Here is a 71,643-nt window from a genome sequence, read left to right as displayed (position 1 = left end):
TCATCTGGGAGCGTGAGCAGCATGCGTAATGTGCAGTAGCCTATATATCATATATGTATTGGATAACATCACAATCATTTGGTATTTTTTAACTTGGGCTCATAAAATGTCTTTCATTTAGTGCTCATAAAATGTATTTAATGTATGGCTCATCAGGCTTAGGTAGCATCAGGCTTGAATATTATATTAAATCTCTAATCAAATCAAGACGTAGGCCTATTTATATGCTTTTGAATTACACTTCCGGCTTTGGAGAGAAATACTGTATAACCTGGAGAAAAGTGATTTCTTCTCGGGATGGAACAATTGTAAAATACCTGGAAAATATTCAACCCTAGTCCACACTTCAGTCCAGTTGGTGGCAGTAACGCACCTTTAAGTTGGTTCCGACGGCAATATCAATCCACTGAAGAAAAGAGTGGGCCTTTCTTTGTTCCTTGTTCTCAGAAAATGGGGTACGTGTTAACATAGCATTCCACAAATGTTTAACAAAGTCCATGGATTATTAGAAGCCGATTTCAAAGAGTGTATGTCTCTCTGTCTTTGTCTTTCAGGTTGCACGTGGTCTCCATACCTCTTATTATCAGTAAGTAAAAAAGTGTTACCATATGGTTTGTATGGACTAGTAGTAGGTCCTATATCAAACTTTTACAAATACCCTTTAAATAAATGGCATCCCTCATCAATGATCACAGGTGTACATTGATTAGTGCATTAGTGTGCCTCAAGTTAAATTTTTTTACTACATATTCCACATTTTTTTATGAAAACAAATAATAAATTCCTTAACCAGCCCAGGTAAACATATGTGCTTATAGAAAGTCTACACACTGCTTGGTTTACTTCACATTTTATTGTGTTACAAAGTGGAATGAAAATGTATTTAAATGCCTTTTTTTTGTCAATGATCTACACACATTGCTTTGTCGAAGTGAAAGGAAAATTCAAACATTTTTTAAAGATGAATGAAAAATAGAATAGTAATATACCTTCATTGGATAAGTATTCACCCCCCTGAGTCTACATGTTAGAAACACCTTTGGAGTCATTACAGCTGTGACTCTTCTTGGGTAAGTATCATAAGAGCAGATTAAGTCAAAACTGTAACTTGGCCACTCAGTACCATTCACTGTCTTCTTGGTAAGCAACTCCAGTATATATTTGGCATCGTGTTGTAGGTTATTGTCCTGCTGAAAGGTGAATTCCTCTCCCAGTGTCTGGTGTAAAGTGGACTGATGCAGGTTTTCCTCTAGGATTTTTTGCCTGTGCTTAGCTCCATCCTGTTTCTTTGCATCCTGAAAAACTCCCCAGTATTTCCCGGTGTCAAGCATACCCATACCATGATGCAGCCACCACCATGCTTGAAAATAAGGAAGCCGTTAAACAGTGATGTTTTGTATTTGCCCCAAACATTGAGGCCAAAAAGTGTATTCCTTTGTTGTGATTTGCTGCAGTATTACTTTACTGCCTTGTTGCACACATATGGATGTTTTGGAATACTTGTATTCTGTATATATATATTTGTTCACTAACATCCCTAAGCAGTTTCTTTCCTGTCCTGCAGATCAGTTCAGAAGTACGACTGTATCTTTGATGTGTCTGGGTGGTTTAATACATAATCTAAAGCATAATTATTAACTTAACCATGCTTAAAGATATATTTATTCTCTTATGTGTTATTGTTAACCATCTACTAATCACTGCCCTTCTTTAGGAGGCTTTTGAAAAGCTCCCTAGTTTTTGTAGTTTAATCTGTGCTTGAAATTCAATACTTGACAGAGGTACCTTACATGCTGACCAGACCGCGTGCGTGCGTCTGCGTGCGCATGTTGATTTTGTCCCCCCCACACCAGACGCGATCAAGACACGCAGGTTGAAATATCAAAACGAACTCTGAACCAATTATATTAATTTGGAGACAGGTCGATGAGCAAACATTTATGGCAATTTAGCTAGCTAGCTTGCTGTTGCTAGCTAAATTGCAACAATTTAATGATCTATTATTAATTATTACCAATACCATTCTCTCTTCCACATCATCCTTCTCTCTTTCCACCTATTCCATATATCAGTGATATCATCAGTGGTAACTACAACCAGTCTACAACCCCGAGAAGTGGCAGCTCCGGGCAGTGACTTCACCCTTAGCTGCTCTTTTCCTTCATCTAAAAACCTGAATCTCAACCACCTGGTCATCAACTGGCAGCGTGAAGAATCCGAGGTGGTCCACAGCTATTACCAAGGGAGAGGTCAGCTAGAAAGACATAGTGTTGTTTACAAGGGCCTCATCTGTTTGAAGACCAGCTCACTGTGGGAAATGCCTCACTTAGACTGAGTGGTGTGCAGCCGAGTGACTAGGGCCCATACACCTGTGATGTGACAGATGAACAGGCTAGCACCCTGGAAAAGCTGCTAGTTTTAGTTGCAGGTAAGTTCCATTGTTGCTGCGTGTTTCTTTTGGTGAACAATTTTATTTATTTATTCTTTATATCTTTTTTTGTATTTCACCCCCTTTTTCTCCCCAATTTCGATCTTGTCTCATTGCTGCAACTCCCTAACGGGCTTGGGAGGCAAAAGTCGAGTCATGCGAAACATGACCCACCACACCTTGCTTCTTAACACCCGCCCTGACGGGTGTTCACCTGACGACCGAGGTCAGCCTGCAGGCTCCTGGTCCGCCACAAGGAGTTGCAAGAGCATAAGAGCCAAGTAATGTCCCCTCAGCCAAACGCATCCTAACCCGGATGACTCCTGGGCCAATTATGCGGCGCCCTATGGGACACCCGATCACGGCCAGTTGTGATACAACCCGGGATCAAACCCGGGTCTGTAGTGATGCCTCTAGCACTGCGTGCCTTAGACCTCTGCACCACTCGGGAGGCCCTGAACAATGTTTTTTATTGGGTCACAAGATCAATACAATCATCAAAGAACGTTACACCTCCCCCTTTTTTGAACAATAACACCCTCCCATCCCATCCATCCCAAGCATACCCCTGGCAGCCCCAGCCTATCCCCAAATTTGGACAACCCATTATATTAAACTAAAATATACAAAAAATTGAAGTTATAATAAAATATAAATAAACAACACACACTACACAAGTTTACACAAATTATAAATAGAAAAGATGTTTCCCAATATAACACATTTTACACCACACACCTACATCATCTACTGCAATTCAAAGTTTTCTGAGGCAGCTACTTTCCACGTTTACAAAGTCTGGCTTTATTCACACGGCAGTGGATAACTCCACATAACTACATCTTGAAAATATGCCAGCCATGTGGAGGCAACCAGCACTGAACAACAAGTTTTGGCAGCAGTCAACCCAGCCAGCCAAACCTTTCGCTGTTTCTCATTCAGCTGCATACCAGTATTATCGTTAAGCAACTGCAGAATTGGTTCAAGCGGTACAGTTTTATCAATCATGTCAGAGAGAATAGATGACACTTTCCTCCAAAACTCATAAACCTCAGGACAATCCCTTACCATATATTTGTATGTGCCAAGTGTATTGAGGTTACATAGGTCACTGTATGGACTTGGAGCCTGTTTTGCATCAAATCTTACAAGTGCTGTCCATTACAATCGATGACAATGTTTAAAATGAATTAGCTGATGGTTTGGGTTCTTTGATGAATGAAATATTTTCTCCCAGACATTCGCTCAATCAATAGTCTTATCATTGACAGCGAATCCTATACCCATGTTTTAATGCTTTAAACATTTGAAAAATGTTTCTCCTTTTAGTAATTGAAGATGACAGTAAATACACAACCTCTGGACAAGAATGTAAAAATCCACACTATCATCGGGTGCCTTCCCAAACTCGTACCCAATGGGAACCATAGGCACAAGCGCTGACCGCAGTCTAAGATATAGAAAGAATGACGACCCTGGCAAATCAAAACGTAAGGACACCCTCTGAGTTGAATATATCCCCTAGGTTATTGACCCCTTTTGCAGACCAGGCTCAATTGGTTTACTACTGGAAGTAATAGCCTTGTTATGCCACAGAGGTGTATGGAGATGCCATTTCCAGTTACCACCTAGAACCCTTCTCAACCTTCCTAAAATTCTCAATTGAATTAGAAATAATAGGACCAAAATACAATATTCTTATTAGAAATACCAGAAATGAACGCATCCTGCAGTCTAATAGGTGAAACAAGTTCTTCCTCAATAGTTCTCCAGGAGACTGATGCAGACTGATCAAACCATGATCTAAGTGGGCGTAACTGGTGGTCAATACTCAAATTTGGTAATGCAAGTCCACCATTATACTTCTTTCATTGTAACACCTCAAACCTGATCTTTGGATGCTTTCCATTCCAAAGGGATTCACGTATAAATGTATCAATCATTCCCCAATAACCTAGTGATGGAGGGAGTGGGATCATCATGCTCAGGAAACTAATATGTGGCAGCACATTCATCTTAATGGAAGCAACCCTAGTTTATAAGGAAGCATGCAACTTCTCCCAAATGGTTAGATCTCGTTAAATTTTATCATAATTCCAATTCAGCAGACAGTGCAGAGATGTTTGTATACTAATACTCAAATAAGTGAACTGAGTTTTCATAGGAATTGTTGAGGGAAGTGACACTTTCGTGGGCGCTTCATTAAGCAACATTAATGCTGATTATGTCCGATGTATCTTATACCCAGACAGCAACTTGAGTTCTTCAAATGTAGATAATAAAGATGGGATTGAATTCTGAATATCTGTCATATATAGGAGGATATCATCCGCATATACAGTGCCTTGCGAAAGTATTCGGCCCCCTTGAACTTTGCGACCTTTTGCCACATGTCAGGCTTCAAACATAAAGATATAAAACTGTATTTTTTTGTGAAGAATCAACAACAAGTGGGACACAATCATGAGGTGGAACGACATTTATTGGATATTTCAAACTTTTTTAACGAATCAAAAACTGAAAAATTGGGCGTGCAAAATTATTCAGCCCCTTTACTTTCAGTGCAGCAAACTCTCCAGAAGTTCAGTGAGGATCTCTGAATGATCCAATGTTGACCTAAATGACTAATGATGATAAATACAATCCACCTGTGTGTAATCAAGTCTCCGTATAAATGCACCTGCACTGTGATAGTCTCAGAGGTCCGTTAAAAGCGCAGAGGACACAAGGAACACACCAGGCAGGTCCGAGATACTGTTGTGAAGAAGTTTAAAACCGGATTTGGATACAAAAAGATTTCCCAAGCTTTAAACATCCCAAGGAGCACTGTGCAAGCGATAATATTGAAATGGAAGGAGTATCAGACCACTGCAAATCTACCAAGACCTGGCCGTCCCTCTAAACTTTCAGCTCATACAAGGAGAAGACTGATCAGAGATGCAGCCAAGAGGCCCATGATCACTCTGGATGAACTGCAGAGATCTACAGCTGAGGTGGGAGACTCTGTCCATAGGACAACAATCAGTCGTATATTGCACAAATCTGGCCTTTATGGAAGAGTGGCAAGAAGAAAGCCATTTCTTAAAGATATCCATAAAAAGTGTCGTTTAAAGTTTGCCACAAGCCACCTGGGAGACACACCAAACATGTGGAAGAAGGTGCTCTGGTCAGATGAAACCAAAATTGAACTTTTTGGCAACAATGCAAAACGTTATGTTTGGCGTAAAAGCAACACAGCTCATCACCCTGACCACGCCATCCCCACTGTCAAACATGGTGGTGGCAGCATCATGGTTTGGGCCTGCTTTTCTTCAGCAGGGACAGGGAAGATGGTTAAAATTGATGGGAAGATGGATGGAGCCAATTACAGGACCATTCTGGAAGAAAACCTGATGGAGTCTGCAAAAGACCTGAGACTGGGACGGAGATTTGCTTCCAACAAGACAATGATCCAAAACATAAAGCAAAATCTACAATGGAATGGTTCAAAAATAAACATATCCAGGTGTTAGAATGGCCAAGTCAAAGTCCAGACCTGAATCCAATCGAGAGTCTGTGGAAAGAACTGAAAACTGCTGTTCACAAATGCTCTCCATCCAACCTCACTGAGCTCGAGCTGTTTTGCAAGGAGGAATGGGAAAAAATTTCAGTCTCTCGATGTGCAAAACTGATAGAGACATACCCCAAGCGACTTACAGCTGTAATCGCAGCAAAAGGTGGCGCTACAAAGTATTAACTTAAGGGGGCTGAATAATTTTGCACGCCCAATTTTTCAGTTTTTGATTTGTTAAAAAAGTTTGAAATATCCAATAAATGTTGTTCCACTTCATGATTGTGTCCCACTTGTTGTTGATTCTTCACAAAAAAATACAGTTTTATATCTTTATGTTTGAAGCCTGAAATGTGGCAAAAGGTCGCAAAGTTCAAGGGGGGCAAATACTTTCGCAAGGCACTGTAGTGATATTATATGAGTGGATAATTTAAGCAGTATAGGAGAAGAAATTACATTCTGCCTTAGATGTTTGGCTAAAGGCTCTAGTGACAGAATGAATAATGTTGGGGATAGACCATCACCTTGTCTACACCCCTGAAAAATAGGGAACGGACTTGAGTGTATGCCATTAGTAGACACCATAGCAACAGTGTTAGCATATAACACACGAACATGTAGATACATTTTTTTCCGAAATTAGTGGGTTTTGTTGCTAATTTTGTTGCTGCATCTTTATAATGAAACTTAAATGGTGACAACTGACCTTACAAAAGTATTTATAATATCTCAATCCAGCCCCTTATGATGATACCAGGCTATCCGTCTAAGCCACTTGTGACGGCTTCATTGTCACCCTCCCTGCCTCTCGGGTATCCCCAACCAGAGGTACCATGGGAAGGTGTGATGGGCAATGACATCACCACTATGGAGTTGGACAGCAGGGGGCGCTATGAGCTGGAGAGTGAAGTGACCCTGAGGCTGAACAGCACTCTGACTGTTACAGCCAAGCTGAGACTGAGGGTTCTGGACCAGAGTTTTACTAAGTCTCTCACACCACCAGGTACAATATCAGGGTTCCAAGGTTTGTTCGCTGACTCAGTGTTGTTTTCAGATACTTAATTTACAGTTCTTTTTGCGATTTGATATTTTTCATCATTCATTTGTTTTATTTATTTTTATACTCACCCATGAGTGAGAAACCTATATGCCAAGTATAGACCACATATTGTTACATTACAGTCTTATTCTAAAATGGATTAAATCGTTTTTCCCCCCTCATCAAACTACAAACAATACCCCATAATGACAAAGCAAAACCTTTTTTTTACACATTTGTGCAAATGTTAAAAAATAAATCAACTAAAATTGTCACGCCCTGGTCTAAGTATTTTGTGTTTTTCTTCATGTATTGGGTCAGGCCAGGGTGTGGCATGGGTTTTTGTATTGTGGTGTGTTTTGTCTTGGGGTTTTGGTGTGTATGTATTGGGATTGTAGCTAGTGGGGTTATCTAGCAAAGTCTATGGCTGTCTGGAGTGGTTCTCAATCAGAGGCAGGTGTTTATCGTTGTCTCTGATTGGGAACCATATTTAGGCAGCCATATTCTTTGAGTTTGTCGTGGGTGATTGTCCTATGTGTCGTTGTTCCTGTCTCAGTGTTAGTTTACACAAGTAAAGGCTGTTTCGGTTTTCGTTAAGTTCTTTGTTTTGTAGTGTTTGTTATTGATTCGTGTTTTACGTTCGTTCATTAAACATGGATCGCAATCTACACGCTGCATTTTGGTCCGACTCTCCTTCACACCTAGAAAACCGTAACAGAACCACCCACCACCAACGGACCAAGCAGCGTGACAACAGGCAGGAGCAGCCCAAAGAGGAGATGCGCTATAAGGATTTCTGGACATGGGAGGAAATCCTAAACTGAGAAGGACCCTGGGCTCAGCCTGGAGAATATCGCCACCCCAAAGAAGAACTGGAGGTGGCGAAAGCGGAGAGGCGCCGGTATGAGGAGGCAGCACGGCGACTCGGAAGGAAGCCTGAGAATCAGCACCAAAATTTCTTGGGGGGGGAGGGGGGGCTCAGGGAGAGTGTGGCAGAGTCAGGAGTCAGACCTGAGCCAACTCTCCCTGTTTATCGTGAGGAGCCAAGGAGGAAACCAGAGCCGGTGTTGGAGGTGAGCGAAACAGAGACTGTGAAGGAATTAATGGGGAAATTGGAGGAGAGAGAAATGAGGGAGTTGCTGTGTTGGTGCTTTTTGCATGGAATTCGCCCGACGGAACGTGTCGGGGATTTGATGGCACCTGGGTTAGCGCTCCATACTCGTCCTGAGGTGCGTGTTAGTCGGCTGGTGAAGTTGGTGCCAGCCTCACGCACCAGGCCTCCTGTGCACATCCCTAGCCTTGCACGTCCTGTGCCAGCACTGCTCTCAAGATCTCCAGTACGCCTTCACGGTCTAGCCCATCCTGTGCCACCTCCACACTCCAGCCCTCCGGTAGCAGCTCCCCGCACCAGGCTTCCTGTGCGTGTTCTCGGTTCAGTACCACCAGTACCAGCACCACGCATCAGGCCTACAGTGCGCCTCGCCTCTCCAGCGCTGCCGGAGCCTTTCTCCTCTCCTGCGCTGCCGGAGTCTCCCGCCTGTTCAGCGCAGCCAGAGCTGCCAGCCTGCATAGAGCAGCCAGAGCTGCCAGCCGGCATGGAGCAGCCAGAGCTGCCAGTCTGCATGGAGCAGCCAGAGCTGTCAGTCTGCATGGAGCAGCCAGAGCTGTCAGTCTGCATGGAGCAGCCAGAGCTGCCAGTCTGCATGAAGCAGCCAGAGCTGCCAGTCTGCAAGGAGCTGCCAGTCTGCACGGAGCTGCCAGTCTGCACGGAGCTGCCAGTCTGCACGGAGCTGCCAGTCTGCAAGGAGCTGCCAGTCTGCAAGGAGCTGCCAGTCTGCAAGGAGCTGCCAGTCTGTAAGGAGCTGCCAGTCTGCAAGGAGCTGCCAGTCTGCACGGAGCCGCCAGAGCTGCCAGTCTGTAAGAAGCCGCCAGAGCTGTCAGGCTACATGGAGCAGCCAGAGCCGCCAGTCAGCGTGGAGCAGCCAGAGCCGCCAGTCAGCATGGAGCAGCCAGATCTTTCAGTCTGCCAGGATCCGCCAGTCAGCCAGACTCTTCCAGATCCGCCGGTCAGCCAGACTCTTCCAGATCTGCCAGTCAGCCAGACTCTTCCAGATCTGCCAGTCAACCAGATCTGCCAGTCAGCCAGACTCTTCCAGATCTGCCAGTCAGCCAGGATCTGCCAGTCGGCCAGGATCCGCCAGATCCGCCAGTCAGCCAGGATCTGCCAGTCAGCCAGGATCTGCTGAAACCACCAGCCAGCCAGGATCTGGTAGATCTATCTACCTGCCTGAGCTTCCTCTCACTCCCGAGCTTCCTCTCACTCCCGAGCTTTCTCTCACTCCCGAGCTTTCTCTCACTCCCGAGCTTTCCCTCACTCCCGAGCTTTCTCTCACTCCCGAGCTTTCCCTCAGTCCCGAGCTTTCCCTCAGTCCCGAGCTTTCCCTCAGTCCCGAGCTGTCCTTCAGTCCCGATCTGCTCCTCAGTCCAGTGGGTTTCTGGGTGAGGACTACTAGGCCATGGTCGGCGGCGAGGGTGGACTATCCAGGGACGCGAGGAGAGGGGACTAAGACATTGACTGAGTGGGTTCCACGTCCCGCGCCGGAGCCGCCACCATGGACAGACGCCCACCCGGACCCTCCCTATTGTTTTGAGGTGCGTTCGGGAGTCCGCACCTTAGGGGGGTTCTGTCACGCCCTGGTCTAAGTATTTTGTGTTTTTCTTCATGTATTGGGTCAGGCCAGGGTGTGGCATGGGGTTTTTGTATTGTGGTGTGTTTTGTCTTGGGGTTTTGGTGTGTAAGTATTGGGATTGTAGCTAGTGGGGTTATCTAGCAAAGTCTATGGCTGTCTGGAGTGGTTCTCAATCAGAGGCAGGTGTTTATCGTTGTCTCTGATTGGGAACCATATTTAGGCAGCCATATTCTTTGAGTTTGTCGTGGGTGATTGTCCTATGTGTCGATGTTCCTGTCTCAGTGTTAGTTTACACAAGTAAAGGCTGTTTCGGTTTTCGTTAAGTTCTTTGTTTTGTAGTGTTTGTTATTGATTCGTGTTTTACGTTCGTTCATTAAACATGGATCGCAATCTACACGCAGCATTTTGGTCCGACTCTCCTTCACACCTAGAAAACCGTAACAAAAATATTATATTTTCAATCTTAGTTTCATCAGACCAGAGAATCTTGTTTCTCATGGTCTGAGAGTCCTTTAGGTGCCTTTTGGCAAACTCCAAGTGGGCTGTCAAGTGCTTTTTTACTGAAGACTGGCTTCTGTCAGTATACTCTACCATAAAGGCCTGATTGATGGAGTGATGCAGAGATAGTTGTTCTTCTGGAAGGTTCTCCCATCTCCGCAGAGGAACTCTGGAACTCTGTCAGAGTGACCATTGGGTTCTTGGTCACCGCCCTGACCATGTCCCTTCTCCCCCGATTGCTCAGTTTGGCCGGGTGGCCAGCTCTAGGAAGAGTCTTGGTGGTTCCAAACTTCTTCCATTTAAGAATGATGGAGGCCACTGTGTTCTTGGGGACCTTCAATGTGCAACATTCTTTGGCACCCTTTCCCAGATCTGTGCCTCGACAAAATCCTGTCTCAGAGCTCTACAGATATTTCCTTCGACCTCATGTCTTGGTTTTTGCTCTGACATGCAATGTCAACTGTGGGACCTTATATAGACACGTGTGTGCCTTTCCAAATCATGTACAATCAGTTGAATTTACCACAGGTGGTCTTCAATCAATTTGTAGAAACATCTCAAGGATGATAAATGGAAACAGGATGCACCTGAGCTCAATTTTAAGTTTCATAGCAAAGGGTCTGAATACTTAAGGTATTTCAGTTTGTTTGGTATGAATTTGCTAAACTTTCTAAAAACCCATTTTTGTTTTCTCATTATGGTGTATAGTGTGTAGATTGATTATGAAACCTGAACCTCAACAACGTGATTGTCAACTGGCAGTGTGGGGAATCAGAGGTGGTCACAGCTATTACCATGGGAGAGATCAGCTGGAAAGACAGTGTTGTTTACAAAGGACCCACTCATCTGTTTGAAGACCAGCTCGCTGTGGGAAATGTCTCACTTAGTGGTGTGCAGCTGAGTGACCAGGGCCCATACACCTGTGATGTGATGGATGAACAGGGATTAAGAGACAAACAAGTATTAAGCTATCGGCACAAAATCAGTTAATAGTCATCTACTTGCCTAAAGCCTATTGCAGTCAGAATTATCCTTAGGTTAAAACTGAATATGAGTGTTGTTGTTGTTTTTGTTTACCCCTAGACCCCTACAAGGAGCCCCGGCTCTCTGTACAGTCATCCTGTGACAGCTTCATCATCACCCTCAACTCCTTCCAGGGTGTCTCCCAGCCTGATGTGTGGTGGATGGATTCATCCTAAATATGGATTTGACATTTCACTTTGAGGGCAAATGAGTCATATGAGCATTGTGTATAGATGTACTTCATGTAAGAATAACACCATTGCAGAGTGCAACTTTCCATGACAGGAACCGCTTTGTCATGCAAATGAACTGAATCCCAAAAAACATTTCCACTGCATTTCAGCCCTGCCACAAAAGGACAAGCTGACCACATGTCAGTGATTCTCTCGTTAACACAGGTGTGAGTGTTAACGAGGACAAGGCTGGAGATCACTCTGTCATGTTGATTGAGTTTGAATAATAGATTGGAAGTTTCAAAAGGAGGGTGGTGCTTGGAATCATTGTTCTTCCTTTGTCAACCATGGTTACCTACAAGGAAAAGCATGCCGTCATCATTGCTTTGCACAAAAAGGGCTTCACAGGCAAGGATGCTGCTGCCAGTAAGATTGCACCTAAATCAATCACTTATCGGATCATCAAGAACTTAGAGGAGAGCAGTTCAATTGTTGTGAAAAGGCTTCAGGGCACCCAAGAAAGTTCAGCAAGCGCCAGGACTGTCTCCTAAAGTTGATTCAGCTGCGGGATCGGGGCACCACTAGTACAGAGCTTGCTCAGGAATGGCAGCAGGCAGGTGTGAGTGCATCTGCATGCACAGTGAGGCGAAGACTTTTGGAAGATGGCCGGGTGTCAAGAAAGGCAGCAAAGAAGCCACTTCTCTCCAGGAAAAACATCAGGGACAGACTGATATTCTGCAAAAGGTACTGGGGTTGGTCTGCTGAGGACTGGGGTAAAGTCATTTTCTCTGATGAATCCCCTTTCCAGAAAAAGCTTGTCTGGAGAAGACAAAGTGAGTGCTACCATCACTCCTGTGTCATGCCAACAGTAAAGCATCCTGAGACCATTCATGTGTGCGGTTGCTTCTCAGCCAAGGGAGTGTGGTCTCGCTCACAATTTTACCTAAACACAGCCATGAATAAAGAATGGTACCAACACATCCTCCGAGAGAAACCTCTCCCAACCATCCAGGAACAGTTTGGTGACGAACAATGCCGTTTCCAGCATGATGGCGCACGTTGCCATAAGGCAAAAGTGATAACTAAGTGGCTCGGGGAACAAAACATTGATATTCTGGGTCCATGGCCAGGAAACTCCCCAGACCTTAATCCCATTGAGAACTTGTGGTCAATCCTCAAGAGGTGGGTGGACAAACAAAAACCCACTAATTCTGACAAACTCCAAGCATTGATTATGCAAGTATGGTCTGCCATCAGTCAGGATGTGACCCAGAAGTTAATTGACAGCATGCTAGGGCAGATTGCAGAGGTCTTGAAAAATAAGGGTCAACACTGCAAATATTGACTCTTTGCATCAACTTCATGTAATTGTCAATAAAAGCCTTTGACACTCATGAAATGCTTGGAATTATAATTATACAGTATTCCATAGTAACATCTGACAAAAATATCTAAAGACACCGAGGCAGCAGACTTTGTGAAGATTAACATTTGTGTCATTCTCAAAACCTTTGGCCACGACTGTAATTCTTATTTGACCATGCTTAAAGTGATATTAAGTGTCCGATTTGTTATTGTTCCCCATCTATCAATCATTGCCCTTCTTTATGAGGCTTTGGAAAAGCTCCCTGGTCTTTGTAATTGAATTTGTGCTTTAAATGCAATACGTGACTAAGGGACCTTATAGATGTTGTATGAAAGGGGGACTGGTGAGTCCATGTAAGTTCTTATTTGATTTAGTAAGCCAAATGTTACTCCTGAACTAATTTTCCTAAACAAATGTGGTGAATACTTATGCAGCAAATATACTAAACAATGCAACATGTGAAGTGTTGGTCCCATGTTTCTTCAGCTGTAATAAAATATCCCTGAATTTTTCCAGAAGCACAAAAAGCACATTTGTTTACATCCCTGTTAGTAAACCTTTCTCCTTTGTCAAGATAGTCCATTCACCTGACAGGTGTTGCAACCTAGACATGTGAAATTCATAGATTAGGGCCTCATTAATTCATTTCAATCGACTGATTTCCTTATATGAACTGTAACTCACTACAATCGTTGAAATGGTTGCATGTTGCGTTTATATTTTGGTTCAGTATGTACTTTTGTTATTTAGGTTTTTCTCACTTATACAAATTTGTTGAATTTTCTTTTCACTTTGACATGGAGTATTTTGTGTTATTTAAATTCAATCTATTTTAATACCACTTTGTAACGCAACAAAATTGGAAAAAAATCCAAGGGGGGTGAATACTTACGATACCCATCGTAAGGATTACTTTTCTGATAGGATTTACATGATGGCACAAGGGAATTACCATAACTGTGTGCACTAAGTACCACACCCACACTCTCTCACTATCACTCTCACACATTTTATATGGTAAGAGCTGCTCTAACTTCACCATTTGGAGAGATGTAGCCTTGCAACCCCATAACAACTACAGTATCTTAGCGAACAGTAAGCAGTCAGATCACATGTTTTTACATAACTGAAATGTAGAGTATGTTTACTCTAATCAATATTTATGGACATTTTGCCCAATGTTAATGTCAAAGGGTTCCCAACAACTGTGGGAAAAGTACTATCCACCTTACAGTTGGGCTGGTTGTAAAGTTGATGCTACATGACGTTGTGGATGTAACTGCAACTTCTGGGGCATATTACAGAAATATTTCACGTTATTACATGGTACTTGGTGTCACTCTGTGAGACAGTTCATTACATTACCAATTTACTGTTGCTGCAACACAGGCATTTTGAAAAGCAACTGTTCAACCAGCATATCAACCAATAGTTGTTGCAACAAGACATGCTCGACTAACCTTGAGCCACCCACAGAAGGTACAAATACAACACACCTACTCCTCCATCACCACCTTAAGTATAATAGTTTTGTAAATCCATACATTGACCCACCAGGAAAAGGTTACTAATAGGAACTTTCATTTTATGGAAGGAATTTGCATTGTCACTTAGATAAAGAATGACATTCAACCCTAGTGATAGCAGTTCAAAAAGGTGCCCTCTGACACATCACCCTCAGAGCTAGACTGTGAAACCATACATGCATATTAATAATTTGCCCTTTACTTATATTTTTGACAGGGATGAGGCCTGCCTGTGCCCATCATTTCAAAGTGTCAAAGAAACTAAGCAGGAGGAGTGTTTTGTTTGTGAGTTGCAGTGCCATGTATGCCTACTGTTGGTTGTAAGTATGTTGGCAGCTCTGTAATGCGTTTCACATACTCACCTCCCTCTTAAACTATACACACACGCCCATGACATGATGTGTATTTAAGACAAATAAATCCTCACCTCCCCTCTCGTCATACCCCCAAAATCCTCATAAGGATCTTTAGTCAATTCTTGTTCTTACCTCTGTCACCCTATTCTTGATTGGGCTGACAGTAAATAAAGATAGTTTTCTTTGTTAACTGGGATGTGGCTCTCATATCCTGTTTCAAGATCAATGTTTCTGTAATGGTATCCATGGTTGGCTTTGTTTGTGTAAGGAAAAAACCTCTAACTGAGATGCTGTGAGTCGAGAAGCAGGTGCAGGTGAAACAATTAATAAAATAACAAACATGAGATGAGACAGCATAACAGTGGCGATAAGGCATGAACAATACCAACTGAGGAAGGAACCTAAGGGAGTGACAGATACAGGGGTAATCAGGAATACAATGGAGTCCAGGTGAGCATCCTAATGATCTGCAGGTGCACGTAATGATGTAAGCCAGGTGTGCGTGATGAAGTATCCCAGGACTAGTGGTTAGTATACTGGCAACGTTGAACGCCGGAGGGGAGGAGCGGGAGTAGACGTGACAGTACACCCCCTCAGACACGAGGCTACCGCCGCAGGACTTCACCGACCAGAGGATGAGGAGCGGGCTGGTTTGGGCAGTGAAGGTGGAAATCACGGATGATGTTGGGATCCAGAATGTCCTCCACCGGAACCCAACACCGCTCCTCTGGGCCATACCCTTCCCAGTCCACCAGGTACTAGAGCAGACTGACTGGGAAGCTGCAACCTATACGTCACCTCGTTGACCCTCTGGAGAACCTTGAATGGACCAACAAACTAGGGACTCAGTTTCTTGCAGGGCAGGCAGAGTGGGAGGTTTCTGGTAGAAAGCCAGATGCAATCTCCAGGGTTTAACACAGGGGTCGCACTACGGTCGCACTACGAGCAGTCTGTCTGCTCCTTTTGCCGGTGTACGGCGCACTGGAGTCTCACGTGAGTGTCGCTCCACACCTCTTCTGCGCGCTGGAACCACTCATCCACCGCAGGAGCTTCTGAACACACTGGAAGGGGGTCAACCCAGTGGAGGAGTGATGTAGCGAGTTCTGGGCGCACTCTGCCCATGGAAGGAATTGCGCCCACTCTCCCTGCCGGTCCTGACAGTAGGGACTCATCAGGAACCTCCCCAGCTCCAGGTTCATCCTCTTTACCTGCCCATTGGACTGAGGCCGGTACCCGGAAGTGAGGCTGACCGTTGGCTGACCGTTACCCAGAGCTTCTCGATAAAGGACTTCCATGCGCATGATGTGAATTTAGGGGCACTGTCGGAAACTATGTCCCCCGGAAGGCCATAATGCTGGAGGACCTGCCCGAAGAGTACCTCAGTGACCTGGATAGCAGTAGGGAGACCAGAAAGAGGGATTCATCGACAGGACTTTAAAAATCTATCTGCAACCACCAAAATGGTTGTGAAACCGTCAGAGGAGGGGAATCAGTTACAAAGTCAATGGATAGATGTGACCAGGGTCGCTGAGGCACGGGAAGGGAGAGGAGCTTCCCTGCTGGAGCGTTCTGGGGGGATTTGGTTTGGACACATATGGAACAGGTGTTGATGTAACAAGTACCATCCGGCGTTAATGTGGGCCACCAGTATTTCCCAGAGATTGATTGGGTAGTGCGAGAAATACCTGTATGTCCAGTGACGACAGCTGAGTGCACCCAGGTCAGCAGTCGGTCCCTTATCTCTGTGGGAATGTAAATACGCTCGGGAGAACAGTTAATGGGTGCGGGCTCCCCTCTCCAGAGCCTGGCGGATGTCCACATCTACATCCCAGACCACAGGAGCTACGACTCAGGAAGATGGGATTATAGGCGCATTCTGGACCTTCTCCCAAATCGTAGAGATGGGACAGGGCATCGGCCTTGGTGTTCTTTGAACCTGGACGATAGATCAGCGTGAAGTCAAACCTTATGAAGAAAACCTAGCTTGGAGCGAATTCAGCCTCCTCGCTGTCAGTATGTACTCCAGGTTCCGATGGTCGGTGAGAATGACGAATGGCTCCTTGGCGCCCTCCAGCTATTGTCTCCACTCCTCCTGGTATACCTCCGGGACATTGGGCTGAAGGGCATCCACAGGCCTCTCAACCGTCGTGGAACCACAGGGGACAGGGAATCAGGTCCTCTAGCATTCGGGTGACCAATCTGTAATTTTCATGATCTTGTGGACTGGTTCACTGGTAATGAAGAAGGGGATGTTCTCCTGATGAGTGGACTCCACAGTGAGTGTGAGTGGTTGAGTGATGTGGGTGATGGTTCCGGATCCTAAGGGCCGACTTTCATGGACTTGAACCGGAAAAGGAGAGGACAGAGGAAGGGCTAGGCCCCTTTTTTCTCCACTTCCTGTCTGAATGACGTGTCCAAAGTAAACTGCCTGTAGCTCAGGCCCTGAAGCCAGGATATGCATATACTTGGTACCATTGGAAAGGAAACACTTTGAAGTTTATATAAATGATTAAATAATGTAGGAGAATATAACACAATAGATATGGTAGGAGACAATCCAAAGAAAAACCAACCAGAATGTTTTTTTTGGAGCGACCATCCTCTTAAAAATGCAAGAGAAAGGTCATATTGAAAATGAGCTCCCTGGATGCAATTCCTATGGCTTCCACAGGGTGTCAGCAGTCTATGTTCAAGGTTTCAGGCTTCTAACTTCAAAAACTAATAAGAAATATCAGTTTTAGTAGAGGGGCACAGTCTTGGAAATTCGTGTTTGCGCACGCCATGAAGACATTACGCACTTGCTAAAATCGGTTTCCTATTGAACATATTTCTTTCTGTGTGACCCCTACCTCCATGGGTTCAGGCTCTGATTCCGAGTGTTCAGAATCACTGAAGGTATGGACAGCCATACCTTCTGCCCGAGACGATACCGGGGAGCCGGGGTCCGCTTGTCATCGATACCTGGAGGTTGTCTTGAGAAGGGCCGACCGGGCTCTCATCCAGGTACAACAACAGCGGCGTGGCAGAGCAAGGAAGGGTGTTGCGGGTGTTTTCGACCCAAACCAGTTGCTAGCTCCAGGTGGTGGGGTTGGCGGAGACCAGACAGAGCAGAGTCGTCTCCAGGTCTTGGTTGGCTCGCTCCGACTTCCCGTTGGACTGGGGTGGAAACCAGAGGACAGGCTGGCCGATGACCCAATGAATGAGCAGAACGCCTTCCAGAAGGGTAGCTTGGGGAGAGAAATGAAGTGGGCGGCTTTGGAAAAACGATCCACTAAGGTCACGATGGTGGTGTTGCCATCAGACAAGGGAGACATGTGACAAATTCCAGGGATATGTGAGACCAGGGATGGTGAGGGACAGGTAGAAGTTGAAAGAGGCCAGCCGGAGCTTGCCGAGGAACCTTGTTCTGTGCACAGATTTTGCATGCGGCGACGAATGCGGAGATGTCAGGAACCACGGTAGGCACCAAAAGTGTTGTCACACAAAGGCAAGGGTCCGACGGGAGCCCGGGTTGAAAACAAGTGGGCCCACTCCAGGAACGAGGGGTGACCCGTGTCAGGAACAAACATCCGATTATCTGGGCACCCACCAGGGTTCGGCTGGGAACGCTGCGCCTCACTAACCTGCTTCCCTATTCCCCAGCTGAGTGCCGTCTTCAGACACGAGCTGGGAAGGATGGTCTCGGTTTCTGGGGATGTAGCCGTGGGGATATAGCGGCGTGACAGCGCATCCTGCTTGACATTCTTGGATCCCGGCCGGTATGAGAGGGAGAAGTTGAACCGAGTGAACAGCAGGGCCCACCTAGCTTTCCTGGAATTGAGGCGCTTGGTGGTGCAGGCCCCGGCAACAGCGACGATAAAAGTTGGCGAATCCCAGGAAATGTTGCAGCTGTACCCTGGACATAGGCTGGGGCCAATCCATCACTGCTTTGACCTTCCTGGGATCCATCTGTACACTCCATGCAGTGATGGTGTAACACAGGAAGGGGATGGTGAAGTGATGGAATTCGCACTTCTCTGCCTTTACAAAAAGCTGGTTCTCCAGGAGGCGTTGGAGAACCTGTTGGACGTAGAGCATGTGTTCTTGGGTGGAGAAGACAAGGATGTCATCGAGGTAGACGAAGACGAACCAGTTCAACATGTTGCGGAAAACATCATTAACCAGAGCCTGGAACACAGCAGGGGTGTGGGTAAGGCCAAATGGCGTGACCAGATACTCTTAGTGACCGCTGGCCGTGTTGAAGTCTTCCACTCGTCCCCTTCCCGTATCTGCACAAGGTGGTAGGCATTCCGTAGGTCCAGCTTGGAGAACACAGTGGCCCCCTGGAGCGTCTCGAAGGCCAAGGAGATGAAGGGTAGTGGGGAGCGGTTCTTCACCGTGATGTCGTTGACAACCCTGCGCTGGCGGGGGCGGCAGAAGGACGGATGAACCCTGCATCTAGGGAGTCCTCAATGTAGGTCTCCATAGTCTTTGTCTCTGGACCCAACAGAGAGTACAGTCGTCCCCGGGGCTGAGTGGTGCCTAGGAGAAGGTCAATCCTACAGTCATATGGTCGGTGCGGTGGAAGCGAAGTGGCCAGGGCCTTTCTGAACACCTCCCAGAGGTCCTGGTACTCTGCAGGAATGGCGGAGAGGTCTGGGACAACTTCCGAGCCCTCAGGAAGACGTCCTGGGGCAGGCTGCGCTGACTTCAGGCAATGGGTGTGGCAGAATGGGCTCCAGCCCATGATGGCACCAGCAGACCAGTCAATGAGGGGATTGGGTCACTGGAGCCAGGACAATCCCAATACCACGGGAACCTGAGGAAACTTAATGAGCAGGAATTGGATTGTCTCGCTGTGGTTCCCTGACACCCGTAGTTTGATGGGGGTGGTATTGTGGCCTATAGAGTGCCCCTCCAGTGCTCTACCGTCTATGGAAATGGAGAGGGCTGAGTGGGGATGCCCAGCTCAGATGCCAGGGTAGCATCCAAAAAACTCTCATCGGCCCCAGAGTCGATGTGTACCCGGAGAGATTTAGACTGGTTCCCCAACAGCAGGATGGCATGGAAAGGACTGCGAGTAAGGGGAGAGGAAAAGTTCTCCATAAAGCCCACCAGAGTACTCGCTCCTTCTTGATGAGTCTGTTTTTTTAATGGCCAGGTAGCTACCACAATATGGACAGCTCTGGGTGTTGAGTCGGCGTATGCGCTCAGCCAGAGTCAATCTCGCCCTGCTCGGGGGCTTGGACTCCAAAGTAGGCGAGTCGGTAGCCCATGGTGAATCCCGAGAGAACTCAGGTGACGCCGGGTTCACTCGGACATGTAGAATTTGGGGGTCTCTGGGATTCTTCGGAGGCGACGTGGGAATCGAACGCGACAGGTCACAGGATGGTCAAGGCTATGAGGGAGTCAAGGTGCATGGGCAGCTCCCAGGCTGCAAGCTCATCTTTGACCACCTCCGATAATCTGTGAAGGAACAATGCTTGCTTGTTTATTATGGGTGTGACCCGCGGAATTGCTCCAGCAAAGTATTGATTGCCTGGTCATGGCATTCTGCCAGGGTATGGAGTCCCTCCAAAAGACATTGCAGTAACTTCTCGTGTCGTCCAATGGTGGCTCCTTGCAGGGAGACAGTATTGTGGAGCTGGTCTGAGTCTGCTGGGTCGGTCATGGCCAGTTGGTACTATCACGTTTCAGGTAAGACCCAGATGCAGACATTGTCAGAAAAAAAAGTGTATTACTAGGACAGGGGCAGGCATAGGTCAGTAATCCAGACAGGATGCAAAAGATCCACAACGGCAGGCAGTCTCAGGATCAGAGTAGGCAGGGATCAGTAATCCAGTGTGGTGTGGAAAGGTACAGAATGGCAGGTAGGCTCAGGGTCAGGGCAGGCAGAAAGGTCAAACCGTGAAAACTAGAAAACCGGAACTAGAACAGACAGGAGCAAGGGGAAAAACGCTGGTTTGACGAAACAAAAAAAAACGGGCAACAAACGAACATATGTATAAATACACTGGGGATAACAGGGAAGATGGGTGACCCCTGGAGGGGAGTGGAGACAAGCACAAAGACAGGTGAAACAGATCAGGGTGTGTGCGACAAAGTAGACGTGAGTCGAAAAGCAGGTGCAGGTGAAACATTTAATAAAACAAGAAACATGAAATGAGACAGCATAACAGTGGCAATAATGCATGAACACAGGATCAATGCCAGGTAATGGGTCCAGGGGAGTATCCTAATGATCTGGAAGTGCACATGATGGATGCCAGGTGTGCATAATGAAGGATCCCAGGACCAGTGGTTAGTATACTGGCGACTTCAAACGCCAGAGGGAAGGACTGGGAGTAGACGTGACAAAGCCTATGTAAATGTTTTGGTTAGATGGAATCTAAAGACGCAAAGTTGTCAATATATGCATTACAGTCATATATATGCTATGTTGACTTAATAAGCACGGTAATTAAATATTTTGGCAAGGATGTGTTATTTTTTATCCATCCTCTTCACAATATAAGACACCCTCTCATCCCTGTCTGTTTGTTATATCCTTCAAGGTCCCACCAACAGGTAAAGTATGGACATTAAGTCAGTATTTTGCATCAGAAATATTGGTGAAAAGTATCAGTTGAAGACCAAATTATTACGGAGCTGAAAGTGATTTGAAATAAACTATTTCCTGTCTTCATAGATGCTTGTACAATGTACTAATGCATAGTAATCACATTATTTTTGTGAATGTAATTTATTGATGGACATTAATTAATGAAAGTAAATGCCTTTACTATTAATTACACTTGTCTTCTCTCCTGTTAGTAGCCATGGGGACAACTTTCCTGCTTTGTGTGGCTGTCACCCTATTCAGAGGTAAGAATCACAGTTTACCTTTCAATATTACATGTCATGTAATCACTACCAGAATTTAGCAAGTTGATCATTCATTATTATCTAACATTATGGGTAAACAAATACTGTACCGTAGCTTGGCAAATTAAATATTTCTAGACTCCTCTAATTAGAAAGTACATTCATGTAGTTTGTTCTGCAAGGCACACTATATAGACATGTAATACTGGTTATAAAGCTATGCAGGGGGAAGCGACAGCATGTGTATTGTTATGTACACAAACATTTGTATAAGGTCATGTCATTCAAGCAAAAACAAATTATTTTGTGCCTTACTAAAATGACACTTGACAGTCAGTGAATTCAGCAAGAGCAGTCGGAGCGAGACAATTGTACTGTACTTAATTAACCTATAGTATATGTTTCCTTATTAAACAGATATTACATTAGTCAAATGGTTGCGAAACGAATGCAGGTGCTCATCTGTAAAATTGTCTTTCTTCCTTTATGTTTAGTGGTCAGTGGATCATGCCCAGTGGGGCGGGAGTTCATTACTGCCTTTATGCCTAACTATTTGCTGAGCTACCAAGATGATCAGAGTCTTAAACTGGCCATAACCACACAGGATTATCCAGCCATTGTTCAAATTCAGGTCAATGCAATCGGCTTCTCGACCTCAGTGAAAATAGAGAAACAGAACACCAAATGGATTGGCATACCTGGTACCGCTGAAATTGGGGGTCCAGGAGCTTCCACCAAAACAGTGCAGGTCACCTCCAACTCTGACATCTCGGTGGTGGCCTTCAACTACAAGTTCTCGACCGGAGACAGCAGTGTGGTCTTCCCGACTGACCAGCTGGGTACTGACTATGTGGCCTTCACCCCTGTAGGGGGTCCAAGCAACATGCACAAGCTTATGTCTATTATCAACGGCAAAGAGCCCAACAAGATCACGATCATCCCTGTCTCCAACATGAATCTCAGTGGCGTGGATTCCTGGAAGCAAAGAAAGGCGATGATTGTTACCATGGAACCATACCAGGTCTACCTCTACCAAAGCTACACCACTTTCACTGGGACCAGGGTAAAAGCTAAGCACCCTGTGGCAGTCCTGGGGGGACACGAGTGCATTGCAGATGGAGGCCGCTGCAATCACGTTTACGAACAACTGCTACCGGTACAGAGCCTCTCCACCAATTACCTGGTTCCTTCCATGCACATGACCCAATCAACAGACTTTGTCAACATTGTGGCCTCAGAGGACAACACTCTAGTGAAGATCTTTGAGGGAAAGGTATCCACTGCTAAAGAGCTGAATGAGGGGCAGGCATATGTGATATCTGTCCAACCCAAATATCCGCTGATCATCAAAAGTGATAAGAAGGTCATGGTGATGTACTTCAGCAACAACAAGCCCTACGATCCATTCCTCACCAACATCCTCCCAACGTCTGATCTGGCCAAAGAGTGGTCGGTGGACACACAGAGCAAATTCGAGAGCACATTGGTCATTGTCTCCGAGGGGGAAGGGATCAAAACCGTTAAAGTCTGTGAAAAAAATAATTGTGTGAAATCTCTCCAATGGACATCATTCAACTCAGACCCTAAGTACATGTGGGTAAATGTTCCATTGGGAGAGCAGCAACAGCATTTCTCCATCAAAGGCGACTCCCTCATGGCTGTTTACGTTTATGGTGGCATGCCAAGAGACGGCTACGCTACAACAGGAGTATGTACCAAAGGTAAGCTGTTTATTTGACACATACACTTAAATGGCCTATCAACTGCGCCTCAATACCTCCCCCTGTTAAAGAGGACAACTCTTCAACAACCCCAATGCAACGCAACACATTGAAATTATACGCAACACAATAAAACAAAACGCAACACAACAAATGCACTGCATGAAAGACTAGTGTTAGTCTTGAATGTTGCTTCTGTACTCCCTCAGACTCTGCACCACCCACTCCACCACCAGACCGCTGTGAGAAAGTCAAATGCAGAGAAAAGGAAGAATGTATAAAGGGGGTTTGTGTCCACATCTCCAAAGCAATCTGCAGGGCCGTGGGCGACCCCCACTACCTCACCTTTGATGGGGAGCGATTTGACTTCCAGGGCACCTGCTCTTACGTCATGGCCACGGTTGTTAAATCTGAACCTGGCCTCATCCCGTTCGCTGTCCTGACCAAGAACAACCACAGAGGGAACAAGAGGGTGTCTTTCGTAAGGAAAGTCTCAGTCACAGTCTATGGGCTGACTGTGGTGATGAGCACGCATAAAGGGAAGGTTGAGGTAAGTAACAAGAGACCAGAGAGAAATGATCAGGACTGGGGTCGGTTCCATGGTAAATTTGGTCAACCCAGGAGGTGAACTGAGTGGTATTTCCATATGCTTATTGATCTTTTCTTAGGTGAATGGTGAGAATCTCTACCTGCCTGTGACCCTGGCCGGAGGAAACCTAACGGTGGTGTATAGTGGCAGCTATGCTGTTCTGAAGACAAATTTTGGCCTGAAGGTTATGTACGACTGGAACATGAAGTTCTACATCACTGTCCCCAGCAGCTACTTCCGTACCCTGGGTGGGCTCTGTGGGAACTACAACGGGGATCACAATGATGAGTTCACTAACCCCAAAGGTAACAAGGAACCCACAGTGGTGAAGTTTGCCCAGAGCTGGAGAACTGAAGACGGCGACTTGTTCTGTCATGATGACTGCCAAGGGGAATGTCCTAGCTGCACTCCGGCTCTCCAACAGAAATACAAGGGAGAGACGTCATGTGGTCTCTTGGCCAAAAAAGACGGCCCATTCGCCAGTTGCCACAAGGTCATGGACCCAGGCATGTTCATGGACAACTGTGTCTATGACGTCTGCATCAATAAAGGCATCTATCAGTTCCTCTGTGAGAACATGAAAAGCTACAATGATGCCTGTTTGGCCGAGGGGGTCAAAATTAGCCCTGAGTGGAGGACAATCACTGGATGCTGTGAGTTTTCTTCTTTCCAGACATTTCATGCAGATTTTTAGATTGTACATTTCATTATTTAAATATATTTTCTCATTTCACATTTGCAGCACTGGAATGTCCGTCAAACAGCTACTACGAGGCGTGTGGCACAGCTTGCCCTGCCTCTTGTTCAGATCTAGATGCCGAAGCAAAATGCAAGGAACCCTGTGTGGAGACTTGTCAATGCAACAAGGGCTTTGTCCTCAGTGGAGACAAATGCGTCTCCAAGGAGAGCTGTGGCTGCTCTTATGAAGGACGATACTACCCGTCTGGAATGAAGTTCTGGGAAGATGGCAAATGCACAAAGCAGTGTGAATGCAATCCAGGAACAGCCAAGGTTGAATGCAAAGCAACAGCATGCAAGAAATCAGAGGTGTGTGGCCTGCAGAGCGGTAAGAGAGATTGCTATCCAACATCATATGCCTCTTGCCAAGGTTCAGGCGACCCCCACTACCGCACGTTTGATGGCAAGAGGTTCGACTTCCAGGGAACGTGTACTTACGTTCTCTCCAAATTGGTCAGCAAAGATGACAAGTCTCTGGCGCCTTTTGAGGTGCTTGTAAAGAATCAGAATAGGGGGAGGAACACGGCAGTGTCTTACACAAAGACAGTCACCGTCATTGTCTTCAAAAACATCATCACCATGAGTAGGGACAACCCTGGCAAAGTATTGGTAAGCTACCTTAAAATGTTATCCATTCCAAATGAATGACATAATTGCATTCCAGGTTTACTTGGTCAATGAGCTTTTATGATTATACTACTTAATGTAAGAGGAAATATCAGGACAGTATCATCCTTCGTGTTTCATAAACATTTCTTTCTATCTTCCCAGGTCAACAACCAGTATGTGAACTTGCCATTTGATGTAGAAGATGGCCAACTGTCCATCTTCCGCAGTGGGTATTTCGGGGTGGTGAAGACCAAATTTGGCCTGACACTGAAATTCAACTGGAACAGCCACGTCTCCCTAACCCTCCCCAGCACCTACTCAGACCTCATCGGAGGGCTCTGCGGAAACTGGAACGGCCAACGGAACGACGACCTCCTCAAACCAGACAAGAGCCCTGCCAACACCCCAACAGTATTTGGGGACAGCTGGAAAGTGGGGAACGACCCTGGCTGCTCCAGCGACTGCAACGGCAAGAAGTGCCCCACCTGTGACCACAGCCTGATGCTTGATTACCAAACAGGGAAGTACTGCGGCAGGATCACAGACAAAAATGGTCCGTTCAAGCACTGCCACGTCAAGGTGGACCCCACAGAGTACTATGAGGATTGTGTGTTTGATATGTGTATGTACCGTGGCCATGCCTCTGCCCTCTGTAACGCCCTCAGCACCTACACCACTGCCTGCCAGGATGCCCCTGCCAAGGTGGAACAGTGGAGGTCAGACAGCTTCTGTCGTAAGTAGTGCACAGACACACCTTATCAGATGTGTGTTTCAAAACAATGACTAACAATTATGATCATTACAATAAGTCAGAAGTGGTTTGTCTAGCTAGCGGCTCCTGGTACCAAAATGTAATTCTATATTTGACCTAATGTGTCGTAGCATCTTCCTGCAAGGCCAACAGCCACTATGAGGTGTGTGCTTCCGGCTGCCCCCAGACCTGCAGCGGCCTCAATGAGCCTGAGAGCTGTTGGAACTCCCTGTGCACCGAGGGCTGTGTCTGTGACGACGGCTTCATACAGAGCGACAGCGAGTGTGTGCCGCTGGCTGAATGTGGCTGCATTCACCAAGGCCAATACTACCAGATGGGCCAGGTGTTCTTCCCCAGTGGCCAGTGCAAAGAGCGCTGTGTGTGTAACAAGGATGGACTCGTGGAGTGTAATGTGAAGTATGCCTGCGGTCCCAATGAGAAGTGCCAGGTCCAAGACGGGGTGCAGGCTTGTATACCCATGAGCACGGGCACCTGCCATGTGAGCGGGGCCAGGAGATTCCACTCGTTCGATGGCAGCTGCTTCAGCCTACACGGGGACTGTGTGTACAAAATGTCGAAGGTTGTGGAGAAAGACGGATCGATGGCTCCATTTGCTGTATCAGTGCAGCAGTTGACCAAGATTGATGATGCAATGGTCACCAGGAGGGTTGAAATACAGGCCTACAAATACAAGATATCTATGTCTCCCAGAGTTATATGGGAAATAACGGTAGTTTTCTGTCTTGATCTACTCATTTCAGTATTAAAAAGCAACACTTGATTCTAAAAAAACAGATGTTTTCAATCTTTTCTCCTTTCACAGGTGGATGATGTTGCAACAAATCTCCCACTGTCACTCGGAGATGGAAAGGTCAGGGCCTACCAGAACGGCATTAACATCATCGTGGTAACAGACTTTGGCTTGATGGTGACCTACGACACCGTTGCTGGCGCCATCATACAGCTTCCATCCACTTACAAAGGTGTTACCGGTGGTCTCTGTGGCAACTATAATGACAAGAAGGAGGATGACTTCCTGCTGCCCAGTGGGCTGCAGGAGCCGTCTGTGGAGAAGTTTGCAGCGGGGTGGTTAGTGGTTCAGGAAGGGGTCAAATGTCAGACAGGATGTGACGGTGGCTTGAAGTGTCCTCCCACCAGTGGACCCCCGCCGGCTTGTAGCATCATAAAGTCACCCAAGGGTCCATTTGCCCAATGCCATGCTGTTGTGCCACCACAAGAGCACTTTGAGGAGTGCACAAAGGAGGGAGAGGGTGGGGATGCCCTGTGCCGCCACTTACAGACGTATGTGACTTTCTGTCAGGCATCCGGTGGCCTTGTCAGCAGCTGGAGATCTGACCAGTTTTGTCGTGAGTAAATTTTGTTATTGAAAGTTGATTTACCTTAACCTGGTTTATCTTAGTGTATAATATTTCTCTGACTTAATGCTCTGCTGAAAAACAATTGAAGCTGATTTAAGTTTTTTGATAACATGCATCTCCTCCCATTTTCATCTGTCCTCTAGCTCTGACGTGTCCAGCTAACAGTCACTATGAGTTGTGTGCCGACACCTGTTCTTCCACCTGTGACTCTCTGAGTGAGTCTCCCAAATGCCCACTATGCCAGGAGGGCTGCCAGTGTGATGACGGCTTTGTGTTTGATGGTGGCAAGTGCGTCCTACTGGAGAACTGTGGCTGTGTGGTTGATGGACACTATTACAAGGTGAATACTGATTTATTGTGAATTGACAAGTAAATTGTTTTTTCATATCTCAATATCATATCTCTCATATCTCATCTCAGTGAATATTATAATTAAAGGCCTGCATCTGTTCTACGCTATATGCAAATATAAAGTGCAAATAATATAATCAATCACTATCCTTGGTAAATATTTATTGTTTACAGTCATCCTATGGTTTCCACCATAGTGTAAACTCAATGATATCATTGACATGTCTTGCTGGTTTTCAGTCTGGCCAGTCTGTGATGCTGGGCAACTGTTCTGAGACCTGCAGCTGTGCAGCAGGCGTATTCACCTGCAAGAACTCACAGTGCAAAGAGGGTCAGCAATGTGGGTTGAAGAATGGAGTCATGGACTGCTACAGCACAGGTAAAAAACATGAATAATAATGCAACCAAACAGATATGGCTTTGTGTTAGTACATTTGGATGTGGAATAATGAACTTTGTTAATGTTCTTATTTTCATATTACTATGATCAGGATTTGCTAATGTCTCTAATGCGCATTTTGTCAGACCCCTGTGAGGATACTGAGTGCCGTGAGAAGGAAAACTGTGCGGTGATGAACAATAAGGCGGTATGTGTGGCCCAGTCCAAGGCCTACTGCTGGTTGTTCGGTGACCCTCATTACAGCACGTTCGACGGCCAACCATTCTCCTTCATGGGCACCTGCTCCTACATTCTGGTGAATACGACTGGCAAAGATCCCACCCTGCCTCAGTTCAGCATCCAGACTAAGAACGAGCTGCGCGTCAACTCCAAAGGCTCCTTCCTCAAGTCAGCCAACATAGACCTGAGTGGTCACAGGATCACCATTCTCAGTGGCCAAAGAGGGACAGTGGAGGTGGGTGGCTTCCAGTTATACTTGATACAGATTTTCCATGTTGAAGTTGAATGTAAGAATCCTCTATGCTCTCCATCTGCTTTAAGTCCTCTTTAAATCCTCATCTCTCTATCGTCTCAGATTGATGGCATTAGGTCTGCCCTCCCTTTGAGTTTGGAGTATGACAGCATCAGAATCACAGAGTCTGGTATCCAAGGGACCATCCAGACAGATGTCGGCCTGAAGATCACTTTTGACTGGACAGCCTTCTTCATGGTGACCATCAGCAGCAGTTACTACGACAACCTCGGTGGCATCTGTGGCAACTACAATGGTAACAAAGCAGATGACTTCACCACTCCCACAGGTGTGCTTTCATCAAATACCACGGCGTGGGTGGCATCCTGGAGTGTTGGCGACGGTGACCCATTCTGCTGGCACGTCTGTAACAGCAACTGCCCCACGTGCTCAGATGCAGACCGGGCACTTTACACTGGACCAAAGTACTGTGGTTTGATGACAGACAGAGGGGGCCCATTTGAACAGTGTCATAAGAAAGTGCCGGTGAAGGAGTTTGCCTCAAAATGCCTCTATGATGTGTGTCTGAATGAGGGTCGACAGGAGGTGTTGTGTGAGGCCTTGGCTAACTACGTGGCCGAATGTCAGCAGGCTGGGGCTGTTGTCTCACCACTGTGGAGAAAGGCCTCCAACTGCCGTTAGTACTCAGCTATAACAAAACATCACATTTAGGAACACAAACATTCTTAAATGTGTATAATGACACGATAGACCAACTTGTGCATTTGCAGAATGTATTAGGACTACATTTGTGATGTTTGTTTATTCTTAACTCGAACAGCCCTGGACTGCCCCATACCACAGCCACTATGAGCTATGTGGCACAGCCTGCCCTGCTACCTGTGCCGATCCCAATGTCCCAGAGATCTGTTCCAAAGTCTGTGTGGAGGGCTGCCTGTGCAACAAGGGTTACATGCTCAGCGGTGAACAATGTGTCATCAATGTGTCAGGGTGTGGCTGAATGAAAAACTCCTGAACAAATATGTAAAACCTGTACATATCAAGTTTGGAGGCTTAATTTTCAACGAAACTCTCATGGCTCCAAAATATCCTTTAAAAATGAAAATGTTCCTTCCATGTCCTGGTTGTAGGCTAGAGCATTTCAACATAAAATCGTAAAAGTACCTTAAAATGACCTTCTGTATTTGATAACATATTCCAAACTATATAATGTTGTGAGGGATTATGAGTATTCATGCATGAAATTGTTATTGAACTCTATATTAATTAAAATTCAAATATAATCCCAGAGTTGTGTATTACTAAAACTGAGATTATCTCTGTACATGTGTATCTCTGTCTATCCTTTACAACTTTCAAAAGCCTAATAATAAACATATTGCTGCAAAATGAGTCTGTGTCATCTGTTTATCAAGCATTTAGTTGAAATACAACAGTTCTGATTTAGTCAGATAACTCAAAACCTCTCAAGTAATTCATTCAAACAAAATTGTTGAGTATATTAATCTTGTATATGCCATGCCATATTATATACTGCCCCTGCCCACTGGGCACAGATGTCAGTTCAACATCTAGTTTTGAATTATTACTTGCGAGTTGTCAACTTATGTGAATTCAACATGAAATCAACAACACAAGTTTGGTGAAAAAAGACAATCCCCTTACATTGATGCCTTTTTGCAAATCCAATCCGTTCTTCACGTTGATTCAATGTCATAGTATTGATTTGGGGGGGTGGAAATGACATGGAAACAACATTGATTCAACAGGTTTTTGCCAGTGGGTCATATTGCAAAATAACAGAAATCAGTTTGATGGTTAAGCTATTATATTGTTGTGGCCGTTGGAATTTTTTTCTCTCCAAAAAGCAGAAGTTTGACAGAAATTTCAGCGCAATAGATGTTTTATGTTGACATCAGTACTTCTCCACAACCTTCCAGTCTTCAATAAGAAGAATTCGCCCAGTCACTGCTGGTCAGATAACACAGCAGAGGTGTTGGTACTACGTTCTTGGATCAAATATTGTATTAATTATATATTTTCTGGAATACAACTCTTTTTCCTACAGGACTAAAGTCGCTATGCACTGTCAGTACAGTCTAGTTATCTATGTTAACTCTACTCTCCCTGCCAGGTACATTTTATTTTGCTTCAGTTAATTATATCCATCAGTGGAAAATGAATAAATCAGCTTAGTGTAGTCTGCCACTAGCACAGTCAGTGTAGTCAGCTCATCTATCCCCATTGAGACTGTGTCTGTGCCTTGATCTAGGTTCGGCAAAACTAAACATGGCGGTGATCGCCTTAGCAATCTCACTGGAATAAAGACCTTCATTCCTGTCATTATTGAAAGAAATTGTGATATCTCACATCTCAAAATAGTGCTACTTAATCGCTCACTTCCAAGGCAGTTATAGTCAATGAACTATAATCTTGATGTGATTGGCCTGACTGAAACATGTCTTAGGCCTGATGAATTTACTGTGTTAAACGAGGCTTCTCCTCCTGGAGAACAACCCTGAAGCAAGCTTCCAGAAAATTGGAACGGAATGGAATGGCGCAACACCAAACTGGAAGTCTTCCGATGAACTTGGAAAGACAGTACTGTGCGGTATCGAAGAGCCCTCACTGCTGCTTCATCATCCTATTTTTCCAACTTAATTGAAGAGAATAAGAACACTCCTACATTTATTTTTTATACTGTCGCAACGCTATCTAAAAAGCAACATTCCCCAGGAGAAGATGGCTTTCACTTCAGCAGTGATACATTCATGAACTTCTTTGATGAAAAGATCATGATCATTAGACAGCAAATTACGGACTCATCTTTAAATCTGCGTATTTCTCCAAAGCTCAGTTGTCCTGAATCTGAACACTGGGAGGACCTAGGATCAAGGGAGACACTCACATTTTTTAACACTATGTCTCTTGACACATTGATGAAAATAGTCATGGCCTCTAAACCTTCAAGCTGCATACTGGACCCTTTTCCAACTAAACTACTGAAAGACTGCTGTTTCCTGTGCTTGGCCCTCCTATGTTGAACACAATAAATGGCTCCCTATCCACCGGATGTGTACCAAACTCATTAAAAGTGGCAGTAATAAAGCCTTTCTTGAAAAAGCCAAACCTTGACCCAGAAAATATAAACAACTATCAGCCTATATCAAATCTCCCATTCCTCTCAAAAAAATGAAAAAGCTGTTGCACTGCAACTCACTGCCTTCCTGAAGACTAACAACGTACACAAAATTCTTCAGTCTGGTTTTAGACCCCATCATAGCACTGAGACTGCACTCGTGAAGGTGGTAAATGACCTTTAGCGTCCCCTGAGAAGTCTGCGTCCCACCCAGCCATCTGGAAATGCAAATGCGCTACGCCAAATGCTAATAGCACTCTTTAAAACTCAAACGTTCATTAAAACACACATGCAGGGTACTGAATTAAAGCTACACTCGTTGTGAATCTAGCCAACAAGTCAGATTTTTAAAATGCTTTTCGGCGAAAGCATGAGAAGCTATTATCTGATAGCATGCAACACCCCGAAATACCTGAAGGCGACGTAAACAAAAGAATTAGCGTAGCCGGCGCTACACAAATAGCAGAAATAAAATATAAAACATTCATTACCTTTGACGAGCTTCTTTGTTGGCACTCCTATATGTCCCATAAACATCACTATTGGGTCTTTTTTTCGATTAAATGGGTCCATATATACCCTAAATATCGATCTATGAAAACTGTGTGATCCATAAAAAAACACAGTTTGAAAACGCTACGTCCTTTTTTAAAATCAAAAAAGTCGACGATAAACTTTCACAAAACACTTCTAAATACTTTTGTAATCCAACTTTAGGTATTAGTAAACGTTAATAATCTATCAAATTGATCACGGGGCGATGTGTATTCAATAGCTCCACGTCTTCAAATCATGTTCGGAAATCTCTCTTCCAAAACTTCCTGTCGGAGACCGGATGGAAAGGGGTCTCTCTTCTTTGTTTGACCAAGAAACAACGTCCAGGCAATTGACAAGACTGGCGACATCGTGTGGAAGCTGTAGGACTTGCAATCTAAGCCCCATTTAATTTGGTCTCCCATAGACAATACATGTAAGTGGCGCATTGATATTTTTTTCAGTTTTCAGTGATCAGTTTTTCTTGCGGTTTTCGATGAGACACACGCTCTGTTATAGTCACAGCCGTGATTTAACCAGTTTTAGAAACGTGAGAGTGTTTTCTATCCACACATACTAATCATATGCATATACTATATTCCTGGCATGAGTAGCAGGACGCTGAAATGTTGCGCGATTTTTAACAGAATGTTCGAAAAAGTAGGGGGTAGGCTTAACATTAATGGAGTCAGACCAAGGCTTTGCATCTGTCCTCGTGCTCCGAGACCTTAGTGCTGCTTTTGATACCACCGATCACCACATTCTTTTAGAGAGATTGCAAACCCAAATTGGACAACACGGACAAATTCTGGCCTGGTTTAGATCTTATCTGTCAGGAAGATATCAGTTTGTCTCTGTGGATGGTTTGTCCTCTGACAAATCAACTGTACATTTCTGTGTTCCTCAAGGTTCCGTTTTAGGACCTCAATTGTTTTCACTATATTTTACCTCTTGGTGATGTCATTCGGAAACATTATGTTAACTTTCACTGCTATGCAGACGATACATAGCTGTACATTTCGATGAAACTTGGTGAAGCCCCAAAATTGCCCATCCTGGAAGCCTGTGTTTTTGACATAAGGAAATGGATGGTGGCAAATGTTTTGCTTTTAAACTCGGACAAAACAGAAATGCTAGTTATAGGTCCCAAGAAACAAAGAGATCTACTGTTGGATCCGACAATTAATCTTGATGGTTGTACAGTCTTTTGACGAACATATCAAGACTGTTTCAAGGACAGCTTTTTTCCATCTATGTAACATTGCAAAAATCTGAAACTTTCTGTCTCAAAATGATGCAGAAAAATGTATCCATGCTTTTATCACTTCTAGATTAGACCACTGCAATGCTCTACTAAACACGGCTGCTAGAATCTTGACTAGAACCAAAATATTTGATCATATTACTCCGTGCTATCCTCTCTACACTGGCTTCTTGTTAAGGCTAGGGCTGATATCAAGGTTTTACTCCTAACCTATAAAGCATTACATGGGCTTTCTCCTATCTATCTTTCCGATTTGGTCCTGCCGTACATACCTACATGTACGCTACGGTCAAAAGACGCAGGCCTCCTTATTGTCCCTAGAATTTCTAAGTAAAAAACAGCTAGAGAAAGGGCTTTCTCCTATAGAGCTCCATTTGAAGTCTTTCTCCTTTAAGTCTTTATTGAAGACTCATCTCTTCAGTAGGTCTATTGATTGAGTGTAGTCTTGAATGGAAAGGCACTGGAATGACGAACCGCCCTTGCTGTCTCTGCCTGGCCGGTTCCCCTCTCTCCACTGGGATTCTCTGCCTCTAACCCTATTACAGAAGCTGAGTCATTGGCTTACTGGTGCTCTTCCATGCCGTCCCTAGGAGGGGTGCATCACTTGAGTGGGTTGAGTCTCTGACGTGATGTTCCTGTCCGGGTTGGCTCCCCCTTCTGGTTCGTGCCGTGGGGGAGATCTTTGTGGGCTGTACTCTGCCTTGTCTCAGGGTAGTACGTTGGTGGTTGAAGATATCCCTCTAGTGGTGTGGGGGCTGTGCTTTGGCAAAGTGTGTGGGGTTATATCCCGCCTGGTTGGCACTGTCTGGGGGTACAGTCGGATGGGGCCACAGTGTCTCCCGACCCCTCCTGTCTCAGCCTCCAGTAATTATGCTACAATAGTTTATGTGTCGGGGGCTAGGGTCAGTCTGTTATATCTGGAATATTTCTCCTGTCTTATCCGGTGTCCTGTGTGAATTCAAGTATATTCCCTCTAATTCTCTCTCTTTCTCTTTCTCTTTCTATTTCTCTTCTCTTGGAGGACCTGAGCACCAGGACCATGCCTCAGGACTACCTGGTCTGATGACTCCTAGCTGTCCCCAGTCTACCTGGTCGTGCTGCTGCTCCAGTTTCAACTGTTTTGCCTGCGGCTATGGATCTCTGACCTGTTCACCGGACGTTCTACCTTGTCCCGGACCTGCTGTTTTCAACTCTCTCTCTCTACTGCACCTGCTGCCTCTAACTCTGAATGATCGGCTATGAAAAGCCAAAAGACATTTACTCTTGAGGTGCTGACCTGTTGCACCCTCTACAACCACTGTGATTATTATTATTTGACCCTGCTGGTCATCTGTAAACGTTTGAACATTTTTGCCATGTACTGTTATAATTTCTACCCGGCACAGCCAGAAGAGGACTGGCCACCCCTCAGAGCCTGGTTCCTCTCTAGGTTTCCTCCTAGGTTCCTGCCTTTCTAGGGAGTTTTTCCTAGCCGCCGTGCTTCTACATCTGCATTGCTGGCTGTTTTGTGTTTTAGGCTGGGTTTCTGTATAGCACTTTGTGACAAGGGCTTTATAAATACATTTGATAGATTGATTGAACGTATTTATGTTTTAAATCGCGGTTTTCAGGCACACTGGCCCAGACCTGGTCAGTTTGGTACCATGACAGGGACAGGACTACCGTTATCTGTGCATCAAAAGGCTCATCAGTGGTATTTGACTGTACATACATATATTTGACTGTACATACCCAGCTACCCAGATAGTTAGAAGAATTACATGGTTCACTCCGAGAGGCGATACAAAACTAGACGGCTCACAGCAAGTTGATGGAGTGTATAACACATCTGGACTGATTAAAACAAGATACAATGGAAGAAGAGTTTTATGACCAAGACAATAACTGCACACTGAAACTCAACAATGTGACTGAAGATGACAGCAGAAGATTCTTCTTTGGAATTGATGCAAATTAAGGTAATCAGGCCCCTCAGGCATATACAGGACCATGGGGTGTGGACCGAGATTTATGTACATGTCATCAGACTAAACAACTAAGGTATTACCTAACCTAGGATGGTCAGTCATTAACCCTCAACATGTCCTATATTTGGTTATACATGTTTCTTCTTCATGTCAGTCTTATCCCTAAAGTTAAATGAAAATGCCCCTGTTAAAGAGAGAGACAACGTCACCCTGGCCTGCACCTCCACCTGTAAACTTCCTCAAATGGAGTTCCTCTGGTTTAAAGATGGCCTCCCACTCCCTGGTTTCTCTGGTGTCCATGGTGGACAGTGTCCTCTAGGTCCACTTTCCCCTAATGACACTTGTTGCTACTCCTGTGCTCTGGGGCAAGGCACATCTACACCAATACTTCTGAATGTGAGATGTAAGTCAGCAATAAATGCGATTTATGCTGTAGTCAGCTATCTTCAATGTGTTGTTTTCTCTTCACAGTGGCCAATGTACATCTGAGATGGCTTGGTTGATTCATTGTCTGTATTAATGTATAAATGCAGTACTACTAACATACAGTCAAATGAATACACACAGAACAATGTTGTTTTCTGTACGTCTGCTTCCAGATGCTCCAAGGGTCGCTTCTGTTAAGGTCAGCCCGAGCCCCGAGGTAGTGAAAGGCAGTTGTCTGACTCTGACCTGCAGCAATAACGCCAACCCTGCAGCAGAGACCTACACCTGGTTTCAGAGGTCAGGACGGCTAACTACACTAAGATTAGGGACGGGGAAAGAACACACCTTCAACGAAATCGATTCTGATGACAGTGGACTGTACTTCTGTATGGCCCAGAAAGCCCTTGGATCACAGACCTGGAGGTGAAAGTTAAAGGTACTGCAACACTTCTGCACTTATTTTATGTCACGCTGTTGTGATGTCTGTCCTGTGTATCTCAACAAAACAATGGCATGCAGACAGGGATATGAAGTATACAGTATATGATGTTGCATGTCATCTGTGGAATATCTTGGAGTTAATATTTTATATACAAAACCATAGTCTGATCAGTTTTAGTAGTGTATTTTCTCTTGTGTTCCAGAATCAGCCCATTTAATGGTGGTCCTGGCAGCATTTGGGGCTCTCTTCCTTGTCACAGCAGTGATTGTGGTGCTCAACATTTACATGAAAAGGTGAGTGTTTTGAAAATGCGTAATAAAGAACTAAACATATATTATAGTGCATTGAAGGGCCCCCTCTCCCCTATCTTCTTTAGAAATCTACATAATTCCATTCCCCTCCCTCTTTAGCTTTGTATACAAATGAAAATACACTGTCTACAGGCTTGATGTCGTAATCATGTCACAACTGAGACTTACACAACTTCTTTCTTTCCAAATGTTCTTTCAAAAGAGATACCATACTGGCATCGACAACCACCAACTGCTGATTTGGTTGTCCCACAGTAGAAAGTTACTAAAAAAGCACAACAGGCTATTTAGTTGGCCTTTATGGGTGAATTCTCTTTTTGTTTTATCATCCACAGACAGAAGTGGAACACGGCAGAGAAGAAGCTTCCTACCAAACCAGTCCCCTAGTTCGGTGATCAGATGAAAGTACAACACTAACAGTGGCCTTACTCTGGTTGTCATTGCAAATCTGGTTGTCATTGCGAATGGGCTATGTTATCATTTCGAAAAAAACCTTACACATGTAATTTATTGTTCTGTTTTTCTTAGATAATAAAAACCAGCTCGCATGAAAGTGAATGGTAAATATGTAAATCAATCCCATTGAACTTTGAGTTAGTTAAAGTATGCCAATGAGTAGCAAGAGAGTCATTCTATGCCTGGGGCCAGTGCTCAGTATTTTGACTGTATTCTGACTGTTAGATACAGAAAGCAACATTGTGTACACCAGAGGACATCTATGAAAACATGAGACGGTCAGCCAAGCCGGTCACTGATCCTGATGACATGATCCTGATGACATGATCCTGATGACATGAACTACTCAAGTACGCAACTACACAAGCTCCATGTCAGCCTTGCTCCTTCACCCAGGTAAATAACCAGAGTGAGTGAGACACAAAGTAAATTTCACAAGAAAAATAATGTATCAAAACAATTGCATAATAACTTGCAAAAAATGTGTCTCCAACAATTCAACAACAGGCTTACATTACGTAGTATCTGTAATTTAGTAATAACTACTAGATAAATACAAATATAGCTCTGCACTAAAACTTGTTCCCCTTAAAAGGAGGCAGTGGATGACGATGCAGTTAACTACAGCCAACTGCAAACACACTGAGGTGGTCAGAGAACTTTGATTTCTAGACCACAAGTCCTACAGTGTGGTAAACTCAAGAAAAGTGAATGAAAAACAGCATGTTTTTATTTCACATTTTTTTAAATAGCAAAATGCATAGCTGTTATACTGTATGTGTATGTACAAACAATGTACAGTGTAAAAAAGTGGATAATTAAACAAATACAAACATAAAATTATTATATGAGCAATTTGCAATTTAACAACAGATTGGGTTAAAAATAAGCACATCATATAGCTCTGTAATATATGAGCTCTGTATATTCCGCATGATTACAACACTTGAAGAGATGTCATTTTGACACGTTGTTATTTGTTAATGTGATTATGCTGTATACTGTATATCAGGGCTGCCCACCCTCTTCCTGGAGATCTACCATCCTGTGGGTTTTCAGTCCAACCCTGATTTAACACACCTGATTCTACTAATTAGCTGCTCAACAAGACCTTAACTAGCTGAAGATATGCTAAATTAGGGTTGGACTGAAATCCTACAGGACAGCAGATTTCCAGTAAGAGGGTTGGGCAGCCCTGCTGTATATTGTTAATATGTTAGGATAAAATGTCCTTATTAAATAATGATATGTCACTTACAGATTTTTTTTCAGATTAAAGTGAATATAGACTTCAATAAATAACGAGTTATGATTCAATTAATGAACTACGAATGTCTCCCTGACAATTTACAGCCGCCTTAATGTACTGAAATATAACATGAATGTACTGAAATATAACATGAATGTACTGAAATATAACATGAATGTACTGAAATATAACATGAATGTACTGAAACATAAAAGCAAGGAAATGTAACACTTAACATGAGATTACACAAGGCTGGATGAAATTACAACAATCTGTCAATGTTAGACATTACAGTTCACAGATAACTTTCCTAATCCTTATCCTTTCTCAACATGGACTGTCCTGGGAACTCTCCGAAAACATTTAACTAAGACCCCTCAACTCACAATACTTCCTCCTTTCTACTTTGACATTTACAGGTTCCATTCTTCAGATACTAGGATGTCACTTCCTGTTCAGTAACTCAGGCCTCAGTGGCAGGATCTCCATTGGGGGACGCCTTCCTGAAAGGAAATAATAGGTCAGGTTAGAAATAAAATACAACTCAATACAACTAGCCATGCAAATATTTAATGAGTCATTAGCTCAGTGACTAAATATGCACATGCAAATACAGGAAAATGAGACTGTGTGCCTACTAATTCTGAAACTGCTAGAGTCAACAAAGACTCTAGCAGTGGCAAGTGGGTGGTGGCTACCTAACAATTAACATGGGTATCAAAAAATGGGTAAGGGTGTCACTTTTCACATGGGTATATTAGTTATAATTTAATTAGTCAGTGATCGAACACACTTGCTGACTTATAAGTGCAGAGGTGACTCTTTTTGCCATTTCTTATGGCTCACAACCCGTTTAGGGCGAGGGTGGGCTGTGTCCACCCCTCTGACATCATCATGGGCCACCTACTCGAATTTGGTGAGGGGCGCTTTGTCGCACGTGACCTCTGCCTGCAACCCATTCTTTTCCCCATTTTGGGTCTGCAGATTTGGGATGCTATCCCTCGGTAGTCCTAGCCCATTCAACTTCAAGTCTCTGCATTGAAGGACACACATAAACTGAGGCTCAGGAGGGTTCATATAGAGAAACACACATAACCACACTACAACCCTCTGAATATGTTACATTGAGGAACAGGCAGACAGTAGGCTAGAGAACAGCGTTACCCATTAGAGGTGCCGTCACCCTCCTCCACAGTCTTCATCCTAGGGACCTTCTGCCCAAACAGCTTGACAGCCAGGAACATCAGCATGCCGCAGCGGTTGGTATAGCAACAGGTGGCGTCCACAGCGATCAATAGCGCCAAGAAGATGGCTATGACAATGCCTGCCACAGCCCCTTTCCCCATCCCACCCTTATTCATCTTGGCTACTGAAAGTGAAGAAGGGAGGGAAGGAGTGAGGGAGGGGATGAAAGGGATGGAGAGGAGAAAGACAGAGAGGGAGAGATAATCCTATTTAAACTCAGTAAAACATTTTATCATTTCAGAGATATTTTCCTCTCTATTGGGCAATAGTCCGTTTTCCAGTATGTGACTGTGGTAAAGCTTGTAAGGAATGACATCACCAAATAATGAACTAATTGCTGGCACCTGTGCCTGTTCGCCAGCTCTGCCCGGGACTCTGGAAAAACTTTTATAAGGTGAGAGCGCAGAAAGGTGGTAGCGCAGGAGCTGATCCATCGATGAACGTGAGGCTCCGTAGCCCTTGCAATTATATTGCACCTATAATGGTGGGAGGGTGTTATTCACTGCTGTGTAGGGCTGCCGACCACAACCAGATTAGAAAGCTTTTTGGGGGGGTTGTTGCTTAAGGCTACTCAGTGCACCTTAGATATGTACCTAACGTCGGCCTGCAACTTGCCATGCCTGCCGGCTCAGCAAGGGTGCACACGCTGAGACCCCACGGGAGCGTCTCGTCAGCTAGACAAGCAAAATGTTTTTACATGTTTTTAGTGTCATGTCTGTGTCCTATTCTGTTGGCTGAGTCCTGTTAAATTTGTTTAGTTTTTAGGAGTACCTTTTTAAATTACAGTGTGGGTTATGAAGGGAGGACAGAACAGTTATTGTAGTGCTGGGTCCTATATGTGCCTTCATCCCTATCATGTGGGTCTTTTGACTGTTTGAATTGGTCCAAGCTCCTGTCTGCAGTGAAGTCACATGCTTTAGGAGTATTTGATGTCCAGTTTGCTGTGTAACCACATGTTCCCACCTTTGTGTGCAGTGTCACCTACTAGTGTGTAATTAAGCTCAAAGCCTAATTTTTTTAATTTAATTTTATTTAACCTTTATTTAACCAGGCAAATTGAGAACAAGTTCTCATTTACAATTGCGGCCTGGCCAAGATAAAGCAAAGCAGTTCAACACATACAACGACACAGAGTTACACATGGAGTAAAACAAACATACAGTCAATAATACAGTATAAACAAGTCTATATACGATGTGAGCAAATGAGGTGAGATAAGGGAGGTAAAGGCAAAAAAAGGCCATGGTGGCGAAGTAAATACAATATAGCAAGTTAAACACTGGTATGGTAGATTTGCAGTGGAAGAATGTGCAAAGTAGAAATAGAAATAATGGGGTGCAAAGGAGCTAAATAAATAAACACCGTAGGGGAAGAGGTAGTTGTTTGGGCTAAATTATAGATGGGCTATGTACAGGTGCAGTAATCTGTGAGCTGCTCTGACAGCTGGTGCTTAAAGCTAGTGAGGGAGATAATTTTTTCCAGTTTCAGAGATTTTTGTAGTTTGTTCCAGTCATTGGCAGCAGAGAACTGGAAGGAGAGGCGGCCAAAGGAGGAATTGGCTTTGGGGGTGACCAGAGAGATATGCCTGCTGGAGCGCGTGCTACAGGTGGGTGCTGCTATGGTGACCAGCGAGCTGAGATAAGGGGGGACTTTACCTAGCAGGGTCTTGTAGATGACCTTGAGCCAGTGGGTTTGGCGACGAGTATGAAGCGAGGGCCAGCCAACGAGAGAGTACAGGTCGCAGTGGTGGGTAGTATATGGGGCTTTGGTGACAAAACGGATGGCACTGTGATAGACTGCATCCAATTTATTAAGTAGGTTATTGGAGGCTTTTTTGTAAATTACATCGCCGAATTCGAGGATCGGTAGGATGGTCAGTTTTACGAGGGTATGTTTGGCAGCATGATTGAAGGATGCTTTGTTGCAAAATAGGAAGCCAATTCTAGATTTAACTTCGGATTGGAGATGTTTGATGTGAGTCTGGAAGGAGAGTTTATAGCCTAACCAGACACCTAGGTATTGTAGTTGTCCACATATTCTAAGTCAGAACCGTCCAGAGTAGTGATGCTAGACGGGCGGGAAGGTGCAGGCAGCGATTGGTTGAAGAGCATGCATTTAGTTTTACTTGTATTTAAGAGCAGTTGGAGGCCACGGAAGGAGAGTTATATGGCATTGAAGCTCGTCTGGAGGGTTTTTAACAGTGTCCAAAGAAGGGCCAGAAGTATACAGAATGGTGTCGTCTGCGTAGAGGTGGATCAGAGACTCACCAGCAGCAAGAGCGACATCATTGATGTATACAGAGAAGAGAGTCGGCCCAAGAATTGAACCCTATGGCACCCTCAGAGACTGCCAGAGGCATGTACAACAGGCCCTCCGATTTGACACACTGAACTCTATCAGAGAAGTAGTTGGTGAAACAGGCGAGGCAATCATTTGAGAAACCAAGGCTATCGAGTCTGCCAATGAGGATGTGGTGATTGACAGAGTCGAAAGCCTTGGCCAGGTCATTGAATACGACTGCACAGTATTGTTTCTTATCGATGGCGGATAAGATATCGTTTAGGACCTTGAGCGTGGCTGAGGTGCACCCATGACCAGCTCTGTAACCATATTGCATAGCGTAGAAGGTGCGGTGGGATTCGAAATGGTCGGTAATCTGTTTCTTGACTTGGCTTTCGAAGACCTTAGAAAGGCAGGGTAGGATAGATATAGGTCTGTAGCATTTTGGGTCAAGAGTGTCCCCCCCTTTGAAGAGGGGATGATCACAGCTGCTTTCCAATCTTTTGGGAATTTCAGACAACACAAAAGAGAGGTTGTACAGGCTACTAATAGGGGTTGCAACAATTTTTGAAAGAAAGGGTCCAGATTGTCTAGCCCGGTTGATTTGTAGGGGTCCAGATTTTGCAGCTCTTTCAGAACATCAGCTGACTGGATTTGGGTGAAGGGGAATGGGGAAGGATTGGGCGAGTCGCTGTGGGGGGTGCAGTGCTGTTGACCGGGATAGGGGTAGCCAGGTGGAAAGCATGGCCAGACATAGAAAAATGCATATTGAAATTCTCAATTATAGTGGATTTATCTGTGGTGACAGAGATTCTTATCTTCAGTGCAGATGGCAGCTGGGAGGAGGTGTTCTTTTTCACCATGTACTTTACAGTGTCCCAGAACTTTTTTGAGTTTGTGTTGCAGGAAGCAAATTTCCTTTTGAAAAAGCTAGCCTTGGCTTTTCTAACTGCCTGTGTATATTGGTTTCTAACTTCCCTGAAAAGTTACATATAACGGGGGTTGTTCGATGCTAATGCAGAACGCCACAGTTTTGTGTGTGCCTTACACCACAGTTTTCTTCTTTCTACTCAGGCTCATTTGCATAGACAACAGAAATATAGTTGGGCTCCTATGTGAGATACTCCACGTTGTCTTATGAAATGACATGTTTCATAAAGTATGTAATTGTTTGTTATACTTTTGTTGAGTTCTGGTGTGTCCTTCACTCTGACATACCGGTTAATCGAAAGGTGGTGGTAGCACTACGTTACTCTGCTCAATCCAGTATTTGTCCCACCTCTCGGAAGGTCTCAAGCTTTATTTCAGTACTACAGTATGCCATAGCAGCTTACCAGGCTGTGGGACATTGAAGTTCAACTTGGCGGGGCTGGAGGAGCCGTAGGGGTTGACGGCGAGCACCTCCACGTGGTAGTCTGATTTATACTGCAGGTCATGGAGGTTGATCACTGTCGAGTTGGACGGCAGGTCCTTCTCCCTCCAGTCCTCGTCCACCTTATTCTAAGAAAGAGAGAGGAGAGGGGTGTGTGTGTGTGGGTGGGGGGGGGGGTGTAAGGTCTTGCATACTCTGTAATGTCTTGATCTTTTCTCTTCACTGAAAAACCAAAACGCATGCATACTCACAACTCTGTAGCGGACAGTGTAGTGGGTAATGGGGGAGCCTCCGCTGTCCAACTGTGTTAAAGGGATTGAGAACATATTGCCCTCAACCTTCCCCTCGCTGGCCACCAGGACCGGGCTGTCTGGTTCCCCTGGGGAGGGAGGCAGGTAGAGGCAGTGTGTTGGTACAGTAGGTACAGAGGTCAGGGGTGTTCATGCATCAGCCAGCTTATAACTACACAGTGTGTGAAACTGTTGTAGTAAAATCTACTGTCATGTTAGGGAGGTTGGTTATCCATGAAAAACTGACTTTTCAGAGTTGTCACGTCAGCACTTTACCTCCTGCGGGCCCGAATGCCGATGGAATGGGAGGATGTCATCAGGAGCGGGGCAATAATGGAGCATGAATAGCCGTCAGCGAGCAGGTGATGATGTCATGTGGATGATCATGTGATAGTGGAATGAGTGAATTATGGCAGATTAATTTTTCTTCCAGCCAATATACAGCTGAAGTCGGAAGTTTACATAGACCTTAGCCAAATACATTTAAACTCAGTTTTTCACAATTCCTGACATTTAATCGTAGTAAAAATGTGCTGTTTTAGTTGTTAGGATCACCACTTTATTTAAAGAATGTGAAATGTCAGAATAATAGTAGAGAGAATGATTAATTTCAGCTTTTATTTCTGTCATCACATTCCCAGTGGGTCAGAAGTTTACCTACACTCAATTAGTTTTTGGTAGCATTGTCATTAAATTGTTAAACTTGGGTCAAACGTTTCGGGTAGCCTTCCACAAGCTTCCCACAATAAGTTGTGTGAATTTTGGCCCATTCCTCCTGACAGAGCTGTTGTAACTGAGTCAGGTTTGTAGGCCTCCTTGCTCACACACAATTTTTCAGTTCTGCCCATAAATGTTCTATAGGATTGAGGTCAGGGCTTTGTGATGGCCACTCCAATACCTTGACTTTGTTGTCCTTAAGCCATTTTGCCACAACTTTGGAAGTATGCTTGGGGTCATTGTCCATTCGGAAGACCCATTTGCGACCAAGCTTTAACTTCCTAACCGATGTCTTGAGATGCTGCTTCAATATATCCACATAATTTTCCTCCCTTATGATTCCATCTATTTTGTGAAGTGCACCAGTCCCTCCTTCAGCAAAGCACCCCCACAACATGAGGCTGCCACCCCCGTGCTTCATGGTTGGGATGGTGTTCTTCGGCTTGCAAGCCTCCCCCTTTTCCTCCAAACATAACAATGGTCATTATCACCAAACAGTTCTATTTTTGTTTCATCAGACCAGAAGACATTTCTCAGAAAAGTACGATCTTTGTCCCCATGTGCAGTTGCAAACCATGGTCTGGCTTTTTTATGGCGGTTTTGGAGCAGTGGTTTCTTCCTTGCTGAGCGGCCTTTTCAGGTTATGTCGATATAGGACTCGTTTTACTGTGGATATAGATACTTTTGTGATACAGTGAATTATAGGTGAAATAATCTGTCTGTAAACAATTGTTGGAAAAATGACTTGTGTCATGCACAAAGTAGATGTCCTAACCGACTTGCCAAACTCTAGTTTGTCAACAAGAAATTTGTGGAGTGGTTGAAAAATGAGTTTTAATGACTCTAACCTAAGTGTATGTAAACTTCCGACTCCAACTGTAGATAGACACTCAAAACAGTAGGCAATATGGATATACTGTAGCTTGTTGACACAAGTAATGCAGTTTGAACAATGATAGCTGGTGACAATTAGTAATAATTATACTGCATTTGCCTAGATATGATGCGATTGGGAGTGAGGAGAGAGCGAGGAGGAAGAGGAGGGTGACACTCACGTATGCCCTGTGTGCGGACGGTGAGCTCTTCGGAGAAGCCTCCCTGACCCAGGTGGTTCTGTGGGGCAAACCGGACAGAGTAGGTGGTGTAGGGATTCAGATCTTTGATAACCAGGGGGTCTGCACACAAACAACAGGGTACATGAACACACATATTACTTTTATATATGTATACACTCAAACTAATCAAACTACTCATAACTAGTCATATCACTAAAATGGTCATCAGAGGCCTCCCCTGGTTTTAGGCAAATCAGTGTTCAGATACGACTTCTAGTCCTCAGTGTATTCATTGGCTTCATCTTAACTGTCTCAAACATCATCTACAGTATTTCATTAAATAGATTGGGCACTGAGAGTCAGGTTTTTACCTGTGGACTGGATGACTCTCTCCTGCCAATTGTTCTCACGTCCTGTCTTCCACTGGAGGGTGAAGTGGGTGATGGGAGAGCCCCCGTCCACCAGGGAAGCCCCCAGGGTGAAGTGGACCGATGTGGGCCCTGGGGTGCCACTTACCTGGGACGCTTTACCTGGCCAGGCTGGGGGAGGAGAGATGAGAGAAACATGGAGAACAAGAGGATTGATTGAGGGGGGAAATAGGGAAAAAGGAGGGAGGTGCAGAGCAGTTCAAAGACAGAGGTGAAGAGGGAATGAGAATGTCAGAGATGAAAGAATAAGAACATTGTCATTAGAAATAAAAAACGGTGAACACTGCAAATGTAAATAAACTCACCAAAAAAAGAAACGTCCTCTCACTGTCAACTGCGTTTATTTTCAGCAAACTTAACATGTGTAAATATTTGTATGAACATAACAAGATTCAACAACTGAGACATGAACTGAACAAGTTCCACAGACATGTGACTAACAGAAATGGAATAATGTGTCCCTGAACAAAAAGGGGGTCAAAAGTAACAGTCAGTATCTGGTGTGGCCCCCAGCTGCATTAAGTACTGCCGTGCATCTCCTCCTAATGGACTGCACCAGATTTGCCAGTTCTTGCTGTGAGATTTTACCCCACTCTTCCACCAAGGCAAGTTCCCGGACATTTCTGGGGGGTAATGGCCCTAGCCCTCACCCTCCGATCCAACAGGTCCCAGACGTGCTCAATGGGATTGAGATCCAGGCTCTTCGCTGGCCATGGCAGAACACTGACATTCCTGTCTTGAAGGAAATCACGCACAGAACGAGCAGTATGGCTGGTGGCATTGTCATGCTGGAGGGTCATGTCAGGATGAGCCTGCAGGAAGGGTACCACATGAGGGAGGGAGATGTCCCTGTAACGCGCAGCGTTGATATTGCCTGCAATGACAACAAGCTCAGTCCGAATATGCTGTGACACACCGCCCCAGACGATGACGGACCCTCCACATCCAAATCGATCCCGCTCCAGAGTACAGGCCTCGGTGTAATGCTCGTTCCTTTGACGATACACACGAATCCGACCATCACACCTAGTGAGACAAAACCGTGGCTCTTCAGTGAAGAGCACTTTTTTGCCCATCCTGTCTGGTCCAGAGACTGTAGGTTTGTGCCCATAGGCTACGTTGTTGCCGGTGATGTCTGGTGAGGACCTGCCTTACAACAGGTCTACAAGCCCTCAGTCCAGCCTCTCTCAGTCTATTGCGGACAGTCTGAGCACTGATGGAGGGATTGTGCGTTCCTGGTGTAACTCGGGCAGTTGTTGTTGCCATTCTGTACCTGTCCCGCAGGTGTGATGTTCGGATGTACCGATCCTGTGCAGGTGTTGTTACACGTGGTCTCCCACTGTGAGGACGATCAGCTGTCCGTCCTGTCTCCCTGTAGTGCTGTCTTAGGCATCTCACAGTACGGACATTGCAATTTATTGCCCTGGTGAGGACCTGCCTTACAATAGGCCTACAAGCCCTCAGTCCAGTCTCTCTCAGTCTATTGCGGACAGTCTGAGCACTGATGGAGGGATTGTGCGTTCCTGGTGTAACTCGGGCAGTTGTTGTTGCCATTCGGTACCTGTCCCACAGGTGTGATGTTCGGATGTACCGATCCTGTGCAGGTGTTGTTACACATGGTCTCCCACTGTGAGGACGATCAGCTGTCCGTCCTGTCTCCCAGTAGTGCTGTCTTAGGCATCTCACAGTACGGACATTGCAATTTATTGCCCTGGTGAGGCCCTGCCTTACAACAGGCCTACAAGCCCTCAGTCCAGCCTCTCTCAGTCTATTGCGGACAGTCTGAGCACTGATGGAGGGATTGTGCGTTCCTGGTGTAACGCAGATGAGCAGGGTCCCTGGGCATCTTTCTTTTGGTGTTTTTCAGAGTCAGTAGAAAGGCCTCTTTAGTGTCCTAAATTTTCATAACTGTGACCTTAATTGCTTACCATCTGTAAGCTGTTAGTGTCTTAACGACCATTCCACGGGTGCATGCTTATTAATTGTTTATGGTTCATTGAACAACATGGGAAACAGTGTTAAAACCCTTTACAATGAAGATCTGTGAAGCTTTTTGGATTTTTACAAATTACCTTTGAAAGACAGGGTCCTGGAAAAGGGACGTTTCTTTTTTTGCTGAGTTTAGAGTACCTACACTTTAGCTAAAATCGCCCACTGTTTTCAGTTATTTTAGAATTTTATAGTGGTTTGTGGCTGCTTGTCCCTTTATAGAAAGGTAAAAACTGATTGAATCAATGTTGTTTCCATGTCATCAAAAAATGGAATGCAATGACGTTGAATCAACGTGGAAAACTGATTTGGATTTGCGAAAATTAATCATCTTAGGGAATTTCATATTTCATATTCATATTTCAGATTTTTTCAGATTTTTTTTCACCTAAAATCCAATTACTTTTTTTGTTGATTTCACGTTAAATTCACATTGAGCTGACGTCTCTGTCCAGTGGAATGTTGTGTTAGCGCTAAGTATTATCATAACAGAGTAGGAAGGTCAAGGGTGGCCTTACTCTGCAGGCTGAAGTCTGTGGAGGCGTTGCCAGCAGGACTGATAGCCATGCAGCTGTACAGCCCTCCATCTGAGGACGTCACATTGTCAACGACCAGGACATAGCCATCCTCCATTCTCACTCGACCTCCACCAGCGTCCTGTATCCACACAAACACAACCAGACAGGAACTCGGAGGAGAGAAATATAACAAAAATGTATTCTCTGTCTGATTCTCCCCCAATATTTGTTGTAATTATTGCCACTGTGTGAATGCATCGTCTGTCTTACCACTGTTAGCAGGTGGTCATTGTTGGTCTTCCTGACCCACTGCAGCGCGGGCATAGGGTGTCCTGAGACGTTACATGACACTGAGAGAGTCTGGCCTGGCTCCAGCTCCATCTTCTTCTGGCTCAGCACTGCTACAGGATGCTCTGTAAACACGCACAGAACAAGAGACAGGACAAACTGAGTGCTTTGTGTGACAATAACAAACAAATTACAATAGATAAGAATATGTGTAAATTATTAACAATATATGTTTATCTTCTGTTAAATAGGAAAAATGATTTTGTTGTGCGTTCAGATGGCTTCAAAGACCAGCAAGGTATTGGTATGGTTAAGCCAGCAAGATATTGCCATTGTATCTGGTTAGGGAGTGAAAGTTATTTATAATAAGGGTTACATGGAGAAAAACGGACCTCTCTGAAATGAAAATGGATGGGCCTCCTTTCAGCAAAATATATTTGACCTAAACCCTCCCTGAACGCTTGAAAAGTAAAACAAGTGACCCTCCCCTATACCCCAAATAATAATGAAAACATAAAGTGGATAGAAGGGAACATTGTCTACCATTTATACTTACTTCTTTGACAGACCAGAGCCTTAGATGTGACGTTTTAGAAACTGTTCTATGTCCTGTAAGCATTACATGACAGCACAGGAATTTTTATTTCACACAGGGCTGCGGCCCGGGATCAGAATGTTGTGGGTTCGCAGTCGACCGTGGACAAGAATATGGGTGGAAAGATTTCCTTTATAGTAAAAGCATTGCATAAATCTATAATCGTATTTGCAGGTCCGAGAAAAAAATGGCCTTTAAAAACCTTTCATGCAATTCTACGTGATTTTAGATATTAGCAGAATATTTTTTAATAACACACAAACTACTGAAATTACAGGCTAAGAATGGACAGAAAGTTATATTTCTTCAATGCCAAATGTCTTGTTTTAAATGAAACTGTCCTTGTTTGCAAATTCTTAAATCTCTGACATCATGAGGAATCTTGAAGTTAGGCCTACCTTTCCCCCACAGACAGAGTAGGATGACCTTTTCCACCCCAGACAGAGTAGGACTACCTTTCCACCCCAGACAGAGTAGGACTACCTTTCCACCCCGGACAGAGTAGGCCTACCTTTTAGGACTACCTTTCCCCCACAGACAGAGTAGGATGACCTTTTTTCCCCCAGACAGAGTAGGACTACCTTTCCCCCAGACAGAGTAGGACTACCTACCTACCTTTCCACCTTTCCCCCAGACAGAGTAGGACTACCTTTAGGACTACCTTTCCACCCCAGACAGAGTAGGACTACCTTTCCACCCCAGACAGAGTAGGACTACCTTTCCACCCCAGACAGAGTAGGACTACCTTTCCACCCCAGACAGAGTAGGACTACCTTTCCCCCAGACAGAGTAGGACTACCTTTCCACCCCAGACAGAGTAGGACTACCTTTCCACCCCAGACAGAGTAGGACTACCTTTCCCCCCCAGACAGAGTAGGACTACCTTTCCACCCCAGACAGAGTAGGACTACCTTTCCACCCCAGACAGAGTAGGACCTTTCCCCCCAGACAGAGTAGGACTACCTTTCCACCCCAGACAGAGTAGGACTACCTTTCCACCCCAGACAGAGTAGGACTACCTTTCCACCCCAGACAGAGTAGGACTACCTTTCCACCCCAGACAGAGTAGGACTACCTTTCCACCCCAGACAGAGTAGGACTACCTTTCCACCCCAGACAGAGTAGGACTACCTTTCCCCCAGACAGAGTAGGACTACCTTTCCACCCCAGACAGAGTAGGACTACCTTTCCACCCCAGACAGAGTAGGACTACCTTTCCACCCCAGACAGAGTAGGACTACCTTTCCACCCCAGACAGAGTAGGACTACCGACACAGAAAAAAATGTATGTTTTAACTGCTGGCTACTCTTCTTCAATGGCTTAACCCAGCGAGAGAAGTGTTTCCCTAAAAGCTGCCTGGGTTTAAACATCTTCTGTGAATAGATTAATCAATCGATAGTGATAGAATTATACGAACAAAAATATGAACACAACATGCAACAATTTCAAAGATTTTAGTAAGTTATAGTTCATAGAAGGAAATCAGTTATTTGAAATAAATTAATTAGGCCCTAATCTATGGCTTTCACATGACTGGGCAGGGGAGCAGCCATGGGTGGGCCTGGGAGGGCATAGGCAGGTCCACCCCCTGGGGAGCTAGACCCAGCAAATCAGAATGAATTTTTCCCCACAAAATGGCTTTAATAAAGACAGAAATACTCCTCAGCACCAACCCTTCCCCTCCTCAGAATATCTCGCAGGTGAAGAATCCGGATGTGGAGGTCCTGGTCTAGCGTTGGCTACTTACACATGGTGTGCGGTTGTGAGGCCGGTTGGATGTACTGCCAAATTCTCTAAAACAACGGCTTATGGTAGAGAAATTAACATTAAATTCTCTAGCAAAAGCTCTGTTGGACATTCCTGCAGTCAGCATGCCAATTGTACACTCCCTCAAAACTTGAGACATCTGTGGCATTGTGTTGTGTGACAAAACTGCATATTTTAGAGTGGTCTTTTATGGTCCCAGCACAAGGTGCACCTGTTTAATGATCATGCTGTTTAATCAGCTTCTATCGTAGAAATATAACTTTGCTCTGTGCTTCTGCAAGCATACATTTCATAGCCTGTAGGCTATAGGCTATGGATCATTTGATTGAGACCACACAAAATACCTGATATTGTGTGACCAGTGGAGAATCAGAGATGAGGGGCGGCATCGGGCACACATCGATATATAGCCTTATAATCAACTAATTTTAAAACACTAAGAAATATTGGAATTTCATCAATTACAAATTACATGACCCTCCCCAGAACTAGATGTAAAAAAAAAAAATACTAAACCTAGAACTTGACTGAAATTGAAAAAGCATGAACCTTCCCCATTTTCCTCAAAGGTGCCCATTCTTTCCATCAATCTTTCTGAAAACACCTGAAGATTAAAAATAAATTCTCTGATGAGAGACACACAATGCTGCTTTTCCCTGGTTGAAAATGTGACACGGGTAATGGGTTTGAATGGGATCAAGTGGTTTGTTTTCTGAAACAGCTTCTAGTGGCTCAGGCTCACTAGACTGTCTGACAGAAAATGGTTGCTTACACAGAATCAAATTCTCCATGATATCTCTGTATATCAGGAACATAAACATCTGGAAGGAAGTATTCAAATAACAAGCCATTTTTTATCTGTTATTTTGGAGAAAGCTTGGTCTTATGAAGCTACAGCTGTTTGTTTCCAGGAGGAGTGTGTTTCCTGATGTTCTCTAACAAACCACACCTGAGACATCCAGCATGATCATGGCACTGCTCTCTGAGATCTTATTCTTGGCCGTGCAGATGTACTCTCCGTAGTCGCTCCTGACAACGGACGAGATAATGAGCTCGCTCTTGTCTGAGTTGTACTTGTAGCGGGACTCATCTGAAGAGTCTGGGCTGAGGAGGGAAGCGCCAACAGACAGACAGACAGAAGTGAGGCCTGGTGCTACAGAACATTAGCACGCTGCTGATAAGGAAGTTGACAGGAAGTGAGACACACAGTCAACCACACAGACAGGATGGCACGCCACATTAGTGGTGTACTGAGACATAAATGACCACATAAATATAGACACACTGGAGGCCTTCACCCAAACATACACTTTCCAATACACACTATTTTTTCTCTCTCTCGCTCTCTCTCTCTGTGTTATTGCAAACTGTTTTGAGCAGGATACTCTGGCTTTACACACATGCACATTTAGTGTGAACAAACACACACACACTCACACTGTCCAGATGATGTTCGGTTGGGGGACTCCCTCGACCAGGCAGCGCAGGGAGACATTGGTCTCTGGTCCGGCCGTGACTTTCTTTACCTCCTCATGGATCTTCGCTGTGGGAGGAACTACAGCAGGAGGGTCAGAGGAGACATTATTTATTATAGTCAACAACAACACACACCTAATCCTCTGGTCTACACAGAGTTTGTACGAAATAAAGATCCTAAAACATCCCTTATTCCCTACTGCACTTTGAGTAACCCCACCGTTGACGGAGATGGAGATGTCGAGCTTTTCGAAAATGGGCCGGTCCTTGATTTTAGCCTCACAGGTATATGTTCCTCGATCCTTCCTGTTGATGTTGTTGATCTGTAGAGAGTTGTCTTTTAGTCTTGTGATCCGACCTGCTGGGAGCAAAAGACGGCAACAGGAAAAAGAAAGATCAGCCCCATCTCAGCGCCAGGAACACGTTCTGTCTGCTTAATCATCAATATAACCAAGCTTCAAAAAGCAATCAAGCTCTCTCTTTAAGGTTGTCTATGGTGGTGTTCAAATGAAACAGGGTCAGGGCTTGTCTGGTGGTTATTTTTAGTGTGTTTTGTCCCTCTGGAAAAAGACAGATTGAATCAGATGTTTCCCAGGGAAGAGTCCGGGAAACATCCCTCGATTTGACGGCAAATTGGATTAGCCTATGAGCTACGTGACCCCTTCTGCCCCTCAACAGCCTGTCCACCATCGCCACCTCTGCATCGGTCACAGGCAGGCAGGCAGCAGCTAGTGCGAGGAGCTAGGAAGCTAAGAGACCCCCATACCACATGAACAATCAGAACCGAGGGTACCCCTCCTACCTTCAGAGTGCAGTTTCTCATGGTCCCTCTCCCAGTTGACTTCCACCACCGGCTTGCCAGTGACCATGCAGGTGATGACCACATCTTGACCCTCCAGGAACTCATGGTAGGCCAGTGTTTCCCCGAAGGATGGCCGCTCTGGGTGAGTTGAGAGAGGGATGGAGAGAGCGAAAGGGTCATTGTGTGTGTGTGTTTTTGGTTTTACTATCCTCAAGGAATATTTCACCGGTCCCAACAAGGAAAAAGGATATTTTAGGCTTAGGGTTTAGGGTTATAATTAGGGTTAGGGGTTAGGGTTAGGAGTTGGGTTGGGGATTTGGGATTTGGGGCTAAGTTTAGGATTAAGGAAAATGTCACTCTTCCCCACAAGGAAAAGGGCTATTTTAGGTTTAGGGGTTCGTTTTAGGGTTAGAAATAGGTTTAGGGTTCAGGGTTAGGAATTGAGTTGGGGGTTTGGGGTTAAGGTTAGGGTTAAGGGTCAGGGTTAGGGGTGAGGGAAAATAGGATTTTGAATGGGAATACATGTTTTGGTCCCCACAAGGATACTAAAACAAACATGTGTGTGTGACAGAGATATGAGCTATGTGGCGTCTTTGATCTTGCAAGACAACACTAACTAGCTCAATACTCAAACAATACGAGAAAAACCCTTCAACACTAATTCTTGGTCACATTAGCCAGGTGAAAAGTTTTACTTTAAACATCTTACCATAGACAAAGATGATATAAGATGTATGATCTATGTGACCGGTGTCAAAATCACATAAGCATGTGTACCGTCCTGCATCCTCCATCTTGGCATTCCTGATTAACAGTTTTGACGATGTCTCATCCACTTTCTCAATCTGGTCTTCTTCAGCATCCTCTCCATCTTTCTGCCAGGTGATGTCTCCTTCCCCACCAGCTAAGAGGGGTTATGTGTGATTATATGTATCATATTTAAAAAAATTGTTAAGGATATATTTTTTAATATATATATATATATATTTTTTACCTTTATTTGACTAGGCAAGTCAGTTAAGAACATATCATTATTTTCAATGACTGCCTAGGAACAGTGGGTTAACTGCCTGTTCAGGGGCAGAACGACAGATTTGTACCTTGTCAGCTTGGGGGTTTGAACTTGCAACCTTCCGGTTACTAATCCAACGATCTGACCACTAGGCTACCCTGCCGCCCCAGGGTTGGACATTTACATACACCTTAGCCAAATACATTTAAACTCAGTATTTTACAATTCCTGACATTCAATCCTAGTAAGAATTGCCTGTCTTAGGTCAGCTAGGATCACTCTTTATTTTAAGAATGTGAAATGTCAGAATAATAGTAGAGAGAATGATTTATTTCAGATTTGATTTCTTTCATCACATTCCCAGTGGGTCAGAAGTTTACATTCACTCAATTAGTATTTGGTAGCATTGCCTTTAAATTGTTTGACTTGGGTCAAACGTTTCAGGTAGCCTTCCACAAGCCCCCAACAGTTTTGGGAACCACAATAAGTTGGGTGAATTTTGGCCCATTCCTCCTGACAGAGCTGGTGTAACTAAGTCAGGTATGTAGGCCTCCTTGCTCGCACACACTTTTTCAGTTCTGCCCACAAATTTTCTATGGGATTTGTGGGCTTTGTGATGGCCACTCCAATACCTTTACTTTGTTGTCCTTAAGCAATTTTGCCACAACATTGGAAGTATGCTTGGGGTCATTGTCCATTTGGAAGACTCATTTGTGACCAAGCTTTAACTTCTTGTAACGAACTTCTTCTCCGTCTGATGATGAGTAGGACCAAAGCGCAGCGTGGTAAGTGTTCATGTTATTTTTATTTAAACTGAACACAAAACAAAATAACAAAGAGAATAAATGAAACCGAAACAGTTCTGTCTGGTGCAGAAACACAAAACAGAAAAAAACTACCCACAACCCATAGTGGGAAAACAGGCTGCCTAAGTATGGGTCTCAATCAGAGACAACGATTGACAGCTGCCTCTGATTGGGAACCATACCAGGCCAAACATCTAGAAATATAACACACAGAACAAAACATAGAATGCCCACCCCAACTCACGACCTGACAAATCTAAAATAGAGACATAAAAAAGGAACTAAGGTCAGGATGTGACAGTTCTTGACTGATGTCTTGAGATGTTGCTTCAATATATCCACATAATTTTTCTCCCTCATGATGCCATCTATTTTGTGAAGTGCACCAGTCCTGCAGCAAAGCACCCCCACAACATGATGCTGCCACCCCTGTGCTTCACGGTTGGGATGGTGCTCTTCGGCTTGCAAGCCTCCCCCTTTTTCCTCTGAACATAATGATGGTCATTATGGCCAAACAGTTCTATTTTTGTTTCATCAGACCAGAAGACATTTCTCCAAAAAGTACAATCTTTGTCCCCATGTGCAGTTCCAAACCGTGGTCTGGCTTTTTTATGGTGGTTTTGGAGCAGTGGGTTTTTCCTTGCTGAGCGGCCTTTCAGGTTATGTCAATATAGGACTCGTTTTACCTGTTTCCTCCAGCATCTTCACAAGGTCCTTTGCTGTTGTTCTGGAATTAATTTATTTTGATTTTCCCATGATGTCAAGCAAAGAGGCACTGAGTTTGAAGGTAGTCCTTGAAATACATCCACAGGTACACCTCCAATCGACTCAAATGATGTCAATTAGCCTATCAGAAGCTTCTAAAGCCATGACATCATTTTCTGGAATTTTCCCAGCTGTTTAAAGGCACTTTAACTTAGTGTATGTAAACTTCTGACCCACTGGAATTGTGATACAGTGAATTAGAAGTGAAATAATCTCTGTAAACAATTGTTGGAAAAATTACTTGTGTCATGTACGAAGTAGATGTCCTAACCGACATGCCAAAACTATAGTTTGTTAACAAGACATTTGTGGAGTGGTTGAAAAACGAGTTTTAATGACTCCAACCTAAGTGTATGTGAACTTTCGACTTCAACTGTATATATATATATATATTGCCAGAACATTGTACCAACCTTTGCAGAGGAGCATGGCATTCTCACCCAGCAACAAATCTGGTTTGCTGGTGATGATTTCCATTTTGGCCTCTGACACAGTGAGGAAGAAGAGCAATATTAGAACAACCTTTTAGATACCTAACAGTAACACCACTTGAAACTTCTATATTCTGGAATAACTATTGAAATGGAGAACCTAGAGCCCAAAATTTGGGCATGCCTATCGACTTGACTAAGAATATATTAGTGTGATTAATCAAATACCACCAAACCACAACTGTCATGTATTTTCTACACTGTATCTCTAGAACAGACTGTAACGATGCACTCATCAACACTATACATTTATAAGAGAGATCAGTTGATTGATTTGACCTGGGACACCTGCAGAAGAAGAGAGGTCTCAATTGCACCTGTCAACGCTGAAGCCCTGCAGATAGACATCAATCTGGAGATAGTAAGTTAGGCCTACAAATAGGCTCCTGGGGACTAATTGCAGCATGCCGACAGGCGGCCAGGAAAAAACAAGCAGGGACCTTGGCAGTGATGGACTTCCTGAGCAGCACACTATTCCTTCCTGTACTGAGGCTGAGAATGGCTCTATGGCTGTGGATGAGACAGGCTCTATGCCTGCATCCCAATTCTCTTATATGGCCACATCTCCTTCCCCTCATAACTTACTTTCTTTCTGTCTTTTGTCTTTGTTGGCCACTGAAAGTTGAAATGGTTGGATAGACTTCCAACCTTTTGCTTTCCTTTCCCCTATCATCAATTTGGTTGTAAAACAAGGTCAGGGGGCTCTTGGAGCCTAAACCAAATTACAGCAGAGGGATGATGTAGCCTTAACAATCCCGGCTGGGTTAATTAGGATGAGTTTAGATGTGGTGGAATTAGAATAAGAGTAGTTAGTTGGCATCTCTTTCTTGGCATTTTAAAGATCACTGCCAAATTATGGGCTGGGGTGGATTCAGAAAGCATTTATCTCCTATTACAATTCAGCCTCAGGAACAGATGAGCTTGGACATTGCTCTGGATACACCTCACACTCAGAGATAGAATAAAGAAAATCTATTTTTTAACATAAGAGATTAACAAACTCAGTATTCTCTCCTATGTCCTAGCATTCGGGATGCTGTATAGTTGTAGTACCACATTCATGTACTTGAGGAATGTGTTGAAAGTGCTATATATTGTACATGTAGGGAAAATTGGCAAGGAAAATGTTCACTTTAGTTAGCTCTGTAAAGTTGGATTGAATCCCTTAGGTAAGATTAAATACATGTCATCTACAAGACCCTGCTAGGTAAAGTCCCCCCTTATCTCAGCTCGCTGGTCACCATAGCATCTCCCACCTGTAGCACACGCTCCAGCAGGTATATCTCTCTAGTCACCCCCAAAACCAATTCTTTCTTTGGCTGTCTCTCCTTCCAGTTCTCTGCTGCCAAAGACTGGAACGAACTACAAAAATCTCTGAAACTGGAAACACTTATCTCCCTCACTAGCTTTAAGCACCAACTGTCAGAGCAGATCACAGATTACTGCACCTGTACATAGCCCACCTATAATTTAGCCCAAACAACTACCTCTATCCCTACTGTATTTAATTTATTTATTTTGCTCCTTTGCACCCCATTATTTTTATTTCTACTTTGCACATTCTTCCATTGCAAATCTACCATTCCAGTGTTTTACTTGCTATATTGTATTTACTTTGCCACCATGGCCTTTTTTTGCCTTTACCTCCCTTATCTCACCTCATTTGCTCACATCGTATATGGACTTGTTTATACTGTATTATTGACTGTATGTTTGTTTTACTCCATGTGTAACTCTGTGTCGTTGTATGTGTTGAACTGCTTTACTTTATCTTGGCCAGGTCGCAATTGTAAATGAGAACTTGTTCTCAACTTGCCTACCTGGTTAAATAAAGGTGAAATAAAAAATAAATAAATAAATAAAACATGTTAATGAAAAGTAAGACAAACAAGCAAAGTGCATCTCATGACAGAACACAAACTGTGAACCATGTTGCCTGTGAGGAGAACCCTACAGATGTAGGATCTTAATTTGAGCCAGTTTGCTACAGCATGAAAATAATCCTGCAGCAACAGGAAATGTGCATTATTATGTGGATAATAATGAATTTCCATTTTTGTACGGGTTGATAAATGTATTTTAAGGGAAAATCAAGTCTGAAATGTCAAAGTCGAAATTACAAACTTCGGGAGGATTTTTAAACACACACCAAGTTTTAAATGTCCTACATCACAGGAAAGTTCTCCTGCAACAGGTTGATCAAATTAAGATCCTACATCTGTAGAAGTGATATGATCATCAGATATAGGCTATACCAGCTCTGATATACTGATTTCAAGGGTTTTAATGAAGAAAGTCATTACACTGAAGCATAAATACCACATATTCAAAGAAATTAACTCCAACAGTGACATTTTTTGTCTATATGTGTCTATATTATTTAAACTATAGGCAAATGCATATTGACAAATAATGAACAAATAAACAAATAAATAATCGAATAAATACAATTAAAAGCAAAAAATAGCCCCACTCTCAACAAATATAAAAGTAGGCCTAATTAATATGATTATTTACAGAAATATTCAAACCTTGAAGTGTTTAGGATTTTGTATTCTCACCTGAAAAACCAAGGACCAGCATTATGGAACACATTCTCAAGATGAGCATCGATTCAGCCATTTCTACTTCAACGTTGTCACTATCCTCAATGAATGGATCGATGTAGTCCTTGACACCTGCTGCATGCAATTGCGCGCGAAAACAACAGTGGTGGAAACATATATTTCATGCTTTTATAGGCAAGAGGAGAGAACCAGGGAGGCAGACAGGGACCCCACAATCTCTAAAATCTCTGCATGCTGCCCTCCCCTGCTCAAATCCACACCCCTTAACATTTTCGGTTCAGATCATGCACCGGGGAAAAATAATGCTGGAAAGTAGCCTTCCCTACCCTATCAGGCGCCACCGCAGGCCCCTGCCTCCGCTCCAAAACACCGGATAAAAGGAACTCTGCACTCTGCACTCCCCCAGGGAGGAGATGGAAGAAGATATTTTTATCACTCGACTCCATCAGTTTTAGTTAAAGAGCAAGTTCATCTGAATTCATAATGTGATGAAATTAAGCTATGCAAATAAAACCTGTATTCTTGATTTAATAAAGCTTTTTCATTTCTTGACCTCATTTTTCTGTTCCCATAATTTCTGTTTGTAGAAAATGTCACAATTTGTGTCCGATTTCTCTGGAAAGCTCATGTAAAATGTTGATAATGTATGTTTTCAGCATAAATAACACTAGGTAAAAAAGAGAAAACAATACAATCAAAGTAGCCGAAATTACAGTGTGCCATGAATGGAAAAATAATGTCTCAGAATAAAAATATTCAAGATGCAGGGATTGTACATAGTTGCACTTATTTTATGGAGAGCACTTATTTTATGGAGAGCACTTATTTTATGGAGAGCACTTATTTAATTATCCAACTCCAAAATAAACTGTTACTTGTGCGCTGCACAAGGTATAGATTCGTTTCACATTACAGTAATTCTGACATAGCTGAGAGATGCAGTATGAGACGTGATAAATTGACCATAGGTCGTATTTTATACTTTTTTAGGGAGAGCAACAATAAGGTTTCTCCGGGGACGTAAATAAAGTCAAATATGTTTTTAATTGGTTAACAAACAACTACATTTCCAAATAAAAAGTCATCAAAGTGAGGGCATTTCATCTTCTTTTCACCAAACTTTTAACCTAAATCCAATGACATGGTGAAAATGTTGTGTTGATTTCACGTTGAATTCACGTTAGTTGACAACTCAACCAAATGTAAATCAGAACTAGACTTTGATCTGACGTCTGTGCCCAGTGGGATCCCTCACTTCAAATGTAGAGTTAAGAGGAGATTATGTACACACATTTCAGTATAAATCTTGCAATCAAATTAACAATCTGCGAACTCCGGCACCGCATCTGCCCCTTTGATTGTGAACATCCTGGAAACTAGGGCATGGTGTTTATCGTAAAATGAGCATGAAGGTCATTTGGGACGCAAATTAAGTATTTTTCCACAGAATCCTATGAAAACACAGTTCAGTTTCAAGCCAAGCCGGGAACCTACCTACTTTTCATCTTGGTACTAGACATGTCTATTTAAGGTGCACACTCACATACTCATATAGGTTAAAGCATTGGCCTGTCACTCTGGCATGACAGCTATCTAAAAAACTGTGGTAGGTGATGTAATCACAGTTTAGCAAGCAATATCTGAGCTACACACACACACACACACACACACACACACACACACACACACACACACACACACACACACACACACACACACACACACACACACACACACACACACACACACACACACACGTGTACTATTAACCTTGTGGGGACTCACAATTCAGTCCAATTTATATTAATATTTTCCCTAACCCCTTACCCTAACCTTAACCCAAAAACCTAACCGTAACACTAAACCTAACATTAACTCCTAACCCTAAACCTAATTCTAACCCTAACACTAATTCTAACCTTAACCCCAAACCCTCTAGGTAGGCATTTGACCTTGTGAGGATAAACAAAATGTCCCCACTTTGTCAAATTTTTGTTTGTTTACTATTCTTGTGGGGACATCTGGTCCCCACAAGTATAGTTATCCACGTCCACACACAACCCCCCCACACACACACATGCACAGCATCATCACACTCCTTTTATCTGTCCCGCCACCCAGTAGGAGCTCAGTATCACTTGTGTTCTCAACCAGGCCGCCACACCTCTGAAGCCATATCATCATATCAGCCATGGGGCCCCAGTGCTAGCCAGCCCTTCCCAGCACCACGACGCTGATAGTGAATCAATCGCAGGCTCCGGACCGTGGTCCACTCAGCCATTGGAGACACAGCCCTTCCATCAGGGCTGCCTATCACAGCGATTATCAACAGCCTCTCATTTTCTCTCATTATAGGGGAGCGTGCTCTTTATGAAAGTTGGCACACAATGGGGAAAAAGTGGCGGTCCCAGCTGTGATTATCTTTGTTCCCTCCTCCTCTCTCTTCTTTTCTCACTCCTCCTTCCTGTCATGTTCATCCCTTGATTCAGAGAAGTACAGGGACATTTGGGAATGACGCTAGCTACCAAAACCACTATCCTTTTAGGTGAAAAGGAATATGAACTAGCGCTGACTGAGAAGAGAAATATATGCAAATATAAATATGTTTAGCTGAATTATCTTGGGTCCAGATCTTTGTTGATGAATAAGTAAAATACCATCAGTCTCAGGTGACAATGGCTAGTCAAGGCACACTCCCCAAAACAAGGACCCCACACCCTCATGTTTTTGGGATGCCACATGACGCCAGTCCCCAAAGTGTAGACCAGCCACCGTTCCCTTCTTTGTCCTCCTCTCATACTGGTAAACAAACAATGGCCAGATGAACAATGGGGTGTTGTTTTGGTGCCAGAATTGCAGTGCTGGTTTAGATAATAAAAACATAAATACCACCACCACTCACATACTGTACACTGCACACACACACATTCTTAACAGAAACCCCAGATGTGAAGAGACACTGCAGGAAATTGGGACAGACGCCAAAGGGCTCTCGTGACATTTAAGGGCTACACACCAGAGGAGGCTGGTGGGAGGAACTATTGGAGGACAGGCTCATTGTAATGCTGGAATGGAATACATATAATGTTATCAAACACATGAAATATATGGAAACCACGTTTGACTCTGTTCCATTGACTCCATTCCAGCCATTAAAATGAGCCTGTCTTCCTATAGCACCTCCAACCAGCCTTTTCTGCCACACACCCTCCTGTTGCCTTGTACATGTCTGGACTGGATTGGGGGTTGGTGGCTGGGGTGGAAGATATCTCCCATGTAGAGTCATAATTATGCTTATGAACAATTCTGTAACTACAAAGTTGAGTCAGGGTTAAGGAACTTAGGAGAGTCTGGAGAAACATAACAGCTGTTAGTTTTCCTTTTTCCCCCTTGTTGCTTGCCCTCACTTGTCTGTCAGCCTGTGAATGCACTCTGAAATTATTTCTATTACAATTACAATGTAAAATAAGTCTTTGAAAGGATCCAAGGAGGCTATGGGGCGTTGGTTTTGACCCGTTGGATCCCTTTCGACCAGATAAAATTATAGAAATGTGTAGCATAACATGCCTTGACTTGCATTCACAGGGGGGAAAGGGTGAGCTGAGGGTAGGGTGTATGTTACAGTCCTCCATGGGCATTGTTGGATTCTGGGTGAAACTTTGAACATTGTTATACTCAGAAGTACAGAAACATTAGTTCCAAAAGAGACATGAGGGGTGCCATAATGAAGCTTGGGAGGGGCGGAGTGCAGGGAACACGATCGCATGTGGCAGTACTTGTAAGGGGAGAAACCGTTGAAGGCTCATGTCACTTAGCCCCCTGCTTAGCAATAATGATGCAATGTTTAGCGATAAGGAGGAGACTCCACCCAAAGTGGGGTATGAATACTACCACAGGGGAAGCCATGTCTGTGTCTGAATTACAGCTGTATAGACCCTTTGGGAAGAATTAAACTTGGTTAAACTTCTCTAGTGTCCGTGAGTTATTTACTGTGAAAATTAGAACCTATTAGAATGAAATATGTAACGAGTAGGGACAACTCTAATACCGAGGTTAATGAATGAACATGTATAAAAGGTTTTCCAGCAGAAAATGACTTTATGGCCCAAGCATCATAACACTAAACTGGATTGAACCTTGAGACCGACCGCAGGCTTTGGCAACTCCAACCACATTCCTGTTAACAATAGACAAGGTAATTAAATCATGTTCTGTTGAATTCAAGAAAAACATCATTCCTCTTTATTCTTAGATGCTATTTGTGTGGGTGAGTGACATAGAAATGTATTCTCTCAGACTCTCTGGACTAGACTATTACACGTACTTTGACTTGACACTGGGAAGATTTAGGTCATTCTTAAAAATGTATCTTGATAGAGCAAACAGCTTTCATCCTCTGTCACATCAGCAAATCTACAGGCAACACTCACAAAGGAACATTTCACAGTCCTTTGTCTTCATTCTTGGCTTGGTTCATGTGAATATTGTAAGTTATATTCAGATAGTAAGATATTTATACATTTGAGAGGAAGGAAAGAGTCCCCCTTGTGAGCCAGAAATCTCTTAAAGAAAAAAAGAGGTATGGAGACCTAGGGGATAGGACAAGAATAGAAGGGGACTGTTTATATTGGTCCATAGACAAATGTATACAATATACAGACACAACATAAAACAAATAGTGTAAGACTGTTTACATGCAACAATAACATTTCTAAATGGTTAGGTTCACATAGTAGCTTGGAGAGAATCCTAGGTAGTGGACGGTTGGTAGCACTGCTGGGTAATGAATACTCAAGGAGAGTGCAGCAGGTGTTTATTTTGCCTTTACAGAAGGCAGGAATCGTGGTCACAGGCAGGCAATTGTCATACACAGGTAGGGAAACAGGCAGGTGAATCAAAACTAGGACTCAGGGCCATAAATGGTTCTCACAATCGAGCTAGGAAAAGGCTTAGTAGAGTCAAAATGAACAATACCTAACAAAGGCACAAACAGAATGAACTGAACAAAATAAGGAGCTGATGAGACCAGGTGAGTAACTAACACAGGTGAAATCAATGAACAAAAATGACAGGGCTACGTTCTAGAACACAAAGAAACAGAACACAAGGTTGACTAAGAAAATAAATACAGAACTTTACATGCTGCAAAGCCCTGTTAACTCAGATCTACACATCATCTGACAAACTGAAATAGAGATCCTGGATGAAGTCCAGGTTTGACCAAAAAAACACCTAATCGGTGTTGGCATTAAGTTCATGCCCCCTTGAACTTACATTACATCTATATTATTGTTTTGAAGAGATTACGATCCATTCCTAGCCTAAACAAAGGTGGATGTTGCAATTAATTAAATAGAGGGATGTGGCCTTGGTCTAAGTATTGTCTGATCTCTCATGTTAAGACTACAAACAATATCAACAGGAGGAAAGGTATCCTGTAATTACTAGCAAGCACGTGCAAATAAAAACCAAGGACTTCAAACGGGTAATGGAGGTTGCCAATTAATAGAAGGACAGACAAAGAGTGTCACCTAAAAATATGGGGGTGTCGTAATGACTTTATTGAACGACTGCCAAAACGATGGATGCTTTTTCATGTAGGGACATGGCACCACATACAGAGTCAAAGTATTTAAATGTGGATTGTGAACAGCAGAGAACATGGTATTGCATGTGTCTTATTGAATTGTATTATTAGGTTCTGAACGAACAGAGAAAAACTCACGGACGACTAGAAAAAGCTCAAACCAAGTTTATTCAACCCACTGGGTCATACTGTCACAACTTCCGCCGAAGTTGGCCTGTTCGGGTGGTCCTCGGCGGTCGTCGTCACCGTCCTACTAGCCGCTGCCAATCCCTTTTTTGTTTGTCTGTTGGTTTTGTCTTATTAGTTTCACCTGTGTGTATTTTGGTTTAATTAGCTTCCCTATATGTAGTAGTTTGACCCGCCCTTGTTTTGTGCGGGATTGTCTTTTGTTACGTGTGTACATATTAGGTTGTGGTGTATTTTGTTTTCTATACTGGACGCCCTGTGGTTTTGGGTTGTCTGGTATAGTGTCCTGCGCCCTGTATTTTATTGGGCTTATCAGTTTGGTGTGCAATAGTAAAGCACTTTACTCCGTTACTCTCTCTCTCTGCGTCTGATTCCTGCACACACACCTAGTCCCGCATGACAGAATCCTGCACCAAAACATGGAATCAGCAGGAGCAGCCGCATCTCCTCTCCCATTGATGGAGGAAAGGGTCCTCCATCATACCAGCGTTCTCCATAGGATTGGTTCGGCCATGGACCAAATGATGGAGAGGATGGATCAATGGGAGAGGAGTGGCCTTCCCACCTCATCTCCAGCACCCCCTCCTTCAGCACCTCCTGTTCCTGCTACCGCATCTGGTTCTGGGGTCCGGACTCGGCGAGGGATCATTACCCCGAGTTCACCCGCCGATTCCGAGCTGTTTTTGACCATCCACCAGAGGGTCGTGCGGCGGGTGAACGGCTGTTCCACCTGCATCAGGAGACGAGGAGCGCGCAGGACTTTGCCCTGGAGTTCAGGACCTTGGCAGCAGGAGCAGGGTGAAACAACAGGGCCCTGATAGATCATTTCCGATGCAGTCTCAAGGAGGACGTCCGCAGGGAGCTAGCATGTCGGGACACCACCCTTACACTGGATGAACTCATTGACATGGCTATCCATCTCGACAACCTGCTGGCTGCCCACGGCCGTTTGGATCAGGTCCTGGCGTTTCCACTTCCCAGCCCTCCTGCCCCTATCCCTATGGAGTTAGGAGGGGCGGCTTCGAGGGGGACCGGAGGAGGAGTGTCCTCCTGCACCAGTTGTGGTCGGCGAGGGCACACGGCCGACCGGTGCTGGAGGAACTCGTCTGGGAGTCGGGAGTGCAGGCGGAGCACTACTCGATCACCCCAGGTGAGTAAGCACCAGACTCACCCAGAGCTTCCTGTCGGTCATATGTATGTGTTAACTTCTTTCCCTGGGTTTCTTCCCTCTCTACAGCATAAGGCGCTAGTCGATTCAGGCGCAGCTGGGAATTTCATGGATCGTGGGCTCGCATTAAGGCTAGGGATTCCCCTGGTGTCGTTAGACCTACCTTTCCCCGTGCACTCCTTAGATAGCCGACCATTAGGGTCAGGGGTAGTTAGGGAGGCTACGGTGCCGCTGGACATGGTAACGCAGGGGGGTCATAAGAAGCAGATTAGTCTGTTCCTTATAGATTCACCTGCATTTCCAGTGGTGTTGGGCATTCCCTGGCTAGCTCAGCACAACCCGCTGATTTCCTGGCGACAGGGGGCTCTTAAGGGGTGGTCAGAGGAGTGTTCGGGCAGGTGTATAGGAGTTGCCGTTGGTGCGACTACGGTGGAGAGTCCAGACCAGGTTTCCACCGTGTGCATTCCCTCTGAATATGCCGATTTGGCTATCGCCTTCAGTAAAAAGAGGGCGACCCAATTACCACCCCATCGTCGAGAGGACTGCGCGATAAACCTTCTGGAGAACGCTGCACTTCCTAGGAGTCACGTGTATCCATTGTCCCAGGAGGAGACAGTAGCGATGGAAACATATGTTGCTGAATCGCTGGGACAGGGGTACATTCGGCCCTCCGCATCACCCGTCTCCTCAAGCTTCTTTTTTGTGAAGAAGAAGGATGGAGGTCTGTGTCCCTGCATTGATTATAGAGGTCTAAATTCCATCACAGTGGGGTTTAGTTACCCACTACCTCTCATCGCTACGGCAGTGGAATCATTTCACGGGGCGCGCTTCTTCACAAAACTGGACCTGAGGAGTGCGTATAATCTGGTACCTATCCGGGGAGGAGGTGAGTGGAAAACCGCATTTAGTACTACATCTGGTCATTATGAGTACCACGTCATGCCATATGGGTTGAAGAATGCTCCAGCCATCTTCCAATCCTTCGTAGATGAGAGACCTGCTCGGGCAGGGAGTGGTAGTGTACATCGATGATATCTTGATCTATTCTGCCACACGAACGGCGCATGTGTCTCTGGTGCGTAAGGTACTTGGGCGACTGCTGGAGCATGACCTGTATTGCAAGGCGGATAAATGTGAGTTTTTCAAACAGGCCGTTTCCTTCCTGGGTTATCGTATTTCCACCTCCGGGGTGGTGATGGAGGATGACCGCGTTACAGCCGTGCGTAATTGGCCGACTCCGACCACGGTGAAAGAGGTGCAGTGGTTTTTAGGGTTTGCCAATTATTACCGGAGGTTTATCCGGGCTTTTGGTCAGGTGGCTGCTCCCATCACCTCACTGCTGAAGGGAGGACCGGTGCGTTGGTCAGCAGAGGCGGGCAGAGCTTTCAGTCATTTGAAGGAGCTGTTCACCAATGCGCCCGTGTTGGCACATCCGGACCCCTCTTTAGCATTCATAGTGGAGGTGGACGCATCCGAGGTCGGGGCCGTGCTGTCCCAGCGCTCGGGTGTGCTACCCAAGCTCCGCCCTTGTGCCTTCTTTTTGAGGAAGCTCGGTCCGGCGGAGCGAAACTATGACATGGGGGACAGGGAGTTGTTAGCTGTAGTCAAGGCTCTGAAGGTGTGGAGACATTGGCTTGAGGGGGCGAAACACCCCTTTCTCATCTGGACTGACCATCGTAATCTCAAGTATATCCGGGCAGCGAGGAGACTAAATCCACGTCAAGCTAGATGGGCCATGTTTTTCACCAGGTTTCGGTTTACCATCTCATACCGGCCAGGCTCCCAAAACACCAAAGCCGACGCGCTGTCCCGCCTCTATGATACCGAGGAGCGGTCCGTTGAGCCAACTCCCATCATTCCACCTTCATGTCTCGTGGAATCGGTAGTATGGGAGGTGGATGCAGAGATAGAGAGGGCCTCACGGTTAGAGCCGCTCCCCCCTAACTGTCCAGCGGGGGCTCAGTACGTGCCGAGGGGGGTCCGGGATAAGCTGATCCGTTGGGCTCATACTCTCCCCTCCTCGGGTCATCCTGGCATCGAGAGGACAGTGCGGAGTCTTAGAGGGAGATACTGGTGTCCCACGCTGGCTAAGGACGTGAGATTTTATGTCTCCTCCTGCTCAGTGTGCGCTCAGAGCAAGGCTCCTCGGCACTTGCCTAGAGGGAAATTACAACCCCTCCCCGTTCCACCACGGCCGTGGACACACTTATCGGTGGACTTTCTTACCGACCTTCCCCCGTCCCAGGGAAGTACTACAATCCTGGTCGTTGTTGATCGGTTTTCTAAGTCCTGTCGTCTCATCCCGTTGCCCGGTCTCCCTACGGCCCTGCAGACTGCGGAGGCCTTGTTTACCCATGTATTCCGGCACTATGGGGTGCCTGAGGACATCGTTTCTGATCGGGGTCCCCATTTCACGTCCAGAGTGTGGAGGACGTTTATGGAGAGACTGGGGGTCTCGGTCAGCTTAACCTCAGGTTTTCACCCCGAGAGTAATGGGCAGGTGGAGCGCGTAAACCAGGATGTGGGCAGGATTCTGCGGTCCTATTGCCGGGACCGGCCTGGTGATTGGGCAAGGTATGTTCCTTGGGCTGAGCTCGCTCAGAACTCCCTACGCCACTCCTCAACTAACTTGTCCCCTTTTGAGTGTGTGTTAGGTTACCAGCCGGTCCTGGCCCCATGGCATCAGAGGCAGACCGAGGCTCCTGCGGTTGAGGAATGGGTACAGCGCTCCAAGGACACCTGGAAAGCCGTCCAGGACTCGCTAATTTTAGCGGGAGAACGGCAGAAGAGGAGCGCTGACCAGCACCGCAGTGAGGCCCCCGTGTTTGCACCGGGGGACAGAGTCTGGCTCTCGACCCTCCACCTGGGCCATAGTGTGTGGGGCCGTTCAAAGTCCTGAGGACAATAAACGAGGTGTGTTACAGGTTACAACTTCCTAGGTATTACCGTATTAACCCCTCGTTTCATGTGTCTCTCCTCAGGCCGGTGGTGGCTGGTCCCCTGCAAGAAGGTGAGGTGCCTGAGGTCCCTCCGCCCCCTCTGGACATCGAGGGGTCCCCGGCGTACACAGTCCGTGGCATTCTGGACTCGAGACGCCGGGTGAGGGGCCTACAGTACCTCGTGGACTGGGAGGGGTACGGTCCGGAGGAGAGATGCTGGGTTCCGGTGGGGGACATTTTGGACCGCCTCCACCCGGATCGCCCGGCGCCTCGTCCTCCGGGTCGTCCTCGAGGCCGGTGTCGGCGCGCTGCGGAAGCCGCGCATCGGGGGGTACTGTCACGACTTCCGTCGAAGTTGGCTCCCATGCCTGTTCGGGTGGTGCTCGGCGGGCGTCGTCACCGTCCTACTAGCCGCTACCGATCCCTTTTTCGTTTGTCTGTTGGTTTTGTCTTATTAGTTTCACCTGTGTGTATTTTGGTTTAATTAGCTTCTCTATATGTAGTAGTTTGACCCGCCCTTGTTTTGTGCGGGATTGTCTTTTGTTACGTGTGTACATATTAGGTCGTGGTGTATTTTGTTTTCTATACTGGACACTCTGTGGTTTTGGGTTGTCTGGTATAGTGTCCTGCGCCCTGTATTTTATTGGGCTTATCAGTTTGGTGTGCAATAGTAAAGCACTTTACTCCGTTACTCTCTCTCTCTGCGTCTGATTCCTGCACACACACCTAGTCCCGCATGACAGAATCCTGCACCAAAACATGGAATCAGCAGGAGCAGCCGCATCTCCTCTCCCATTGATGGAGGAAAGGGTCCTCCATCATACCAGCGTTCTGCATAGGATTGGTTCGGCCATGGACCAAATGATGGAGAGGATGGATCAATGGGAGAGGAGTGGCCTTCCCACCTCATCTCCAGCACCCCCTCCTTCAGCACCTCCTGTTCCTCCACACACACCTAGTCCCGCGTGACACATACAGCTGCAAAGACAACATACAAGTCACACAATCACATCTTTATACCTTCCAACTAGGTGGAGTCACCTCCTCGCATGTCTAAGATAACCAATCCTTCTTTGGTCTTTGCAGAAACACAGTAGGTTCCTCTTACTGGTATTGTCATGGCCCTGTCTAATTTTAGGACCCTCATGATCGTGGAAGTGAGTATGTATGTGTGAGATAGGACTGTAATCAGATGTTCTTTAATGTGGGCCCCTGTGGACCCCCTTCTAACAGTATCTTCTCTCTTCAACTGTTGACCTTGTCACGAGTTGAGTTCCATATACCTCATGGTCCTGGTTCCGCAGCAACTGACCTGCTTATCAAGAACTGAAACTCGACTGTTGTCCCATGCTTCCTTCCATAGGAACATGCATATTCAACAATAATATATTTAAACAGAATACAAACTTTCTGCACATCCCCTTTTCTCACTCAGTAACTTTCCACACACCAAGTTCCTCTTGACCCTGTTAGATTCTGGGTGAAACTTGGAACATTGTTATACGCAGAAGCATAGTATATTTTACATTTTATTTTACCTTTATTTAACTAGGCAAGTCAGTTAAGAACAAATGCTTATTTTCAATGATGGCCTAGGAACAGTGGGTTAACTGCCTTGTTCAGGGGCAGAACGACAGTTTTTGTACCTTGTCAGCTCGGGGATTCGATCTTGCAACCTTTCGGTTACTAGTCCAATGCTCTAACCACTGTATTGTTTATTGTTGATTTTCCATTTAAATCTAGATTAGATGTCTTTGTCTTGTCCCATGTATATATCTTTTTACATATTTTTCTTCGCATTCTTTTTAATATTTTTCCTAGACCTCAACTTCAAAATACTCTCCTGCAACCCGCCTCACCCAATGTGGTGTGGATCTGTTCTTTTTCTAAAGTATTTCTATTTACCTCCGAACTGGAATGCCTCAACAGAAGCTAGCTAGCTAACTAGCTACCAGCTATCAGCTATCAGTCAGCTAACCTTTGGCTCGGAAAGCTCTCACCAGTTCTTACAACGCGTTTCAAACCAGAGCATACCGGACCTATTTTTCTCTCCATATCCCCGGATTCCTACCGCAAACTCTGAACCCTTTTATCTGGATCACGGCAGCTAGCTAACCACGACCTGGGTTGACTACTCCTGGCTAACATTTCCATCCCGGAGCAAGCACCAACTAGCCTGGGGCTAGCCCATGCTAGACCCATCTCTCGGCTAGGGCTCCTGGGCTACTCCTGAAGCCCACTCCTCGGCTACAATATCCGGACCCCTTCTATTGCCGGTACGGGGCACGGAACCCCGCCGATCCTTCACGACTGGAATACCAACATAATCTGCCCAAGGATCCCAACAGGCCCTTCAGGCACGACGTCCCCTGAAGGCCCATTCTGCTAACCGCGGCCAGCTAGCTATCTATAGCATATTGGACTTAGCTGATCCACTGGGCAGTTTCTTGGACCACTATACCCATTTTGCCAATTGGACTTGGACCCATCTGCTACTTGGAACCCTACTAATTCCACAACCGTTCTATTGACGTCACCTCACGAGGAGGCAAAAACAGACTTTTCCCCCATTGCGACGTCTCTCTAAGGCCCTTATTGTCACGCCTGACCATAGTAAGCTGCTTATTCTCTATGTTGGTTGGGGCATGATAGTGACTAGGGTGGGTCATCTAGGTTTTTTGTATGTCTATATTGGCCTGATATGGTTCCCAATCAGAGACAGTTGTTTATCCTTGCCTCTGATTGGGGATCATATTTAGGTAGCCATTTCCTCATTTGTATTTGTGGGATCTTGTCTACGGATAGTTGCCTGTGTGCACCAGTAGCTCACGGTTTGTTTGTGCTTGTTTGTTTTGCTGAGTTTCGGTTTATAAAAAATATGTGGAACTCTACTCACGCTGCGCATTGGTCCAATCATTACGACGAGCATGACACTTATGCTAGCTTGCTAGCCCCGGCCTGCTAACTGTCTGAATCGCCATGTCCCCAGCCAGCCCAACCACTCACTGG

The 71,643-nt window shown here is 44.9% G+C and overlaps 3 protein-coding genes across 6 annotated transcripts; 2 read left to right on the top strand and 1 right to left on the bottom strand.

Moving 5' to 3' along the window:
- Positions 1-21,160: 21,160 nt before the first annotated feature.
- LOC112244302 (IgGFc-binding protein-like) lies at positions 21,161-26,681 on the top strand. Its single transcript, XM_042306594.1, has 8 exons — positions 21,161-21,195; positions 21,445-21,492; positions 21,987-23,213; positions 23,423-23,763; positions 23,882-24,455; positions 24,545-25,149; positions 25,312-25,882; positions 26,032-26,681. The coding sequence occupies exons 2-8, from the start codon at positions 21,447-21,449 to the stop codon at positions 26,679-26,681; spliced, it is 4,014 nt and encodes a 1,337-aa protein (XP_042162528.1). The 5' UTR covers positions 21,161-21,195; positions 21,445-21,446.
- Positions 26,682-26,728: 47 nt separating this feature from the next.
- LOC112264118 (IgGFc-binding protein-like) lies at positions 26,729-29,883 on the top strand. The gene is made up of 6 exons (XM_042309688.1): positions 26,729-27,267; positions 27,423-27,619; positions 27,871-28,009; positions 28,156-28,484; positions 28,605-29,178; positions 29,323-29,883. The coding sequence occupies exons 1-6, from the start codon at positions 26,826-26,828 to the stop codon at positions 29,352-29,354; spliced, it is 1,713 nt and encodes a 570-aa protein (XP_042165622.1). The 5' UTR covers positions 26,729-26,825; the 3' UTR covers positions 29,355-29,883.
- Positions 29,884-37,753: 7,870 nt separating this feature from the next.
- Positions 37,754-58,906, bottom strand: ncam3 (neural cell adhesion molecule 3). 4 transcript variants are annotated; one of them, XM_024392159.2, is made up of 16 exons: positions 58,749-58,906; positions 56,110-56,181; positions 53,823-54,017; positions 53,114-53,251; positions 52,532-52,672; positions 52,273-52,390; positions 51,785-51,939; positions 48,455-48,597; positions 48,185-48,323; positions 45,621-45,788; positions 45,249-45,369; positions 43,439-43,568; positions 43,150-43,315; positions 39,455-39,656; positions 39,198-39,323; positions 37,754-38,793 (listed from the first exon to the last, which is right to left on the bottom strand). In XM_024392159.2, the coding sequence occupies exons 1-16, from the start codon at positions 58,807-58,809 to the stop codon at positions 38,754-38,756; spliced, it is 2,115 nt and encodes a 704-aa protein (XP_024247927.1). In that variant the 5' UTR covers positions 58,810-58,906; the 3' UTR covers positions 37,754-38,753. The 4 variants fall into 4 exon arrangements, with proteins under 4 accessions (XP_024247927.1, XP_024247942.1, XP_024247934.1 ...); XM_024392174.2 differs by having other exon boundaries at positions 39,455-39,659; positions 43,439-43,566; positions 45,250-45,369; XM_024392166.2 differs by having other exon boundaries at positions 39,455-39,659; positions 52,532-52,669.
- Positions 58,907-71,643: the final 12,737 nt, after the last annotated feature.

Source organism: Oncorhynchus tshawytscha, linkage group LG03 (assembly GCF_018296145.1).
Source record: "Oncorhynchus tshawytscha isolate Ot180627B linkage group LG03, Otsh_v2.0, whole genome shotgun sequence".
Taxonomy (NCBI): Eukaryota; Metazoa; Chordata; class Actinopteri; order Salmoniformes; family Salmonidae; genus Oncorhynchus; species Oncorhynchus tshawytscha.
The sequence above is the reverse complement of the archived record's forward strand: the minus strand, read 5'-3'. Positions and strand labels throughout refer to the sequence as shown.

Coding starts and splice junctions, on each gene's coding strand:
- LOC112244302 (XM_042306594.1), top strand. CDS start 21,447: ATGGGGACAACTTTCCTGCTTTGTGTGGCTGTCACCCTATTCAGAG. Junction 23,214..23,422: donor AACAGGAGTATGTACCAAAG/GTAAGCTGTTTA, acceptor GTACTCCCTCAG/ACTCTGCACCACCCACTCCA. Junction 24,456..24,544: donor GAGGACAATCACTGGATGCT/GTGAGTTTTCTT, acceptor TCACATTTGCAG/CACTGGAATGTCCGTCAAAC.
- LOC112264118 (XM_042309688.1), top strand. CDS start 26,826: ATGGTGACCTACGACACCGTTGCTGGCGCCATCATACAGCTTCCATCC. Junction 27,268..27,422: donor GAGATCTGACCAGTTTTGTC/GTGAGTAAATTT, acceptor TCTGTCCTCTAG/CTCTGACGTGTCCAGCTAAC. Junction 28,010..28,155: donor CATGGACTGCTACAGCACAG/GTAAAAAACATG, acceptor GCATTTTGTCAG/ACCCCTGTGAGGATACTGAG.
- ncam3 (XM_024392159.2), bottom strand. CDS start 58,809: ATGGCTGAATCGATGCTCATCTTGAGAATGTGTTCCATAATGCTGGTC. Junction 51,940..52,272: donor CCGAACATCATCTGGACAGT/GTGAGTGTGTGT, acceptor TTCCCTCCTCAG/CCCAGACTCTTCAGATGAGT. Junction 45,370..45,620: donor GAGAGTCATCCAGTCCACAG/GTAAAAACCTGA, acceptor GTTTGTGTGCAG/ACCCCCTGGTTATCAAAGAT.